Source organism: Tyto alba, unplaced genomic scaffold, assembly GCF_018691265.1.
Source record: "Tyto alba isolate M040663 unplaced genomic scaffold, T.alba_DEE_v4.0 Super-Scaffold_1, whole genome shotgun sequence".
Taxonomy (NCBI): Eukaryota; Metazoa; Chordata; class Aves; order Strigiformes; family Tytonidae; genus Tyto; species Tyto alba.
Window position 1 is genome coordinate 22,944,702 of NW_024881261.1, and position 56,829 is coordinate 23,001,530.

A 56,829-nucleotide genomic window follows, 5' to 3' on the forward strand; every position below is an offset into this window, starting at 1 on the left:
GCTGCAGCAGATGGCTCTGGCTGGCCCTGTTGTTGACTGAGAGACTTAAGTACTGAATAAACTGAAGATGCTGAAGCCTCCTCTCTCTGTCTCCCAAGAATAAGCTACTCTGTTTTGGACTGAGATGCAACAACTAGAAAGAAACATATGGTGTTATCAAAGCTGTCTAGGCTGTTGGTGTGTTTGGGGTTTTTTTTTTTTTTTTTAATATAAACAGGGATTTTGAATGGGTTTTGACAATCATCTCTCTCTGCAGGGACCTTGCTTCTACTGAAATAGGCAGGAGAATGCAAACGTACTCTCTGGAAAAAGCTTCATATAAATGTAGCTCGCTAAAACATGCTCGGGGAAGGTAGATTGAATGTGTAAGACTACAAAGGGAAAGCTTTTAGTATAAGTATGGTGGACAGTGGTAAATAGGGAAATTTGTTTTGCATCATTCCTACAAAGCATGGGTGGCATGTAACAGCATGGAGCAGCTCCTGCATTTGGCTCATGTCCTTCACTATTTACATGTTGGTTTGTGCAATATTTGAGAAGACAGTATAGCCCCATTTTTTTTTTTTTTAATATTATGCCTGATAGCCTATGAAAATTGTTTGTGTATTTGTTCGGGTTAAAAATTGTCTCATCAATAAACGGTTTCAATGATCAGTGGACCATTGAAACTGTTTCATGGATCAATGAACTGTGAGCTTTTTGACTGGGACTGTGGGTGTTTGAATTTTTTTTACTTCGGCCTTCTAGTTTGACACAGTTCCAAGTTCGCACACAGGTTTGCAGGCTGTATCCGACAGAAAACTTCCCGTTCGGTAGGTCTGGGGCAGCCGCGCCGCCTCGGCACCTGCCCGCCAGGCCGGGGCGGCCCTTTGCACCTCAGCGCTCAGGAATTTCTTCTCTTGTACGAGCGCGGCAGAAAACGGGGCCGCTTATTTTTGCACACAGCCCCGCGTGACGTTGTTCTCAAAAGACGGTAGGTTATTTCCTTGATCAATATGTTACGATCGTATGAAATAATTCCATCCATTAAAAAAAAAAAAAAAAACAAAACACAAAAACGAGCGCCGCTACGCCCGCGCTGAGCGCCGCAGCGCCGCTGCCGTGGCGGAGGCCCCGCGCCGCCGCTCGCTCCGGCTCCTGGCGGCCGCCGTAGGCGCCGCGCTTCCGGTGTGCGGCCGGATGACGTGGCCGGGCGGAGCGGAAGTGGCGTCGCAGGTCGGCGTTGGCGGCGGGGCGCGGGCCGGCTCCGCGGCGGGGCCTGCTGCGTGCGCGGGGACGCCGAGGCCCGAGATGGCGGCGCCCGGGCTGCAGCTCCGCGCGGCCGCCGGGCCGCTCCTCCTCCTCCTCCTGCTCCTCCCGGGCCTGCCGCTGCGCGCCCGCGCCGACGAGCACGAGCACACGGTGAGGCGGGTCCCAGCCTCCCCCTGCGGCCGCGGCCCCGGCTGCCCCGCCCGCGGGCCCTGCTGCCGCCCGGCGGCGGCGGAGGCGCCCGCGGCGGCCCGGATAGCGCGGCCGGGCGGGCGGATCGGGGAGCGACGGGCGGCGGCCTGGCGGGGTGCTGGAGCGGGCGCGGCGGCCCAGGCGGCGAGCGGGGGGGCTCCCGCGCCGCGGGGCTTCCTGCTCCTCTTCTCCGCTGGTCGGGCCGCTTTGGTCGTGCGGGGCGAGTTTCTGCGGGATCGGGTCCTGTTCTCTTTCGTTCGGTGTGAGCGGGACACTCGGGGAAGGGCCGCCGGACTTTTCCGATCCGGTTGGGACATCCTTGCGCTCGCCGTTATTGCGGCGGCCGGGCGCGGTAGCGCTGAGCCGGCTACCGCGTGTCCCCCATTTTCCCGGAGCAGATAAAAGCCTCGGCAGGTATGCGTGCTTTGTTTAAAGAGGGCTGCCTTGCTGTTTGACTTGCCCTCTGCGGGAATTGCCTTTTCTTCCGGGAGGGTGTTTGCATTTGCTTCCGAGCAAAAGCCCGAGCCGGTGCGCGGCTCGGCGCTGTCCCGTGGGAGCACGGAGCAGCGTGACAGCTCGCTTCTGGGAGCGGGAGGCACAGCGTGGGTCTGGGCTGAGCAGGACAGGGAGCCCTCGGACCTGGAACGCTTGCATGGACCCCTAAGGAAAATAGGTGCATAAAATCCCGCTGATTTGAGTACTCAGCTATTGGTATGAGGACAGTTTTTCTAAAACGCTTGCAAATATTGCCCGAAAAGAATCTCTAGCAAGTAAATAACAGTGCCTCATCAGTTTCTGATTTTGCACCGGGGTGTTGTTTCCCATGGCTTTTGGTGTGGGAGGGAGGGTGGAAGTCTGTGCAGTGAGCTGAGATGTGATTTTGGAGCGAGACTACTGAAAACCATCCCTGTTTCCTCACAAGCGGAGTGAGTTAGAGTGTAGCAGTGATTAAACATAGAGGCTATCTGTTAGAACTTTTGTGCCCTTGAGCAGCCTGACTGTTTCTTGACGCAGTTTTCTCTAGGTGTGGCATGGTAAGTTTATTAAGTTGGTTTTTTTTTTTTTTTTTTTAGTAAACCAGATAAATAGCATTGATAGGTTTTGTGTAAGCAAAATTAGTTGTCTAATTCTGTGCATTTGTGAGACTTGAAAACTGTTTAGGATTGTCTTTATTTTTAAAAGCTAGTGGGATTTATCAGTGCTGCAGTTAATGACAGAGATGTTAAGCTAATGTTGAATATTTTCAGGAAGCAGATATTCTTTGAATTAGCTTAGGTCCCAGTTTTGTTCTCAACCTGTGTTTTAGGGTTAGGTTTCTGCTGAGGTGAGATGGTTTTGAGCATAGCAGTGTGTTTATTTTAAAGGCTGTTTGACTTGACGGATTTCTAATTATTCATTTAATAGTGGTAGTCTTCTGGGGAAAAAAAAATTTCATAAAGCTGTCATTGAATTTATTAATTTTTGAGGTCTCCCTTCAAAGCTGAATTCAGATGGGGTTTGGGTCTTCTGAATGATTACTTACACAATTACCAATGGAAATCACAAATTCCTTTTGAAGACTTGTTTTTTCGTCTAAATTACTCAACTCTTCAAGATTATTGGTTTAGTATTCTTGTTCACATGGTGTCCAGTTTAGTAACATCATGTGATAGATTAGGAATAGTTGATGTAGGAAGACAGTTAACTTTTTTTGGAAGGCTGTCACCTTGCTTAGACAATTTGATACTTTAATATTGGACAGGAGGTTGGAGTGGAGGCATTAATAGCATGAATGAAATATGAGTAGGGTTGTGTAGTAGTTCTCTGATTCTGAGATTAAGAACCTGAAGGAAGTGTTCCTTAAATACTGCATTTTAATGAAATTCACTTTTGAATATGATTGAAGTAGGAAGATTAATCTTTCTATAACCAGAGTTTTGATATATTTTGTAGACTGCTTGCTTTTGGGGAAGTGGATGGGAAATAGTGATATACTGATTCAGGACTTGGTAACTTCAAAATGTGAATTTTCGCTAACTTAAAGACTTGAGTCCTGTTGGTAGGACACCATTATGCACTGCTGTTTCCTTAATGCTTTAGTGTGCAACTACTTGTGCCCAAGCACTTGGTCTGGTCATATCTGGGTGAATGTGTGTCATTACATTTTGCTGTGGTTTACTTTTCACTGCCGTTGTACAGGGCCTTATCTGTATTGCGCATGCTGAACGTATAGAAGTACTGACCGAAGTGTTTAATGCTCTGTGTTAGCAGGTTGATTTTTTTAAATTATTTTACTGCTGGTGTAATATGTACTTGTATACAGTATAGTACATGTGTGTATTGTATGCATTTTTCACATGAATGTAAACTGGCTGTTTGTATTTGCCCTTCATTTTATAACTGTAGGACTGCATAAGCAAATACTATAAAAAGTAACTGTGAGAGGACTCCGCATGAAGCTCTAGGACTATAAGTACTAGTGCTTTGGAAGATATTGGGTATGAATAGCTTCATTGGATCAGCAGCTAAATCCTTTATCTTAAATTTGAATTAGTCTTTAAAAATGATGTTTGCATTTCGTTACGGGAAGAATAGTATACATACAATTGTAAGATAAAGACTTGGGTATTTAAAATCAATAGCAAGTGAAGAGTAATTGGGATTTGACACAGCATTTAAAATCTGTAAATCAAAAGACAGTGCAGCAGCATAACTTCAGACCCCAGCAGAACAGTTTATCAGAAATTAACTGAAAACTTGTCTGCTGATGCTTTAACATATTTTCATGCTTCAGAGTGTGTCATGTACCTGCTTTTTGCCTGTATTTTGATAATTGCAACCATTTTTTGACAGTTGGCCTGTTAATCGTGGAAGTGATAGTATAGATGAGATACTTGTGGCCTTATCACAATATATGCTGATCCTGCAGAAGCAGGGTTGGTGGGCTCCTGCCTGGCCTTTGCTTTCACGTGTTCTGTTTCAAGACTTGTTGGAGCCTATGGTAAAATAGGCAAACCATAAAAAGATTCTGAAGTATCCTGGGGTTTTTGTTTCAGGGGAATGGTCTAGGGAGTAGGTAGCATTTTAACATTGCTTCAATTTAATTATCAGTGCTCTGTAAGCATGGAAGTACATGACAAACATTGAAAAATAAACAAAACCCAGACTATGCTGTGCAGCAAAATTCCTAACTTAGAATAATTGAGAAAAGCATTTTTGTTTCTATTTTAGCTTGATGAAGTATGTTAAAGCCCTGAGCCTGTAAATCTTGTTTAAGATTAATAAATAAAATTATGAAATTTGTATTATATCTGTCAGTTGTCAGAGAGACACCGTAGAAAACATTTCACGGCATGTAAAATACCTCTTTGCATACAAAATTGTGTGCAGATGAGCGGCCTGATTCCTTTTTGAAGTTCTTGTGGTTCCGTTTTGAAGAGGTGATATAAATGTCACAGAAGCAGGACGTGGTGTGCCTGAGCAAACTTGTGCATCTAAGAAGTGTCACAGTAAAAGGTCTGCTTGTACAGTAGTTCAGACTGTGCTGCCAGTACAGTTCTAGCCGCTCTAGTGAGACCTACAATTCAGAGAAATGCAGAGATGTTGCTAGAAATAACCTGCTTTATCTGAAGGAGAGCATGAGGCTGAAATCCATGGTTTAATAGACTATGGATGTGAACTGCAAACATTGAATATTATCACAGTGTTTGATTGATAGAATATCTGTGAGATACTGGGGACTAGAAGCCTGGGATATTACTTGTCGATTGAGTCTTACTTGCTGCTTCTCATTTCCTGTTCTGCTTCTGCAGATTTGCTCCGCCAGCAGCAGATAATGTTGGTCCTTTTTCCCCTGAAAGACATGCTGGTATTCAAGGAACTGCATTATGGAAAGCCTCACTCCAAACTTCATCTTGAGAAAAGGAGTAAAATCGCATACGTTCTGAAAGAAACTATCTTGATTTGAATTTATTTTGCTGAATCATCACATAGGGTTTGGTAGTTGTAATCCTTTGTGCCTCCATTGCTTTTTGCAGTGTTTTCATGGTTTAAAAAAGAATATCAAGAACCTGCCAGCCTCATATCCTTTTCTGCAACCTTTCATATACTGACTTAATCTAGCCTTAATTGTTTTATAGAATAAATAAATTATTTCTAGGGCTACTGTGCTGATTTCTATGGTTGTGCAAAGAGAACATTAAGTTGCTTTTGATATCATAAGTGCCCTAGTGGGTAACAGGAAAGATGCACGTATTGTGTTGAAGATAGTCTCAGTATTGCTATGCTTGAATAGTTTTTAAACCATACAGATATATGGGAGTTGTCTTTGTATTAAGCCTTAAAGTGATGCACACATCTGAGTTTTCAGTAGTGGTATTGTCATGGAAGATAGACCAGGTAGATATGCCATGATATATATACCATGGGATCTACCAGGGTAGGGATTGCAGCATTCTCTTTGTTGACCTTTTTTGTCTTGTCAGTTACTATGTTCTTAATAGGACACTGTTGTCTACCTTCTGGCATGTGAAAAGCTACCTTTCCACCATCTAATTCAATGCAAACAAGTCAGGAAAGAGAATGAAGAACAAAAAAGAATTTCTGAAATAGCAGTACTTCAGTACAGCAAAATAAATTCTTCATATTAGGAAGATGTTTGGCATCTGTTTCCATAAGGGATGAAGATAAAATTGCATTGACGCATATGTGTAACTCTAGATTTATGTCACTGATTATCAGGAGTCTACTCTGCAGATCATAATTTTTACTTCAAATTATTTTACTGTTTGAGATGTTATTTCATTATTGCTTGCCCCTGTTGCAAGCTGCAGTAGTTTAGATACAGCTGTAATAGGAATATGTTTGTTTATTTTCTAGAAGTCCTGTAGCGGTGATGTGTCAGATAGTGACTCAGGACCCCTTACCTTATGTGGAATGAGAGCAAGAAATTTTTATTTAGATCTCTTACGATGACAGCTATTCTTGGTGAATTTAACTCGTTGGGTGTGTGATATGGGTATCCCTGCACATAGTAGCATTCTTGTACATTGTAGCTGACTTTCTCTTTTGTTTGTTCTATACCTGTATTGACAGGGAGTTCTTGATGCTTTTTTAATGTTTTCTGGGATCGGGCAGAATCTCAATGAGTCAAAGTATTTTGCTTGCTGATTATGTATCAACAGATAAGGAAACTATCACAAAGTTGGTTATGTAAGTTTTATATTGCTGTGTAACAATTTTTGAAAGAGACTATTGGGCTCTTCACATCCTGTCTTATTCCGTGTAGGTTTTGACTATGAGTTATTGCTGACTTGCCTGCTAAAGTTAACAGAAGACAACAGGATTTTGATTTGCTCCGTTGTGTTCAGAGCTCAGAGTGTACAACTGAACAGTTTCTCATCAGCCAGTATCAGAACAGTAAAAATAAGAATTTGGGGTTCTTCTGTTTTGTCATTTTGTCCAGTGTATGTAAGGCTGCTCAGTTCCAGATGAAATGAGAATAGTTTATTTAATATGTTCTTCCTGATAAGAATGAAAGGTGGTGCTATGGAGCTGAAATTTTCTTCCTGTTTTCTGTGGCTCCAATTTCTCCACAGTTTGCAGGAGACTCCACATGTGCTGAAAGAAGATTAAAAAGAGCATGACAGTAGTTGAAACTACTGCAAGACTGATAGTGAATGTGCTGGCCAAAATCTGACAGGTACTGATACAGCATACCTGAGTGCTGTGGCTCCCTTGGAGCCAGGGCTTTCTTTAGCAACTTACTTTATTGTACCTCTCTGACCATGTGACATTTCTTCTGGAAGGTATGTTTTATGTTAGCCTTCTCCAAATGCAGAAGTCCTCATATAGAGGTGACAGAACAGTCCTACATGATACTCTAGTTCTTTGTATTGAATGGTTTTCCTCTAGGTGTGTTGACACTGTTATTTGTTGTAAATGCTTTGATATTGTGAAGGCGGTAATGAAAAAGGAAAGAAAAAACGACCCCAAAACCCAAACCACCACAAACTTGAATTCTGTGGTCGCACTGAGTTCTTGTAACCAGATTACCCTCCAACTAGGGTAAGATTTTAAGGATGAGATATGTCATGACAGGGAAACATATTTGATTGTGAAAGCTCATCTTTACAATGGAGAATGAGCAAAACCCAACAGATGTAGGGAGAAGAACATGTAAGTTTCTGTTAGACACACACTCTCCCCAAATTCAGGCTGAAGTTGCTTAAGCTGTGTTTCTTACTACAGTTTTCTTAATTTTGGGAGGGCACTGGGAGCACCTGATGGGCTACAAATTGCTGACTGTGGGTGAGGTGTAGCCTGGGATGGCTGAAGTGCCGTGTTCATTTACGTAGCAGTCCCAAACAGATTCCTCTTGTGCTGTTCAGGGGTGGTTGTGAGAAAGGAGGAAGTAGTAAGTGTGGACTGAATTATTTGCTTATGTTCGATTTGGTCCCTTTTGTCTCTAGAGCAGACTGATGGCATCTTGGAGTCATTGTGGGAAAAACTTGTAGGCCCTGAAGGATGGCTAAGCATCATGCAGATGAGAGACAAACAAAGACCAAATTTGTCATCGTAGATGTTGTAATTATAATGTAGTTACGTTATTAGATCAGAAAGCATAACAAGATTTTGAATTATATGTTCTTAAGAAGTTGGTTTCTGTCACTTGAAGGGAATTTGGTATAGTTCCAAAAATGCAGAGGTCCCAACTCCTGTGAATCAGGTCAGAAACAAGAAGCTAAGTAAAGTGGTGGACAGTGCTTGCTTTATTCATGCAGTGTCAAAGATTAATTCACAGACCTAAAGATGTTGTCATATTCTATTACTGAAGGTTGAACATAGACATAGCTCAGTTCACATGTGAGCTGTTGCATTACAAGGAGTAATGCTAAAGTGGGCTCTTGACAAGTTAAGACCATTTTGAGAAAGGGCTGAAAATACGTTCTGCAGCTGTTGGAGAAAGAAACAGAAGACGTGCTAGGCATAACAGACTAGAAAGAGATATGGACCAACTTGTCTTTGCTACATTGGCAAGAGCTAGAGATGGTATCGTAGTGCAGATTCCACTATCTGCTTTTGCTGCTGAGGGGGCTGAAGCTGTGATTTTTCTTTCTTTCTTTTTCCTTCTTTCCCAACTTTCTTTGAAACTGTACTGGTATAACCTTCCTGGTTGCTGGCAGAGAGGAGGAATGTCTAGTTTCTCCTGCTGTGTTGTTTACTCTTTCTTTGTTCTTTCATTGACTAGATCTGTGAAACTGATAAGTGTTTGGTCTCTGCTGCAGCTCAGAATGAAATTAGTAAGATATTTAAAGTTTCTTGTTGGAGGTAGCTCACATAAGAGGTTGGAATGACCCTCGTGCATCTTTGTAAACAAAAAAAAGATGAGGCTTGTAACTGAGATGACATGTTAGTGTAAAGGTATTAAATTATTTCCCAAAACATGTTTGTTTAAATCATTGTCTTTAACTTTTAAACACCTCATCTGAAGAATTTATTGCATTCCACATGTAGCTAATTATTTCTGAGTTGACCTGTCATTCTGACTGTAGTTATTCAGAATAAATGGAACTGAAGAACCTTTGTTCATTTGTTAAAAAGGGAGATGCAGAACTGTGTTCAATATTTCAGTTGTGCACTAGGAAATAGTTACGATAAATTAACATTTGACTTTCTTTTCCTCTCCAGTGTGGTCTGTGTTTGTGTATTGGTCTTAAAATAGTAGTTTATTCTTCTGAATTGTTAAAAAAACCTCAGGATCTATATGATCGTGCTTGTAGGTGTGTACAGTTACAAGCAGGGTTTTTCTCCTACCTTAAAAGTTAGATCACTGTCCCTTCAAACTTACTGAAATTACAGTAGGTGAAGAAGTGTTGAGTGAGAGGTATTGTAGTAACCATCAAAGCTGATACTTCATCCAGATACATTCAGATACAGTGTGAGTAATGATACCAAATCACTTAATTTTCCTGCATTTATGCAGTATTTAAATACTGATAGGTGAATGGCTGTAAGGACTCTGTTGTTGAAAAGTTATAAGTGCTTGAAAAGAATTACTGGCTTCTAGCCAAGGAATAAGTTTTCCTGGCTAGCACTAGGTGTGGAAAGTGAAGGGTGGATGTTCCCAGAAAGAATTTCATGGCAGCCACCAGACTCCTTGCTGTTTTGTTTTTTCAGCTTGAGAATGTTGGAAATGCATCAAAATACAGTCCTTCTGTCTGACTTTATCTCTTGGCTACTGTAGGTATGCCACAGTTTAATTTTAGTGCTTCTTGAGAGGTGTTGTGCTCTTCTGGGAATTTTGACTGTAATTTATACCATTACAAAAATGAAAAGGAGTTGCATTTTAGGAAAATATAGTATATTTGATGCCATGGGTAGATTGCCTGATTTATTTGCTAAGATTAACAAGATCGTATTCTGATATTTCCTTTTTTTCGGTGAAGATAAGTAGAGCTTTGCTTTTAACAGATGCGTGTTTCCGCAAAATTTGTAAAAGCTTAATTATTTGAGACTTCTGCTTTTCTCCACTTCTGCTCTCTGCATCTTCTGCTTCTCTGTTAAATTTGTATGAATCCCCCTTTTATGATACTTCAGTGATAGGCTGTAAGAAACTGTACGATTGACAAAGCTTTTTTTTTTTTTTTTTTTTTTTTTGTATAGGAAAGCAGACAGAAAATCTTGCCCTAGAATCCCTGCCACCCAAAAGACAAAAAATACTTGACTGTCTTTAAATATAACTGTTGCCTGTGATTGAGCAATCCTGCCTCGCTAGTTAATGAGAGAGTTCCTTGAATATTTTCATTCTGCTGGGTTTCTTATCTAACTCAATAACTTTATCTTTCAGTACCAAGATAAAGAGGAAGTTGTTTTATGGATGAATACAGTAGGACCCTACCACAATCGCCAAGAAACATACAAGTACTTCTCTCTTCCTTTCTGTGTTGGATCAAAAAAAAGCATCAGCCATTACCATGAAACCCTAGGAGAAGCACTTCAAGGAGTTGAATTGGAATTTAGTGGTCTTGACATCAAATTTAAAGGTAAGCAATTGAAAGTGCATTAACCATGTAAAGAAACCTACGAACCCTTAAAATGTGATTTTTGAACTAGAAGCACTGGAAGTTTGCTGCTGCTAGCAACTGAGTGTATTTTGTATTGTTGCTTGAAATGCCCTGCAATACTGTCTACTACTATTGGCTTTTCAGTTTACGGTACACTTTTCATCTGTGTGCCTGAAAGGAAGATGCTTGCAGCAGATACATGATTCTGAAGTAACTGATTACATTTTATAAAGTAAAACTAAGCTTTCTATATATGAATGATTGAAAGTATATTTATTGGCATTAATATTCTGGAATTGTCAATTCTGAAGATATAATTTTTTCCTGTGATGTTGAATACTTGCAGACTCTGCAGTTTGAAAGGAGTAGCAAGGGCTCAACATCTCAAAGTTCTACCTTAACCCAAAGTTAATTGTTGTATCCTTCTGCTTATAGTCCGGTTTAAAATACCTTTGACAAATACCTTTGTATTATTGGCTCTAACTCATCATATGCCGGTCAGGATGGAGCTGGTCTGGTTTTTTTCTATGTTGTTTTCTGTCCTCTCCCTCTTTCCATACTTTTCAAGAGATGACATTTAACTTCTCTTGCAAATACATTTCTTGGTATTAGGTGCAGAGTCTTCTATTGCATAATTTCTCTGTGGGTGTTCTTTGGTACCCAGAGTCCTTTCAGATATTTGTAACTGGTAGTTGCAGAGCTTCAAATAATAACAGATTATTTTTTTCTGCACTGAATTTTAACATTTATGTATTTAATTCAATTTGGGGTTTTCTGTATATGTATTTTTTTTCCCTAGAGAGCTACACTTCATTGCATCACCAGCACTGGATGGAGAACTTAAGCATAGTATCTCTTGTCTGAGTATTTGCAATCAGATGGGACTTTAGTTTCTGTAAGTTAAAAAAGTTTTAACCAAAACTGGACATCTGCAAAATAAGAGACCTGATGAGGTTTTTGTTACAAGTAGGATAAGTGGAATAAAAGAATAAAAGTTTGTTAAAATCATAAATTCTTCATAAAATTTTAAGTTGCATAGGGGATAGGATTTCTGCATTAAAGGAATTTGGAGTTGAATTTTTTATTTTAAGAAAGGAACTGTACCTGCACAAACACTGGAAAACAGTCCTATTACTGGTTTGCAAGACTTGTAGCATGCTGAAACTATTCAATATGGGAGAAATTTTCCTGTCAAACCTCAGAGAATATGCTCAGAAACTCAACATAGAACAGAGAAGGCAAATGACAGCAATTCAACATGACTGTGAAGATTAAGTAAAACTTCTGTTGTCAGAATATGATAAATATTTATTTTTACAGCCAGCTATATGTGTAATTTTTACTTCCTTTAATTGCCCCATCTTTGTGAAGAGATTGTGTTATTCCAGTGACAAGTGTATTCTCTAGATGCAGCACCAAATTGAAGAGACCGGGAAGTTTGTGAGTTAATGTTTACTATTATGAAGTGTCTTATTGCCAGATTTGCTTTCTGAAGATTATCCATAGTTAATTTATCCCCTTATCATGTCAAACTTCTGCTAGATCAAGTCTTTTCATTTTGTGACTGGGAGTACTGAGCAGATTGTGCTGTTCTGTAGCTCTCTTTTCAGCATTTCTGTCCCAGACCTGCCCTTTTCCTTGTTGTCTTGGAGGTAGTAATTTAGTAATTTATTTTTAGGGTAGAAGTGTTGAGATGATTATCAAGGGAAAGGAATGAACTGGCTCAACATCAGGAACTGGATGAAATGCTTGAAAAACTTTCTTCCTTAGGTGTCCAAAAAAGCTAGAGCCTCTGTTGTACCAGAAGCACTAGTCAGGCTGGTTTAGATTTGTAAATCATGTTCGTATTGTTTTTTCCTGAAATAACAGATTAGATATATGAAGCTTGCAGTTTATCTTTTGTCTCTTCTTGTGACCACTTTGTAGTCTGCAGTCAGATGTAGTTTAGCTTTCCAGAGTATTTTCTGCCATTTCTGAGGGAAATACACTCTCAAATACATCTGTAAAATACCCTAATAGTGGAGAAATTAATAAGTTTCTATTTCAGTAATTCTTTAATCTGACACTTAGAAAAAAGATACTTAATGTGTTTTTTAAACGCAGATAAGTACAACTTGGGTAATACTGATCCTCCTGCTCCTCAATACATAGCAATTGATACCATTCCTATTTGGCTAAGAGCAGTCTTTTGGCATTCAGAACTACAGGGAGCAAAAACCAGGCTGGACTAACATGAATTCAGAATGGTGAAGTGCTGTGGTTTTTGTACCTTGTGATTGTTTCAGTTTTGATAATGTCCCTGCCATATTAGTTTATCTACTGTCTTCTGTAGTTCTTTACAACAGGTAAACCTGTTTTCCTTAAGTCTCATTTTGCTTTCAGGTTATGAGCTTCGTATTCTGCTTCACACCTGCTTGTGCTGATATTTTGACACAAAAAGCTTTAGATTTTCTCTATTATAAGTATTATTTATGGTGAAAAATTGAGTGCAGTTTATTCAGGTTTTATGATCTGGTCTTCCACTCATACTAGTTTTTTCAGGTGTCTTTTTGCATCTCTTAATTGCTTTACGAGTGCATACGAGCTATGTAGTTGCAATATTGGGGTATATTCTTCCAGACAGACTGGACATGATGTTGTGCAAAACAGGCTTTGAATGGGTTTGAAAGAGTAGAGATTTCAAAAAGAGTCAGGTGTTTTGTAAGTATAAGTGGCTTTGTAAGTATATGTACGTATACATATACTTTTGTAAGTATAAGTATACATATCACTATGTAAGTGGTTGATGTGCTGGTACATTTCCCAGCAGATAGGGAATTCCTCTTCATCCATGTCCTTTGTTGATTTTTAAAAATTTATTTATTATTATCAACACATTGGCACTCTTTGTAGATTGATAATCTGTATTGTACCTGCAGTGAATTTAACTCCTGACCAAAGTGGCTGCAGGTCAGATGTTTTCTATAAAGCAGATGGTACACGGTAGCTGGTTGATGACTAAATCTGTGTACATGATCTGGGAAGCTGTCCATATGCACTTCTAGTTTTTCCCCTTACAATCTGTGTCCTCTGGATAAAAGATGAAGACAATAATTTCTTCGCTGTTAGCTGGCATCCAACAGCTTCTATATCAGGAAGTGCTTTAGTATTTGTAGCAGTGGATCCATGAAGTAAAATCTGAATGGGAATCAGCTCTATTTTACTATCTTTTAATCTGCTATTAAAAGTATTAAAATATCCTTTTTTCCAAATTTCAGAGTATCAAGTATAAATTGTAACATTAGTTACTGGTATTTATTTAATATAAAGTAATCTAAAAGTTGTTGAAGTCCAAATCCCCTTGATATACAGTTTTTTAAAGTAAAAGAACAGAGCAAAAGATTGTTCTCTGAGATTAATTTTTTTTTTTTACAGGTTTAAAAGCTGCCATAAAGCCAGTAAAATTTATACCCAGTGCATGTAAGAAAATTTAAATTTTATAGTCCAGCTTTTAAAATTTAGCAGAATTCTTTTCCAGTTTGGTGGTTGAAATGTGATGGAAGCTCAGGTTTTTGGTGACTCTTTAATGGTAGATCTTGTTCTTGGCTAAAGGGGTGTTCCCTTTTTTTAAAAAAAATAATTGTAGCTGCTTTATATCGGTGAAACTGATTTTTGTTTTTAATGGATAAATTTTATCTTGTTGTGATTGATCCATGCTCCCACCTATGCACGAGTGGTCCAGAAGTTGCTACAGTGAAATTGGAACAGGGTTGTTGGTGATTTGTGGTGTTTTTTTTTTCATAACAAATAGAAGCTTCTATTTTGACACCAGTAGATTCATACGTTCTTAAGAAAAAGATACAAGGAGTGTTGAGTTTCTAACATCTATAGCTGAAATGATTAAGAGCTGGTGAAGTGCCTTTCAGTAATCATTTAGCTGCTTGAATATGCATTTAAATATCTAACCACAGTGACCTACTTTTCAAAATGCTGGCATGACCACCTGAAAGACTTGTATAGATTTTCTTCATGAATGTGTGAATTGGATCTAAGTTCGGAGTTAACAGGTAATCATGGTTTTCCTCCTGTGTTTGGGATTATGGCAAGACTAACAATTACAGGTATTTTTTCTCTTTCAGTGAGTGTTGTAAGAGTTTATGAAATTAAATTAGATTTGGATTTTGTACTTCTAGATTTTTATCCTCTGGAGTGAGTAGAGGAAAATTGGAATTGTTCTAATAAATTAGCTTTTGCAATAAAAAACAGTTTTCTTTCTTCTCAACATAGTTTGACTGGACAGCAGTAGCAGGTAATCGTGAAACTGCATGTTCATATTTGGAGAATTATTTTGGCTGCATCCGTCAGTAACTGAAGTACTATAGACTGCATAAGTAGAACTGACAGTTGAATCAGTGGGCCTTGCCTGTATTTTTGAAACAATAAGAAAAATTATGGCCTTGCAGAAATGTATTCTGAGAATGGAAGTTTTCACTTGAATGCTTGTAGTGGTGACTGGTGGGGCAAATCTACATTGTATTCAAGAATCCATGAAGTAGTGAAAAGATAACTGTGACCATATAGGATAACTGCATTTCCCTTCTGTTACAAATATGAAGTGTTGTTCTTATATCACAGGTCTCAAGTCTGTATAAATATCCTTGTGAAGACAGTTGTGAGCTATTAACATACACTTATATTGTAATATAACTTTAAGTTTTCAGTTGGCTCAATTCTTGTGTCAAACTAAATCTAGAGTAATAATGCTTTTTATGTAATATGTCAAGTTCTTTCTTCAAGCATTGAAATTGACATCCTCTATGTTACACAAGACCTAGTGAATTATTAAATGTATTGAACATTGGGATCATAGCAACTTCAATTAGAAAATTAATTTTTGACATTACCATACAATACCAATTAGAGAAGATTAATTTGAAGGGGAAAAGGATTTATTAACATACTTTAATTTTGCACTTATTTAGAAATGTTATTAAATTACCAAAATTCTATGTGAGAACTCCCTGTCCAAGACTTCCTTCTGCAATATCTCTAGAAAATGACAGCCATTCAGGATGATTTTCAGTGTTGTACTAGGTGGTGGTCAGATATAATGAGGTTTTATATGGTTTATATGTTTGACTAAAACCCAGTTGATCTGACTGTTCATAGGAAATTGGAAGTCCGGCATAAGCACACCTGCTTTTATAGTGAGTCTTGCTTTCATGCTCTGTGAAAATTTGCTTAATGTGCTGCTGACGTTAGTGAAGCAGTGTTAGATAGCAGATGTTACCGCTTTGACATCCCTGATGTAGACACAATACAGAACATACCTCTAACTTCACACTTCTCTTGGCTATACATGCAACCATAACTTGGATGAGAACTAATATATGCAAAACTTTAGATCTGGTAAAGCTGTAATAAAGTAGACTTTCAGCTTCCCCAGCCACTCAATGCTGTTCTAAGATACTTTCATTTAGTGATTTAACACAGTGGATTTAAGCTTCACCATCTAATCCCACCCTGTAACTAAATGACAGCTTCAGCATTCTCAGTGGCTGGAGAAAGCACTTGTCTTCATTTCTCTTGCCTTCATTCACTGGTTTTAGGGGGAGGTGAGAGGAACTGTACTGTGTAGTATGGCTGAGGGTAAAATTGCATACCATATGTAAAGTCATGCCTGTGTTTTTCAAGAACATAATGAGGTTGTTTCTAATGATTCTGCTGGGTTTTTGTGTCTGCGGAGTAACTCATAGTGTAGCTGATTGTAATATCTCTGTGATGCCTTTTGGTATTTTGAATAACCAGGAGTAAAATCCATAAAAATGGATGAAGACAGTTTTTTGGTGGCATGCTACTGTCTGCAGCCTGGTTGCATGTCAGTGCAGTCATTTCACTTTAAATTATATTTGAAAGTTCTTTGGTTGGTTGTTTTTGTTTTTTTTTTTTTTTACAGCAGCAAAAGCCACTGTTTACATACCAGAGTATTAAACACAGAAGGGCTTGTTTCAGTTAGTAAAAAAAACCAAAAAAACAAAAAAAAAACAAAAAAAAAAAAACCAAACCCAAAACAAACAACAAAAAGTGGCAAATTCCAGGGGTCTGAAAGCCCATTGAGTAACTTGGTATCAAATTACAGTCCAGTACCAAATATGTCTTGGTTAATAACTGCAAACAAAGACTTCCATATTCAGGCTATGAAATGGGAAAGGTCTCTAAAAAGAGCACTTATAGTTCATGTCATTTTTGTATCACTAGTAGCACTTGCTCCTATCCCTGTGTTGTCCTTCAGTTGTGCTGGTATTCCTGTGTGCATGAGTGAAGTAGTAAGGCGAGCACCTTCTAAAACCAGCCTGGCCCCTGTAGCACTTCCCCAGATGAGGTTTGTGTGCTCCAGCACTAGGTAATGCTTCATTTAACAGCTTATACCATTTCTCTTTTACCTTTATTTTAATTCACAGTATATTTTCATTTGACCTCTACATGTTGAACAATCCTTTGTGAGTTAAAAATTTTTACATTAGAAAGGTGTTATCCTTTATTTGAGTATAGTATGAAACTACTAGAGAGTGACAGTAAAGTGCCAAGTATTTTGGAAGTAATTAATCCATACTTAGCAACAAATCTAGAAGATAGGGATTCTGATTTTTTTTTTTTTTTCTAATTAATGTCAAGATGACTCAAAAAAATCTGTTACAGTGAGCAAATGCCAAGCAGAGGCATTTTGGGGGGGAACATAGCCCAAAAAGTATAGGATTCAGCTCAGTAGAGGTGTAAGTGCAGATTGAGACATGGATTTGTAACTGTTTTAGCTGTGGTGCCAGCTGTAATGGCTTCCTTTTCCTTAATGTGTCAGTATGGGTCCTGAAAATGTAGTCCATGATCTAAAAGTCATGTTGGGACCCTTGTTGACTTGAATGGTTTGTTACTCTCTTTTTTTTTTTACCTCTGCAGAAGTTTTATTGCCTAATAAATCAGTCTGAAAAAGTGTGTGTGTGTGTGTATATATATATGTATATATGTTTAGTGAAAAAATTAAGCTTAGAGGGCATTCATTAGGTCTTGGACAAAACAAAACTAGAAAATGCTAAAGCTTGTTTTGATAAGAAACAGGAGAAAGAGATGCATCCATTCCAGAATAGCTGGGAACGTTATCTTCTCCGGGGCTATAGGAAATCCCCACAACTATGCAGGACTGCTTTTGGCTATTTTCTTACTGTCTTGCTTCACCAGACTTTGCTTAAGTGTTATTTGACCAGACATACTGTGCGTATTTTAATTTTGACAAATTGTTGTTATCAGAGAAATAATGTTTTGTGTTGGAAATATTCTACTTGCCACTGCTTTTTCTGTGTTGGTGGTTTGATTTTCTTCTTAAGCTTTATATTGCAGTTAGAGTATAGGAGAAAGTAAGCTGAATTTTGATGCAGATTAGAGCTGTACTTGGGGCACAAATTAATCTTATCTATTAGAAATGGGTTCTTGATTCTAGTGATGACAAAAAGAAGAAAGGGGAGATGGAATTACGTTCACTTTGTTTCAGTATTTACAGAGTGAAAACATTTACTAAGAGGCAGATGGGGGGGGTTGTGTCTAAATCGGTTGCTGGCTGAATTCTTATCTTTTCTTGTTTTATTATTTTATAAGAGATTATCTAATATGAGATTATTTTATCTTATTCTTGTCTTTTTCCACTTGAAAAAGGAAACAGGGAAGGAAACTGGAATGTGAAAGAATGACTGTTAACTGCATTACTTATGACTTGTAGATGGAGAAAAATAGCTTTCTGTCGTGAAGAGGTGGATTTATTTTATTTCCAGATGCAGTCTTTTGTGCATTTTTTGCTTTATTCCTATTTTTGTCTTCTGTCCTTTTTTTCTACTCTTACCCCAATTGCTTTGTTTCTTCCTTTCTGGTAGTTTCTTGACCATTACTGAGAACTTTAAAAAGTTTTAATTTTTACAAACAGTATTCCTAGTCAGTGAGCCTGATCATGCCTCTTCTTAAAGTAGAAGAGGTCTCATGGTCTGTCCAGGTAAAGCTGCCATCAGCTGATGGATCTTAATTTAGTGTGTGTGAAGTAGCAAAAGGATACTGTGAAGCCTTTCCTTAGTCTATCTGTGGGAAGCTTCTGCATGTGGAAGGGTATGTTTACAAAAACAATCTTGTAATTGCTTTAATGGTTCCTTTTTAAATGTCCGTGTTGGTTATGTACTTGAGGATAGCCAGGAGGGGTTAAAGACTCCAGCAGTGTCTGTTCCTCCATTTGTTTGGTTTGTCTTCACTTTGAGCCGGCTCATTAACAAATTATTAACTGTGCTTTATTTTTTTGCAGATGATGTAATGCAGACTACTTACTGTGAAATCGACTTGGACAAAGGAAGAAGAGATGCGTTTGTGTATGCTATCAAAAATCATTATTGGTACCAGATGTATATTGATGACTTGCCAATATGGGGTGAGTGACATTATGCATAAACAACTTGATTACAACTTCAGGAGCCTTCTGCTAGTGGGTTTTGTGGAGTCATTTAATGACTAAGCTTCATTACAAGAATCTCATAAGTATGTAGAATTTATGCAACAAATAATACAAATAAGTTGAAGGATTATTGCGTTGAAAGAACAGTAGGGTGACTTGTACTAGTGAGTTACAAAAACACTGAAAAGCTGTTTTGCTTCTCAAGCAGAGATTTAATAATACCGAGTTCTTAAGGTTAAATTCTTTTAAATGTTCAAGTGAATGGTAATTAGATATGTCAGATACAACATCCATGTTAATGGATTAATGAATAACAACTTTTGTAAAACTCTTTAAATTTTTAAACTTGATTTTGCTAGTTTTTGTGTTTATTACTAACATGAGTTGTTTGATTTACTTTCATGGTAATTTAGTGTGTTTTAAGTTTTGCATATGCAGCCTGTAATTATGAAGGAGTTTTATTTTACTTGTTCTTACACAGTTCTTAAAATTGCTCTTGATGAGTATTATTAATCTGGGTTTAGAAATGCTTGTGTCTTGAATAAAAATTTGTGTCCTTATTGCCATTGTCTCCTGAGCTCTCTGATTTTCATTGCTCTCTTGTAACCTGTGATCACATACCTAGTAAAGAGTGCTCTGCAGATTTCACTTTGCACTGATAGCAATCAAGCAAACCCTCGAGTCCTAATCTCCCTGTTGTAGATATAAACTGAAGGGAAATGAAAAGCACCACAAAATGCTTTGTTGAGGTAAGGTCTTTGTTGCTCGTGTTCTGTGAAAGAGGTAAAACCACCCAAACCAAACAAAATACCACAACACCTACAAAAATACAATTCAAGACACATGACAGAAGTCATTTGATATGGGTAGTGTGTATGCTGAAAAATGCTATCATTCATTCATTTATTCTGACAGAGGGTGTTTTTTTTAGCTGTTTCTTAAAATTTTAATTGGTTTTGTAAAGTAGCTATCTGATGAACATGACCCCCAGCCAGAAATGCTAGTGCTTTATTTATTTATTATTTATCTGTTAGTCAAGAAGGTTCTTGCTTTTTTTTAATGTATCTGTTTTTAAGAGATAATGTCACAATGCCTGACAGAAGTACTTTTAGATTGTATTAGTTCTTTTCAACTGATTTGCTTAGTGTGTGTTTAATAGCTCTGTGGCAGGGCTTGGAGTAAACCCTAATTAATCCGTGTGGCCTTTACTATACTTCCTGTGCAATTGCTGGTAGGCTTTCTAAAAGCATGCATGAATGACAGCTGTTGCTACAAGATTTTTATGCTTTTGGCCTTTCAACAAAAGATCAATGAATGATTTTCCTAGACTAGTGGGAGCTACGTAGGCTTTAGACTGCCCAAGGATGATGGGATGCTAAGCTAACTTCTTTGGAATCCTGTGTGACTAACGAGTCTTGGAGAATTTCTTTTTTAAGACTGATTTTTCTGATCTTATCTGGGAACATTTTTTTCTCACCTCAGACACTGAAGAACAAATATGCTAACTAAATCTTCTGCGCACTGACTAAATTTTATTCTCTCAGCTGAAAAAAATCTCTTTTACTGCAATGCCAGTGTTTTTAGTGTTGTTTGATAGTATGCTTTATATGCACGATAAGTCATTCCTGATGCTGCATCTAACAAATATGTAGAATCTAGGTATGATCTTTGATATTAAGAAGCTGGTTTTGATAGTTGTTTTGAACCAGGGCCTCAAGTTTTGATACTTAATGGATGACTATAACATTGTAAGTATGAGTAATAGTATGCAAGGATCAAGTGTGAAAACAAGTGGTGCTGATGATTTTGGAATTGGTTCTTGAGGTGGGGCTGAGAAAGGTGTGGATGCACGTGAACTCATCAGAAGTGTTTATTTGCAAGTCTGAACAAGTGTTTCTGACCTTTGTGTTCAAAGTACAGTGTAGAAAACTGTGATTATAGCTTACCTGCATTAATTCTGGCTTTGCTGAGCCTCTGTCCGACAATAGGACTATTTCAGGCTTCAAGTGCTGCCTAAAACTTAAAGCTCTGAGACTTGCTGCTCACTGAGCAGTTTTTATTATAAATGTTTGTTATGTATATGGCATGAATGATACTGTACACATGGCTCCTCCCACTTCTTGTTGTCTGCACCTGTGTTGTATAGACTTCCCTCATACCATGTAATGTGATGGTGAAGTTACTAAGGAAAACTGGTATCTTTTGCTTGATTGAGTGTTGTTGCACAGTTGTTAATTTCAGTAACTGTAATGAAAAGCATTAGGATTGCTTAAAATACATGGGAGTAAGAACTTTAGTAATTATGATGGCATGTCTGAAATACTCTGAATACTGAGAAGTTTTTTTTGTTTTATTAAGATAGTGTCCAGAACTGGTTACCCTCAGCTTGCATTAAGAATATTTTGTGCTGAAATGGCTTTTTTCTTACTATGTGAAAGCTATCATGTTGATCCACTTCATCTGGATTACCTTTCCTGAGAACCCTACTAGCCAGCATGTGTTCTATGCACTATATCACCCAGTCCACTATTTTTTTCATTGTTGATTTGTGTCTTGAGGCTGGATTAAACCAAAATTTTGTTCCCTAAATGTAAATGGCTAGAGTCCTTTTTTTTTTTTTCCCCCTACCAAAAGAAAGTATGTATTCTGCAAAGCATTTAAAAGAAAAGGATTCAGATGATGTTAATGTTTGCTGAAAATTCTAGGCAACTTCTGTTTAATTCTGTTCTTAAAGCAGGCAACTCATTTCTCTAGGCTCATCCTAGAGTTGGTGCCACTGGTTTTGTGGCACCAGTCCTGTCTCATGGCAAACTTTAGTTCAGTTCATGTTTTATCTTATTTGTGGTTTCCCACCTTGGTAAGGCTTACTGATGTCAGTCATATGCACAACCATTAATATTTTATATTGTCCTTAGGAAGTCCTCAAAATATCCAGTAGAGAATACTCCATTTTCAGTACAGACTAACCATAAAATAACTTAACTGGTGATAACTAAAGGTAATTACTTCAAACTGCTGTTTGAGGGCTTTGGAAGGTTTACACTTTATTTTCTGACCTGAAAGAGGCAACCAGATCTTTGTAAGTGCATTCAGATAAAATTATTCCATTTTCTATTTTTCCTTGAATTGCTATCCCACCATGGAGTGGCTAGGCTTGACTGTCTTTGTTTCAGGACATCTCCTTAAGTATATGGAGTGCTGTGTTAGTTCACTTCTTCAGGTAGTGATTGATTAGAATGTCCTTTAAGTAGTTTAGAGGTATGTATTGCCATGGTTTTGGATACTACCATGGGAACAGATGGTATGCCAGGTGCTAGGCTGTGCAGCATAGCCACAAACTGGCATGTGTTTCATGTGGATGGCATATACAAGGCAATCCTGACAGATGAGCATGAGTAAAAAACATGACAGAAAAATACCACCTTGAAAGTTAAAAAGCACAGGTAGTGCACAAGTGCCATTCCTTCATATACTTGCTGCTTCGTGATAACCTGTTGCATATGCTTCACCTATGTGTTCTTCCATTGTGTTCCCTGCCTCCCCCTGGATATATCTTGAGTGCTGCTTTTATTGTGGCTTTCCATCTTGTATGTGATCTTTATGATGGTCTTGATATTAAAGATGACACTTGTAGCCTGTGAATTTGACTGGTAGGCTTGACCTTTCCTCCCCCCCAACATAGTACATTATGTGGATGTTTTCTGTGGTAGATTAGATATTTTGCAGTAATTTATTGAAAATTAATAACTTAATCATGGCTAATATTGAGTTCACTTATGTTCTGATACTCCAGGAGCATCTGAGCGGCTTTCCATGTTGGAGGTAGTAAAAATATTTGAGTAAATGACAACTTTCTGAATTTTTTCAGTGAAGGTAACAGAGTAATCAAAAACTAATCTTGGCAAGCACTGGTAAGGCCTGTGTGCGAGTGAGAGCAGAAAGTACATGTCAGGGAGTCAACTAACGAGGAATACAGAATGAAAGTAAAATTTTTAAGAGGAAGAAAAATGAAGGGATAGATAAGAGATGGGAAAATACACGAGTCTTGGCCAAGTTCTGTTCATGGAAATTAAATCTGTATTCAGCTAGTTGCTTATCTGGTGAGAATTCCAAATAAAACTAGAAGAACTATTGTTTTGTTTTCTGTTTCTTCTGCAGTGTTTGTAGCTGCATGGTTTTTCCTCTAATGCCATTACAAATGCTTCTTGCACATACCTGTGGATTGAGTTGAAAAGAAGAGCATAAAGCCTGCTGTGTTCTTTTTACTGTAGTTATGTTGCTTTTTTAGCTGGCAAAACTTTTGTAATGCATGTTTTAAAAATAATGAAAGAATATTTGTGAAGCATACCTGTTACAGATGCTTACAATTGTTTCCTACACAGGTATTGTTGGAGAAGCAGATGAAAATGGAGAAGATTATTATCTTTGGACTTACAAAAAACTTGAAATTGGTTACAACGGAAATAGAATTGTAGATGTCAATCTGACCAGTGAAGGAAAAGTGAAATTGGTACCAAACACAAAAATCCAGATGTCATATTCAGTAAGTAATCTGATGATGCATCTGTAATAAGAAATCCTACATGGTGAAATCAATCAAAAATAGCTACTTGTGTACCTACAACTATGTATTGATAAGTGAGACTGTATTAGAAGAAGAAACATCTTCACTCCTTCAAATTTTTTTAATTACTGAAATACCTGGATAGGTTTATTAAGAATAAATGTAAAACAGTGATTTTTGAAACACTTCAAACAAACTGAAGCTTTTATAAAGTACAGAAAAGTGTTTTGGTGGGAAAGGAAGATACCCCAAAAAGTATAGAAGACCCTTGTGTAGGTATGCATTTTCTTAATGTTTGGAGCTCTGACAGTTGCTTCATAGATTTGAACTGGATTCTGAGCTGGGATCAAAACTCACTGTAAGCCTTCATACTTTGCAAGCAGTTAGTATCAAAGTTTATTTTGGTTTTGCAATTGCAGTAGAAATTTGTCTTATTTATATAACTTTATTAGTAAGATTTTCCCTGAAGCCCTCTGCTATTATATTGAATTTCTATGGTAAAAGGTCATGAATAAACAGTGTTTGCTCATCTGAGATAACTAAATTTTTCAGTTTTCCTCCTTATTTATTTGATGTTGCTTAAATCTGTAATGGTTCACTTCTCATGTTCACCACATTTGTGTACCGAAACTAGTTCTTAATGCATTGTTTTTCTACAACGTCTTAGCAGTAGGTGTCAGCATAATATTTTATTTCAGAGAGTATTCTTGCCGCTATTACATTTGTCTTGTGCTGAATAGGTTGTATCATTTGAAGTGCAGATAATTGGGTTTTATGTGTGCTTTCTAGAACTACGTTTACACTGATTTCCCTATTTCAACTGCAAAATTGATAGTAGAAATTTTGAAATTTTGTATTCCAAACTCCACCAGCATTGTGAAGTCCATTTGCTCTGTGAATTTTGAGGTGGACAGCACTGAGTAGCTGCCAGTAATGAAAATAACATTAGATGTTCCCTTAAAATGCTTTTTAGTGTGTAGAGCTCAAGACTTACCTATCCAGTTCTTTGGCACTGCTGGGCAATTTCTGGACTGATGAGTGTGTGGTGTTTAATTCACAGATTTCTCTGTGATGGTTTTGTTCTAAGCAGTGCTTCTTAGTGGCAGATGCTCTAATGAGAAATGTGTCTGCTTAAAACTGTGTTGAAAGCTATTAATGTTTTGAGCTACTAATCTTGAACAAGGTTGTAATTTGAACTGAAAAACATTAATATACCTCAAAGTGAATAATACTTGAGTCTTGGGGGTTTTAATCTGTCTCAGGACTATGGTGAGTGATAGGGGTATTTAATCTACATTTGTATGCTTTCTTCTCTGCTGAAGTAAGAGAACAGCTGTTGCAAAGAATAGTTCCTTGTCATGTATTTTAAAAAGATATACACAAGGAGGCTGCATTTGTTTCAAGATCACTAAAAATCTCAATATTTCAGAATCTTGGAATGCTTTTGAAAAAATTGTAATGCACATTTGTGTTTAATTTCTGAAATTGCATTTTAAAATTACAATTAAAACAATCTTGGAAAAATTCTGAAGAATACTCTGTGCTACCATATTAGCACCATACAGTTTGTTAGTACAATTAAATCTTCCAAATCCAAAGCATTCCTCTGTGCAGCTAGAGGTGTAACTGATAGCAGTAATATGCTGTTACCCTGTGATAGTATAGACATAAACACATACTTTTCCATCTGGTTTCAGAGTTATTTATTGGCAACTGAAGTGTCTATATTGCAGAATCCTGTGGTCTTACAGATTTTAGGCTGCAGATTTTAGCTTGTAGCTTTAAAAATTCTAATATCTGTCTCTTAGGGTCCAGCCTGATCCCTTTTATCCAGTTCTGTTCCAGACAGCTTATATCTCAGTTTATGCCCTTTTATTTCCTATTAACATTTGTTTTAAATCTGCTCTTATATCTTCTAATTTCCCTAACTTCTGTTAGACTGCATCTTTTTTCTTGGGCACTGTATTCAGAGAATTTAGATACAAATGATTTCACTGAATACCAGTCTCAGTGCATGGCAGCAAAACAGATCTCAGCTGTCATTGGGGGAGCAGAAGTAGAGGGTGTTGTCATCACTCAATAAACACTGGTAATGTTCTCCACAAGCCTTTTTTCATACAATGCAGCACATGGAAACGTTGAAAAAAGGGAGTGTGCTGTCAGCAAAAAAGAATCTTCAGGAAAATTCCACTGCTTTCTGTCATGTCATTCTTGAACATATTTAAACATGCTTTCTTTCTTTGACCTTTTTTCTGAAACCTAGGGCAAATTTGGGAGACTTTTTCTAAGCTATTGCCTCCTTGTTTTATGAGTATCTGATGGGGGGGAAAAAATAATCTTTGAACTATTTGTTTGACAAAACTGAAAAATAGGATCATTTGGATTTTGGTTTTGGCACCTTCGGTGAGAGTATCTTTATGAGCTCCTTCTATAAACATGGATCGGGTTTGTTGTATTTGACAACTAGAAGTTTGCATCTTTGGTTAGCCTTGCAGAGATGGTAAGAGCTGAGGCAGTGCAAGACTGGTTCTTCCTTGTTCTTAACCATAAGCATAGACAAGATTAGACCCATGAGGCAGGGTGGTTGATGTTCGTTTTTTGTCTGACCTGTAGATACCAGTCTTTAAGAACATCAGTCCATTGTTTTTGCCAAAACCTAGATTCATATTGAAGCAAACATCTGAAGTGGGTGATTTTTAAAATGTATTATGATTTTCTGTGTTTGAGTATAGCTGAACATATTATAATGAGCTTTCAAGTGTAAATTTTTATCTCTTTAGGTGAAATGGAAGAAATCAGATGTGAAGTTTGAAGACCGATTTGACAAGTATCTTGACCCATCTTTCTTTCAGCACAGAGTATGTATTGTTTTAAGGCAACCTTACAAAATATCCCTTTGAAATGGTTGCTTTAGTTCAGAAGATGTCATGGAATTTTTGGATGACATCTTTGAATTTTTGGATATTCCAGGTGTTCTGGGACAATGGAACTGGCAGATCTAGGACTGTAGGTTTTACGTGATAGTTCTGTTGCTCAAATAGGATGGCTCCAGTTTTTTAGGGTGCTTGAGTAAAGGTGCAGTCAAGCTTCAAGCCTGCAGCAAATACAAGGCAGTTCAAGCAAATATATTCATGTGATCCAAATTAATAAAGTTTCAGGGACACAATTGTATGACTTGTAAGCTGAATAACTACAATTGGTGATCTGTACACTTTTTACTGAAGTAAATGTCAAGCACTAGCCTAAACCAGTTGGTGATATCAGTTGTGATGGTTTAAACCTGTGGTTGTAATCTCCTTAAGGATAGTATCCTGAGTTATACTACTTTCTGAAATTAGAGGTTTTGGATTGTGTTTGGACCCTGACGAAAACCAGAAGATGTGCTTGTCAGAGGCAAAATAACCCTGCTGCACATTTTGGTCCTGTGAAAAGCAATGGTTCCTTTGGCTTTTTGGCTGTGTCTCTTTTGCTACTTAAACCTCTTCTCTAGGAAGGCAGCAGTATACCATGTTGCCTTTCCTTTACCAATGGAGCCTGTGCAGCCAGTTGTTTGAACTTTGCTGGTGTTTGACTAAGCTGTGATAACTGTCATGAGCAAGTTGGGTTGTTGAAAAGCTTTATGGTGCTTCACAGGCCAGTTGTATTAGGACTTTCTGCAAAGGAAGTGTAACTTAGCTAGTGCTGACAATCTGTCCTGCTAGGCAATGATTCATCCTTATTGGAACAAATTTGAAGCACATTTACAGTTCTAAACCTTAGGGATGTGTTTTCTTTTTGTAGATTCACTGGTTTTCAATTTTCAATTCTTTTATGATGGTGATCTTTCTGGTTGGCCTAGTGTCTATGATATTAATGAGAACTTTGCGAAAAGATTATGCGAGATACAGCAAGGAGGAAGAAATGGATGATATGGTAAGATCTGCATTCATACTTTTTTAAATCTGTTTTTTTTTCTTTTTAAGGCTTATTGTTTTCATATATTCATTGTGTTAGCAGCTCTGCCTTTCTTCAGTTGAACAGAAAACTGCTTTATGTGTGTCTTGAAAGTGTTACTGGTTTTCTTTATAGCATGCTCATAGGTTGCTACCCAGATTTTTGTCTGTAGTCACTGTGTTGATGTTCATATCCACATTTAGGTTAAATGAGGTCCATTCTGAGTGTGTAATAGAGGCATGCGTATACTCCTAAGCCCTTCAGAAGATTTTAAGGACAGGGAGGGAGTCTGATAGGTTTTACTGCATCATACATTCAGGTGGAAATTTTTGTTGTCTTGATAAGCATCTGAAAAGTAAACTTGTCACCTAGATTTGATGCATTCAGGAGAGCAGACAAACTTGCACTTGAAGTTGCTTTAATAAGTCTAACTTGTGTGTTTGTCATTAATTGTCATGACTAGACTTAAAATTTTGTTGTTGTTGTTCCTAGGACAGAGATCTAGGTGATGAGTATGGGTGGAAGCAGGTCCATGGAGATGTTTTTAGACCATCCAGTCATCCTCTAATATTTTCATCGCTTATTGGTTCTGGTTGTCAGATTTTTGCTGTGTCTCTTATAGTCATTGTTGTTGCAATGATAGAAGATTTATACACAGAGTAAGTATAACTGTGCCATGTCTTCTGCATATAAATGCTTAGATGAACAAAATAATTACAAAAGTGAATGTTCTAACTGGCCTGGAAAAAAGTATTTGAGAATCTTTAGGTCTTGGTCTTTAGATCAGATGTAAGACTCAGAAGGACTCTTTTAAATTGTAAAGAAACTGTCCTACTCTTATCATGTGAGTTGGTCTCTTTTAATTTTAGTCTATTAATGCTTTCTTTTTGCATGATTTATTATGAAACTAGTTTGTTATTCTGCAGCATCACGGGTAGGTTATATGGGAAATAAATGTTAAAAGGTACATATTTCACTCCTGTTTTCATCTGGAGTGACAAGATATTACTCTGCTTTCCCTGCCATGTCCTGTAAAGACTGAAGTTAGGAGTGTGCTGTGTTGCACATAGTCCTGTTTACTGCTGACAATGCATTAAGCCGATCTTATCCACAAGTCTTCACAGAAACAGAGGTTTAATTTCTTAAATTTTTGAACAGATACTACTCAGCCTGTGTTACATGTAAAACCTCCAGCAGTAGGTAGACTCTGCTTCTGACCAGAGAGAATTCATTTAAAACAAATAGTACTTAAGTGTAACATATCAGTTGTGCTTAACCTAGTTATCTTCCTTTACCTTTTATCTGTTTGAGATTTTTGGTGTCTGGGATGGACTGATGTGTTTCTGTAGTAGTCGTATTTTGGATACTAGGGGGAAATTTTTTTTAACAAGTGCTGTGTTTTAAATAATGACCAAAATTTCAAATCTCTCTTCTATTTTCCTTTGAATATCACCTGTAACTGTTGATTTTAACAAGTTGTAATACTTCTAATGTGCCACTAGAGAGAACTCTTGTTTTTTTAATTTAGCTGCCTTTTAATGGTGTGTTTCAAAAGCCACTCTGTAGTGCCAGTACCTTGGCATATTTTCATTTTTCATATGGGGTTAGTCCCTCCTTGTGCACCATGGTTACATTTCTGGATAGACTTAAGTACACATTTTTAATTTTACAGCTTGTCATCAGCCCTTTAAGGGGGAAATGAAACCATTTAAGAATGTTTGTGCACTGTAGGGAAGCTGTAAGTTAGTAATGGCAATTGTAAAATGTGTCAGAACAGTAATTTTTAAAAATGTATGTGCACTTAGTATTTTATTGCAATAAGCCTTTATATCACTTTCAAAGTGAATTTAATTCTAGGTGTGTAACAGAACAATTGACTAAATCTGGTGCAGACAATTCTTACATTTAGGAAAATAGTGATGTGAGTGAAAAAGGCTGTAAACCATAATTATGAGAATGATTGCCTGTCAGTGTTCTTCAGGTCTGTTAAAACTCTTGGGGATCATGCAGCTGATGCCAACTAAAAGCCTCAGTGAAATTTGGTCATGTCAGCTATTTATTAAAACTGGTTTGTGTTTTGAGAAGCTTTCCCATTAGAATATTTGAAACATGAGTAAGCTTGAGAATGGGAAATTTTACGATAATTTTAAATTAACATCTTCTGGTGATTTTACAGGTAGCCTGGATTTACATGTGTCACTTCAAACTGTGCATGGTCTTCTGGAGTTTTGCATGTGTTTCTAAATTGTCTTAAGTTATAAGTGTTAAAATTGCTTTCTGTCTAATCAGTAGCTTTCTAAAATTGAACTATTGCTTTTTTTTTTTTTTAAGAAGCAAATGTTAGCATAAAGCTCCTTTAGTGTGTGTGACCAGGAGGTATATTTGCTTAGTTCGGTCCGTGCCATGCAGTCGTGGACACTGTTTTTGTACTAAAGATTACTTCTTTGGGTAGGGCAGGCATCCAGTAACGGTTTATCAAAACCCAGAATGCTAATAGTCTGGAATCTCTCAGAACAACTAATTTGAAGAAAGTACAGCAAGCTGGCTGAAAACCTACTGCCTTTTGCTATGGAAGAGTATCAGAGAGGCATGGGGAAACAGCTTTATTCATGAATAACATTTATATCTCTCTATTCTTAGGCATGATTTTTAAAAATGTGTTTGGAGATGGCTTTTGTGATTTAAAATTATTAACTTTGCCTATAAAATTTCAGAAAAAATTATGCCAAAATGAGTACTCCAACATTTAATGAGGAGATAATTTAAAAACGACTAAAATCTGATTGGACTACTCCATGTTGATTTGTAGCTTCATTCTAGTATTTATAGTTTCTAAATCAGGTTTTCTAATTTTCTGCAAGATTAACACTTTCGATCTTAAAAGTTAATTTCTGAGGGATAACAGAAACATCACTCACTAACTTAGTATATTTCTGTTAATGCTAGCTTTTATATTAAGTAAAGAGGACCTTTTGTATGCAATAGTTGAATCTTACATTAATGTATGTCATGTAATTAGTTCAGTTCTTCATACACAAAGTACACATCCAAATGTCAGTGTATTTTAATCCGAGGTGAGATTTTGTACTCCAGCGAAAATAAATGCCTGTTAGAAAATAATGTAGTATGTCAGAACTTTCTCCCAGGTTGAATTAAACTTGACTAGAAGCTTTGGATACAAACAGTTCTCATTCTTAGGCAAATTTTACAATTTAATCACTTTAAACTTTTTGCATTGCCTAAAACGATTAAGTAACTGCTTCTGCTAAATGTCCATATTTTACTGTAATATTTTGCTCTAATACTGTTTGTTTTTCTGTTTCATTTACCAAAAAAATCACTTCTTGTAGGAGAGGATCAATGCTTAGTACAGCTATATTTGTTTATGCTGCAACATCGCCAGTAAATGGATATTTTGGAGGAAGCCTTTATGCTAGACAAGGAGGTAAAGTGTTTTCATACTTAAGCATTTTCATTACATCGTTAAATGGAGAAGTTATTATTTTCTGATTTGCACCAATATAGAAGTGTCATCACGGAGCTAGGTCATTCCAATGGAATGCATTAAATTCTTAATAAACAGAAATTTTTTTTAGTATATTTAACTTTCATATCATTTCCCATTCGGTATTGGCTGCATTTTCTAACTAAAGATAGCTGAAGCCTCTGGTTAATTTAAAAGTAATAAGAGCTGAAGAACTGTTAATGGTTGTATCTTATCAGTTGCTTGTTATAGTGTTGTATATAATTGGCTCATGACATCCAGGGGGTATAATAGTCTCTTCCTCTTCTGTAACGTGCTGTTAAACAGCTCACATCATCTTCTCCAGATGATTCCTACATAACCGTCCTCTGTAGGTACTGGGGGGATTATGTTTACTAACACAGAAAGGATGAGTATACAGTACTTACTAGACCATTAATTGTGGATGGGGAAAACTGTTTATAGCATCTTTTAAAGAAGGTTATTCTACTTTCCAGTATGTGCTCTGCTTTATACTTAGCAAATTCAAAATAGGTATCAGTAGAGAGCAGAAGCCCAATAAAATTGACATAACAGAATTGGACAGACTGTCTTCAAGTGCTCCCCACTATGCTTCTGAGTTATGACCAATTATATCCTTGCAGTCCGCTAGCTTCATCCATTCCCTATGCTGCAATAAAAGAGTAATCAATATCTATTATCTTCTGCACTTCTTTAGGAAAAAATCATTCTGGTAAGTTTGCAAAATAAAATTTGTATCTTTTTAGCATGATGTACTTGTTAGTATTCAGTCTCAACTGCACTCTGAGTTTGGAGGTTAGATGTTTCTTTTCATGTGGCTCATGTATAAACCTAGTGACTGGTAGAAAAACAGATCTAGGTAAATTAGGGTTGCTGTTCTAAAATGTACCATGCTGTATAGTTGAGCCAAATTTGCATTTTTTTTCTACAGATCAAGCATATCAAACTGTGAAATGCTGATTTATTGTCTCATGGTGAAAATACATATGATGGTCTTGAAAAGCATATGTTAGTTTTCTGGCTGTTTGTTATTTAGTAAAAATTACAGATGCATCTATGGTGTATTAAATTTAAATGCAGACAGTATTTAAGAGCATAAAAAGTAAAGGGAATACAGACAGTGAAAAATCTTAAGGTATTGTCTAAGAGGTTTTTTTTTTTGAGTAATAACCTCTAACAGGTGTTGCTGTTCCCTTTATGCCTGGGGTTTAGAAATCACTTTCCTTCTACCTTTTCTGCTGTTGAAGATGTCTAAGTTCCATTTTGCTGTATATGAAATGCCACGGATAGCCCATTCCTTGATACATCTTGAATGTATTGGAATAAGCCTCCTAAGGGCAAGACAGGGCGGAGCAGGTGCTGCCAGGAAGCAGGGGTAGTGCTGAGTTGTTCTGGGGGCTGTGCTGACCTCTCATGCTCTCGGGGTGTGAGCAGCTCTGGACAGGGCCAGCTCTGCTACTTCTATCTCTACTAATTTGTAGCTTCCATATACACTTACATTTCATACCCCAGTCTCTTTGGCGGGCTTAGTCAGCATATGCTGTTCTTTAGCTGAAACGTTCTTGTGCTGTATCCCTTTTCATCTCTCTTAATAAACTGATTTATATGCTGCGTCTTGTGAGTTGCCAGTAGTCAAACGAAACTGTTAGTTGACTTTTGGCTCTTGTATCAATGTAGTATGTCATTACTTATTTCTTTTACCTCTTGAGGGGAGAAATTGTCAAACACCCAAATTCTGGAGAGCTTGTTGATAACTTTCTAAACAAATTACGCTGTATCTCACCAGTCCCATTGGAATGTCCCTTCTTACAGGAAGGCGATGGATAAAACAGATGTTCATCGGAGCCTTCCTTATTCCAGCAATGGTGTGTGGAACTGCCTTCTTCATTAACTTCATTGCCATCTATTATCATGCTTCAAGAGCTATACCCTTTGGAACCATGGTGAGTCATTTTACTGGAGAATTTAAACATCATTTTAGACACAGGAAAGCTACATTTTAGTCCAAATACAATTGTGAGTCATAGCTTTAGCTTCCTAGTTAGAAATTTATTCTGGGAGGGATTTAAGGTGTTACAAGTATAATTCCTTTTAATCACAATAACAGCTGCTGGATGCCGACAACAGTCTTCTCTCTGCTTAAAACTACGTTTCTGCTTTGTATTCAAGCTTACAACGTAGGAAGTTAACAACTTGAAATTTCTTCTGGATGGCCAATGCAAACTGGTTATAAGCTAAAATGCAATACCAAAGGATTCCAAGTGAAAGCTCCTTCCAAATCATTGCAGTCAAGCAGAAAAAATAGAAATAAAAGATCAGGCAACAATATGAGATGAGGCGTCCTGAGGAGGTCTGGCTTTACAAAAATTAATCACTGTTTTCACTCTGTGAAGTGGTATTTAGTATCCAGTTATGATCTTGTCTCTGTATTAACCATGCCACTTGAAAAACAATGCTGGTTGGATTACTTTCTCATTGAATTGCGATGACTTTTCTTGTTTCTTGTGGCTTTTGTCAGGATTTTGTTTGTTGTCATGGCCCTTTCAACCAACATCAAACAACCCTGTGAATACAATGTAGGAAATAATCACTTGACACTTTAGCAGAATATCTGTTTGAGCTTGCAAGGGGTATTTGAGAGCAGAATTTTTTTGAAATATGCACCATAAAATTGCTTTCCTAATTTTGTGCAGTAGCACTATTAACCTTAAAAACAAATCTTAATACAGGAAGGCTTGTTTTCTCTTCAATATTTGTAGCAAATCTTGGGATTTAACATTTTTTAGAGCTTCTTTCTTTGCATATCTGCTTTTGTGATATGTTAATTGTTCAGTCTATTCAGAGATATTTGAGTAGCCTTGGGTTTCTTCTTAGTTTAACTCTGCCACAAAATGAAGAGTAGTATCACAAGTTCTGTCTTATAAATTGTATTATTTGGGATCTAATCAAATTCAGTATGTGAACTAATAAATGGTAACAGAGAGACAATTTTTAGTTTCAGGAAAAGGCTTTCAGTAATTTTTTAGTGATGGAGGAGTCATTACTGTGCATGTACATTACTGGTTCTAGTCACCTCCTTATTAGCAGTATTTTCAGTGCATGCTTAAATACCAACTTTTTACATCTAATTTGTTGTTAAATATAATATCAAGCTAAACATGTTTATAATTAGTTCAATTAATTTTTTCTGGTTTTCTTCTTCAAGAAATTGGATGAAAAGTCTATCTTTGGATATGTTTGTATTAGTTGGTCAGTGTCCCAAAGGAATATTGTATTGCTTTTTCTTTCCAAAGCTAGCAGCCATATACAATACTGTCATAAAAGTTTACAACATTGATCTTTGATGTGTGCAAAGAGGCTCTGTTTTACTGCTGAGCAGGCATTTACGATATCACATTTCTTGCTTGTATTCCCATCTGGAGGTCAGGAATGCTGAGGGAAGGGAATTCCACCTGTGGTGAAGTTTGTCTTGTAAATCTGTTCAACTGATTTGTATTTTAAGATTATGGAAACATGTACACGCAAAAGCAAATGGGAATATAAATCTTCAGGGCTTACTTAATCAGGATGTTAGGACTCTTTATACACAGCTATTTTAATGATCTCAAGGTTTTATGAAAGTGTTTGAATCATTATGACTGTGGCAATAAAACTTCAGTAGAGTTAGGAGACTTTTAGTAGGAACGGGTTATGAATCGGAAACTTCATCAGAATATACAACGCTCTAATGATTTCAGATCAACTAATGAAGCTGGTTTGTAGAAGGAAATTAAACTTGTTTGAAATTACCATGTTGTGCTTCAGGATGAAGTCCTCGGGAAGTCCTCTGGCTGTATGGATAAGATACCTTTTGTTTTCAATGTAGAGAAGCTTCCAGAATTTTCTAGTGCAAACTTGCTGCTGCTTTCTTGGGGAAATGAAGCCTCTGCCATCTAAATGTACTAGAATACATACCCTGGCATGTCTTGAAATCACCCTCCTTTATTTAAATTGCTGGCAAGATTTACCACTTCTTGACTACTGTAAATCTGGAAAAAGCAGAAACTGAGTTACTGAAAAAAGTCTCTGAGCTAAAAGGTTGCTAAGAGACTATGCTTAAATATGACATCCTGTGCTTTGCCTGTTTTGCATTGCTACTTCCCAGTGTACTGCTAGGTAGTCTCCTCTCTGGCTTAATTCCTCCCTCCAAACAGATTTTTCTATGGAATTGAAAGCAAAGGCAGCTGATAGTGTCAAAGACAAGACATCTAAGCTAATGCACAGTTAGTGCATCTTTGATCTACCTGGAATCTACTTTTCTACACTTTGTCTTTTAAATGCTCTATTTGATTGGGCTCTTGGGGACCTTCCTATACCTCACTGTCATTGCAGTCTGTCTTGAACTTCAAAGCTTCGTTCACCTTGTACAACTCACTCCTGAGGTCTGGGATGTCCTCAAAGATGTGGTGGGGACTGAGGAGATCCAAAGTTTGTTTCTGAAATCATTCTTCAGTCTTGGGACTGTGCCTTTAGCCCTTTTAGTTATACATGCAAGCTTTCTTACCTGTACTGTGACAAACCTTCTGTAGTGAAATACAGCATGAGCCTGAACAAAGGCTTAATCTCTTCCCTGGGATATCTTTCAGCTACCCTTCCCTTCAAAATGCAATGGAGAATATGACAGATTTTATTAAAATATTAAAGCTCTTAAAAACTTAATGGCTTAAAGCTTTCAACTCCCTAAGCATATGAGGGAGATATAAAAGTCTGAGGTGGTTCTCTCATCTCTTTACCTTTGTAGAAATACAGTGGGTACTGTTCAATTCTTTGTTCTTTTGGAGGCTGAATTTGATTTTTTGGGGGGGGGGTGGGGGGGTGGGGGTGTTTATGTTCACCAGTAATGGGATATAATAGAGTTCTGAAGGTGTTCTACACCTTGACTTACCTTCTATTGATGTTTGTCAGTCTTTTCGGTGTACTTATTAATCTTTTTATTTTGTTGTATTTGAAGTATATGTAAAAAAATGGAGCATGGAACAATTACAAAATTTTTAGTAATGGGAAGTGAAGTGACCTCTCGACGTATGTTTGAGGAGTGTGGTGGTAGTTCTGTGCAGAAATACTTACCTAAGTAATGCAGAATTTCTACAGAGTACAGCATGATTGACTTTGAAGGGACCATCTTAATTATGGCATTTCATAAGTTGACTGCTTATGTTGTTCTGTGGGATACATAATTTAAAGATTTCCATTAAGGCTACTATGACTAATATAATCTGACTGCAGAATCCATGCAGCTTCTATTAAACTGTTTAAGATGCACCATTTTTGTTTTGTTTGAGCAATAGGTTCCTGTGTGACTAATGTTTCCAGTATGCATTTTTAATGACCTAATTAACTCAGGTTACACACATTGATTGAGACCCTAGTGTTTGCATCTTCTATACCTTGTTTAAACTAGAAAAAATTGTTTCCTCCAACAGATAGCTTAATCCAGGCTGCAGCCATCCCTGACAGCTTTAAATTGATATGAGTATTGGCTGCCACTGAAAAAGGAGGACCTGGTAGTACCAAAGATTTTCATTCCTTGAGCCAAATAAGGAAATACACCTGGTTAAAAATAGAACAAAAATCTAGTTACATACATTCATCAGGTACCTCCTCAGGTTGCCTGAAAATGACTGTGGAGCCCTTGGTCAAAAACCTAGTTTTTGCTGAAAATAGACACATCTTAATGCTTTTGCCTAAATTTTCAACAGTTCAATTCATTATCCAAAGCAGCACCCTAGATTAACAATTTAGTTGGAATAAAATTAGTAACACTTTAGTTTGAAGCTTTCTATTATTTTCTTGTTCTGTATAATGTTTGGCCAGATGATGTGCTGAAAACTGTTTCACTGTACGGATTCAATAACCTCTATATGGGAGGAGAGTCTCATGACTGAGAATGCAGTTTTGGTAGCTGACAGGAAAGATCAAGCTGCTGCTTTGACAGTTAATTTTTATTGCTTTTCTCCCTTGCGCATTAAGCAGTCAAGGCACCATAGCCTGCCAGTAGCTGTTTAATATTAGATATGCTCATAAAAATTTTAATTATCACCTTTGAATGAAGTTTAATCTACAGTTGTCAGAAAATGTGAAACACATGGCACTAGAACATAAATTATATCCCTCTTGACAATGTTTCTTTTCAAATAAGGAAAACTGAATTCTCTACTTCAGTCAAGGGCAGTAGAATATTCTTTCCCCATCAAAACAAAACAAAAAGGAGTTAGAAAGAATACAGGCTTAGTGAGGGTGACGGTCTCTTCTATGGCAACTAAAACCTGCAAACTAATAAATCAGATGCTCATGTATAAATAAGATATTTTGTACAACAAAAATGCAACAGTCAAAATAGATATGTTTTAATGTACTGGCTTGGTAGAAAAACTCATGTCATTTGTCTTCAGTAATATGGATTATGGAGATTGTTTGCTTGATGGAAAACTGGGTTTGGAGATGTAGATTTGCCTGTCTGCATAATTTGTGTTTTCTGAAGTGGTAGTTAAAACTGGTTGCTGAATTTCTCTTGGCTGATGTTACAGTAATACTTTTCTTAAAAGGCTCATGAAGACCTAATTTTCTTATCTCTGCCTGTCATGCAAGAGCTATTATTTGGGTTTGGTTTTTTTTAGTATGTTACTGGTGACCTCTGTAGGGAGGTGATTCTGCAGGAGGGCATAGCACGTATGTGTGTTGATGCTGCCTTCCTTTCCTGTTACCATTTGTGATGGTGAAATGGAGGCCAGTAAGTGCCTGAGCTGATTTCGCCATTGTAATCTCATTCTCCTAAACCTTTGAGGCAGAAATCTCATAACTTAATTTCTCTTTCAGTTAAGACGCTTGTGTTACCCCAGTGCCCTGTGTTTGCTTCAGTTTGGATTTAAACTCTCTAGGTTTAGAGATTGCTCAGCCTGCATCATCACTGCCTTTGCCATCTGTAGCACCAGGCACTACCTGTTCCGTTTGGGAGGGAGGCAGTGTCTTCAACTCTAATCTGAAATGAAGAGGAACATGCCTGAAAGGGCAGAAGCTAGAAGAGACAGCTATCTCCGGTTATCTCTCACATCCAGAGAAGAATATTACTGCCAAGAATGAAGAAAGTAATTTTCAGCAAGCATCAGTCTGAGCAGGTGGACTACCTTGGAGTCAGGCAGTGAGTTGAAAGCAAGACAGATGATGCTACTGAGGTCATCACAGTGTATTCTGATTCTAACTAGTATTAGCTGTGTTGGTCAACCTACTAAGACCAGCAGGTTGCTGTCACCGGAGTGGGGTTATATCAGAAGACAGAACATATTTATCTTTAGCAGTTTATCAGAGGCAGGTGGAAGTGGGAGGCCTTCCTTACCCTGCACTGTGGTCCATCCTTGCTTGCTTAGCTGGGCTTCCTTTTCCCTGCAAAATTATCTCAGGTAATTTTTAGACTCCTGAATGATTCCAGGAAACAAGTTAAAAATTGCACTTCAATTCTGTCTGTCCTCAGATCATAGCATAGCATCAAGACAGGAAGTTCATTGTTTAACAAAATATTGACTTTACCTAATGATGCTTACTAGATTTCACTGAAGATGCCAGCTGTTGTGTCTGAAATCAGTTCATTTTTCAGCCAAATGGTTAATAGAATGGATGATGTTATGCCGTTATCAGTCTTGCTTTGACAGCTCTGATAGTGAAACCACAAGCAGTCAGATTTTCTGACAGATGCCAATTACAAGTGTACTGGGGACATGTTGGCAGTAGTTATGCCATTATTCAAGGAACCTTGGTCTATCTCAGATTGTCTTATGCAGATAAACAATTTAGATTTCTAAGCTGTTGCTGAGTCAGTCTCCCAGACAACACAACAGCCAAGCACTGCTAGAGCGAGTTGGGCCTTTTTGCCCACCTGATTTGAAGCCATTCAGCTCTGCAGTTGGTGTCACTAGAATGAGATTCTACTGACTGCCTTTTTTCATCTAGGAGTTTGCCAGCTAGTCAGTAATTAGGCCTGGATGTTCCTTGCTTGGTTCCTTGTACAGGGTTATATTCTTTCCATGTGGATTCCCTATGGTTGATGTGTTTTGCAAGATGGACAGTTACAAGCTGCCAAGTTTTGTTCAAGGTGAGCTTGGAACCCAAGGCTGTTCCTGGACAGTTGCTTTCTGCAGGGAAGCAGTGGATTTACTTACTACTGCTGTCCCCAGTCAGGGCTGATTTCTGAGATCAAGAAATGAAGCTACAGACATCTTGATAACTGTGCTATAAAAGGCAGTTATGGTGGATGAGCAGTACAGATGCCCTTTCATGCTGCTTATGTCTGAGCTTTCTGCCTCAGCCAGGTTTGAAACCTACCTGCCACAGTGCCACGGAGCACCATGGGCCGGGGCCACTCAACACACCCAGAGGTCCTTTCTTGACAGACAGAGCAGAGCAAGCTCTTCTTGCAAATGGAAATGGCTTCAGTATGGTCAGCTCAGTACTCATCTGGATCTTGTCCAGGCCTTAACTCTTGAACGTCTCTCTTACCTACTGCACCTCAAACAAACAGCCTTTTTGGTCAGGATTTTAGTAAATGTAGCACTAAAGATGATGTTCTTTGCTACCAGTACTTCTTGACATTTTTCTCTGAAAATTCTCATCTGCTCATTCTTTTAGACTGAGCAGTTTTCAAGGGCAAGACCTGCATTCGTTGAGTTAGTTGTATACTTCTGTAATTTATTCTTAGGCAACCTCAGTGTCCTACCTAAGACACTGTGCTTGCTTACCTGTGTTTTCAAGTAATGAAAGATAAATGGGAGATACTAAATATGTATTAATTGTGTAGAATCTGCTTTATTATTAGGAAGTATAAATACTACTTATCTTTTCCTTATTTACCACTGAAGCTTCGTATTTTAGTGGCTTGTGATGCAATTCTTTAATAACCTCTTCTCAGAGATATACAGAGCAGTTTGGACAGTGCTTCTGCTTGTTGACTACCTGTTTGGTCTACCCCTTCTGTGAAGCATGAGGGCTTGCTCCATCCAACCCCAGGCAATGTTTTCCTTTCACATCTGGCCTAGGCTAGTAATGATACGGAAATCAGTAATAGAGTGATAACCCACTGACTTTTGTCAGATGTTGCCATAAACTAGTGTGATTGACTTAATGCTAAGTTTGTATTGAGGTAATGTAGTGCAGCTCCTCATCTCATGAAGCCTAGTAGTTCTTGCTTTTCAGCTGCTTGCAGCTGATTTCTGTAGATATAACATGTGAACAGCCTTCATTTATCCTGGAGTAACTGCTTCTTATACAAGTCAGTGTGTGGCTCTTAGATCCAGTCCTCTGTCTATTGTTTTGGATTAATCTGCTGCCATGGACTTTGCATGCTCATGGAGTGAAGGAGTGTCCTGGGTTGAGGAATATAGCTTCTTTGCTCAGGAGGCACCAGGGTGTACACAGAGCCTCAGGCAACAGTGCTTTTAAAAGGCAGTATTTCCATGTTTGTATAGAGAAGGTCACAGAGTCAATATTCAGAACTATGGTTGTTGCATTACAGGCAACTGTTCTGTTTTTAATAATCAATATAAAAAAGTTAACAAACTGTCTAATGCTAATTCATTTTGTCCTAAAGAGTTACAAGTAGAGAACGTCTTGCTAAACACCAGAAATTTTCCTGTTTTAGAAGATAAAAATATGTTGCCTTCAAAGAACAGCAAAAGTAGAACTACATACATACACTAGAAAAAAGGTGATTCATGGTGAAATTTTAGGGAGGCTGTTCCATTGGTAAGAGCTGGAACAATGGCTTGACTTTGCTGCATTGTACATAAATCTAATTTCTATGTTAGTAGGGCCATTGTGCTTCTAAATCGTTTATCTGTGCATACCAGTGGTCACTTGTGTCTTTGGCAGTCTGTGTTCTTAATTACCTGGTTGGTGGGTAATGGAGAAAATTTAACCCGAAATTTTGGTTGGTGGCATTCTGACATGGCTTCGCAATTCTTGTTTGGGTTTCTTTTTTGGATTAGATTAAAAATTTTGTGTGCAACTGCCTAACTGCTAGATGCTTACTCCTAGGGATAGCATACTCTCTCCAAGAGTTTAAGAGAAGCTGACAAAATTTTATGTCATGATGTACCGTGAATATTTCAATTTCTTTCCTGTGCAATGATTAGATGAAAACAGTAAAAAAATCAGTCATGGTTCTATTGTCTCAACTAATCCAAGAAAATATACTTAATAATGTTTATTAGGAAGTTTCTCAGATAGTAAGTACTTCCATTTGTTAAAATAGATGTATCTTGACTAATGCTTCATAACTTAGCAGTATGATTCTATAGCAATAACTGCTAAGGGCTAATATGTACAGAGTGGGTTGCTTATCTTCTTTTGTCATCTTATATCTGTTTTTTAAAATTATTATGTTTTTTGCTTACAGGTAGCAGTGTGCTGTATTTGTTTCTTTGTCATTCTTCCATTGAACCTTGTTGGTACGATTCTTGGCCGAAATCTGTCAGGACAGCCTAATTTTCCATGTCGTGTCAATGCAGTGCCTCGTCCCATACCAGAGAAAAAATGGTAAAGACAAGCATGAATGTTAACTAGAAGTATTTATTCACTTCAGTATGTTTAAAATGACTTTTCAGATCTGATCATTAAAAATTTTTCTGAAATAACTTTTTTATTTAAATTGAGTTGTGCCTGGAAGAACACTCTACTGCCATTTCCTTAATATGATTTTTCTGTTGAATTCAAATACCATGGTTAATAGTTGCAGCATAATTTACAGTCCTGGATCATTGATTCACATTTGGCCTGAAATATTCTTTAGTCTCCTATGTAAATGGGATGGTCCCAACCCAGTTCTTGTATCCAGGTATCTTGAAATTAAACCTTTAGTTGAATGTGTCTTGGAGGCAAAACTGTTCTGGTTAATGGTCTCCATATACAAACTGAGACATATTTGCAGGGTGATGGTGGGAAGAAGCTCGTTCCCAATTCTGCGCTTTTGTTGATGTCACAGAGCCTAAAATATTCCAGGTATATGGTTTGAATTGCAAATAAGCCTTTATTTTTGAAGTGAATGTAAAGGGGTGCCTAGTCTCAAAAAGTAGACTTAGTTTTTTTGGAAAGTCATGAATGCAGTCACTTTTTCATAGTAATTTAATTCTGAGATGGAAGCAGCAAGCTATGGAAATGAAAATATTCTCTGAGGGTTTTTTTAAATAGATTTTTCTTGCTTTCCCTGTTCAGAGGAATGGAACAGACAAAGTGAAGGGGGCACTGAAACATGCACACCTGTGATATCCAGGAAGTGCAGCACACGTAGTCTCTTGTTAGTCATGGGTTGTGCAGCACAGATGCTAGCATTTGATTTATTTAATGACCTGTATCCTGGGAATCTAATGGATTTTTCTGGATCAGCATGACAGATAAAAAGAAATAAGATACTTGTCTTGAAGATGATGAAATTTCATGCCATCAACTTAGACAACTCTCCATATAAACAGTAAAAGAAGCTGTGAATTAAATCACTGGTTACTAGCTAGTTTCGGCCTCATTGCAAGTACTATACAGTCACCTTTAGTAAGTGACAGCATCATCTACAGGTAGCTGAGTATTCTTTTTGGGACATATGCTCAATGACTCAGTACAGCATTAAAAATAAACCCTGGGTCTTAATTATATAACCATCACCCTGTGAAATTTTCTTTGTGCTTTTTGCTGTATTTGTAGGCATCAACCGCACTGAGTTTTCACTGCCTTCACTCAACAGCAGTGGATGTTATGGGGCTAGGCTGCTTAGGCCCTTTTTGAGCAAGAGATACTTTCTCTAACCTTTAAGGCTGGTTGTATGCCTAGTCTTAAGCCTGTAGGTGATAGGCATGAGCCTGATGTTTTGTTTCAGCTTTCCCCCAGAATGACTCCTATCTATACACATTGCTTCTTTCTAATATGCTGATAGGAGACAGAAATGTTCTTGTTAGCATGCCTTTTAAAGAACTCTCTGTGCTATTTTAATTATCTGGTTATATGTCTTAAGATTAAAACTGTCCCTAAACTAAGCTTAATATCTTTCAGGTTCATGGAACCAGCTGTTATTGTTTGCCTAGGTGGAATCCTCCCTTTTGGATCAATTTTTATTGAAATGTGAGTATGTCAGCTATTTGCCAATTTGATTAAAAATGATAATTTATGTTCAATTACAATCTCATCTGCATATTTGGTTTACTTTCCTCAGGTATTTCATTTTTACTTCATTCTGGGCTTACAAGATCTACTATGTTTATGGCTTTATGATGTTGGTTCTGGTTATCCTCTGCATTGTGACAGTTTGTGTGACTATCGTTTGTACGTATTTCCTGCTAAACGCAGAGGATTACAGGTGGTAAGTATTGCATTATTTGCATAATTAACCAGATCGTGAGTGTTTTACAGAAAAGTAATGTTTCTTCAAGTCTAGATGGGTCTTTTCAAGGTGTCCCATGTCCAGATTTCAGCTGTAGGAAATAAAAGCAGTTCTTGGATCCTTTCTGTACAGGAGCTTTCTGTGTGTATGTGTGTCTGTGTGTGCATGTATGTATGTATAAAAAAGTAGTACGTTGAAGCACACAGGAATATAAAGTCAGATCATTGCCTGGTATCAGTGGTAGCTGTTGCTGTAGAAGCTTTTGTCACTTACAGCAGACAACATGTAGATTTTGTTAAATAAGTCTGTAGAAGCAGTATGCTTTATTTTCAGGGTAAGGTTTTGGCGCATTGTGCATTTTCTTGGGAGACCTTTTGGTTAGATATATGATGCATATGTGTGTTTACTTTCAGGCAGTGGACAAGCTTTCTTTCTGCGGCATCAACTGCGATTTATGTTTACATGTACTCCTTTTACTACTACTTTTTCAAGACAAAGTAAGTAGTAGTTTTCTTGCTTGAATATCAGATTACCATATTGCCAAGTAAGTTTATTGATTAAAAACTGGGGGAAATACCTCGCATAAATTCCTGTCTTTCTTTTTCAGGATGTATGGCTTGTTTCAAACATCATTTTACTTTGGTTATATGGCAGTATTTAGCACAGCTTTGGGAATAATGTGTGGTAAGTTATATATATTTACAGTTTTCTATCAGAATTTTTCAGACTGTCATGTTTCTGATTTTAGCTCTGTGGTTTTGGTCGTGGAGTGTGTATGCCTCCAAGATCTGCTCGGTAGAGCTTACAATCTTTAAAAAGAATCTTGGAGTTCTCTGCTTACACTTGATTCCTACCTAATATAGGAGATTTCTGTGGATTTTGTCTTCTGATAGGAAGATAATTTATGTACTACGCAGAGAATTTCACCCTCAGTGCAAGCTTAAAAGACTCAATGTTGGGCAAGAAATTCTGCAAAATAAGTTCAAATTAAGTTGAGTCCATGCTAGTGTTTTGTTTCGGAGTTGTTACTGTTGCCCCATGACACTACCATCTGTATCTTGTGGCATGGGTATATGAGGGTGACCAGAACAGAAAGGACAAACTTCAAGATAACATTTGAGAAATAAGTATTGGAATATTGACAGGTGAGGAGAGTGCAAACGGCTCCTGTGTGCAGCTGGATTTCATTGCTTTCTAAAATAGTGTTTTGACAAATGTTTAGAGAAAAATGTAGTTCTTGCATGGAGGTCATCTGATAGAGTCACGTATACTTGTTCACCTGCTAGCTTTATTTTTGTCATTTGCTTTATGACTTTCAGATAATGCTACTTGTTTCTTTTGCTATTTTGTATGATGTTATTTTCTTTTTATGTGTGATCCTTATTTAATACTTTCCTTCTTGGCGGTTAATGAATAGTCCTGTAGACTCTAGTAGAAGGATTTCTTTGAATTAGATAACTGAGACACGTGATGTCTTACAGAAACTTACTTTCTGTAAAGTATACATTTCTTGGTATCCCAAGAGGGTGGGTAATTTCACAGTGCTTTATAAAAAGGGGATGGAAATAATCTCTTAACTGCCAAGTACCTGTTCCCCTTTTCTCTCGTACAATCTAATCTTGCTTCATCAGGTTCTTGGCACATTACAAGACTTCCCTGCTGTTCTGGTAGTCTTGCAGCCATTTTTTTTTTCTTTAATAGGCTTATACTTTTCAGCTCTAATCTTTTCTTTTAAAAATGCTTGGGCTGGTATTGATTGAAATGTCTATGATGCAGAAGCCAAGCTTGCCCGCCAGTTTCTGCAATTAAAGATGTTTTTTAAAACATGGAAAAGGAAGATTGTCAAATGCTTTCTTGTCATGGTAGGACACTACTTGATGGAATATTAGAGAAAAATCCAAATATATTCAAAATCAGAAAATACTTTATCACTTTAAGCTTTATTTCCACAGTTCTATTGAGATTTATTAAGTGTGTTGGAAGAGAAGCTGTGAAATTCCTTTTTACTGAAAACTCCCATTTTCAGCATGTGGAGGGAAGAAAAAAAAAATCCCCTGTCAAAAAGCATTTGTCTAGGGAACTTGCTGCCATTGAGGTGTAACAAAGACATTTGTGTTAAAGAATTGTGCAGCGTGTGTGCTACTGACTGTATGTCTCCTGTGAAAAGTGTGTAGAGCTGTGCTTTGGAGGCTCCCGCAAATGGGCATGTTCAGTATCACACGGCTGGATATGAGACAAACTAATTTGTGTCCAAAGCAGCCTCAGGGAAACTGTAGGCTTGTATCATCCACTCTGGTTTTAGTGCCCCTGACAATGCCTAGGGAACTTAAATCCCACATGTAGTGAGACACTTTGATCCACAAAGTCTCCTGCCCTCTGCAGAGCATCTCAGTTGTGGGACTGGACAGTAGGGAGCCCATGAGAACTTCCAAACCTTTTGAGCTCCTTCTGTTTCCCTCTTAGTGACAGAAAATAATAAAACTTATTTCCCAAATTAGTGGATGGCTTAGGAGTTAGGTAATACAGAAAGACCTCTTGCAATATGACAGTTCAGCATCCAGATAAATACTGTAAGTATGATTAAAGTGATTTTTAAAAAAATCATAACTGCAGTGTTAATTGGTTTGAAATAATAGATGGGATTAATCTTTTTCTGCTTGGTGTTTGCTCCTCCTCACTATTTGGATTTTTCTCTTTATTTAAAAGCTTGTGATCTGCTGAAATATGCTTGCAGTCTATTTCTGCTAAACCTACATAGGCCATAACCCAAGTTATAAATATAATCTGATTAGGTGTTTAATAAATAAATAAAATCATTCCCTTTACTATGAATTTTTTTATTCAAATGAGCCAGTTGTCCTGCATTTGTTTCAGGAGGACATTCTTTAGTCATCATTGTCTAGGGTTTCCCCCTGCCTGACCCATGTTCCATTCAATGCCTGTGAAGTAGCCTTGAGGCTTAACCCCGGCCTTGGGTATTGGTCATTATTGGCCTTCATGGATAAAGCTCCTGTGATTCAGAATAGGTTATGATTTGTTTATGCGGTTGAGAGCTTGTGGTCTCACATGACTGCTACTCTACTCCTCCCCCTTACTTCCATCTCATGCACGCATTCTCTAGATCCCAAATGAAACACAATTAATGCTTTGTTCTCCCAAATCTCTGTGATATTTAGCATTACATCACTAGAGAAACACTCAGAGAACAAGTTTTGGAATGTATCTGAATTTAGCAAATAAAGTGGGCATTGGATCTGTTGGCAGTGTCTGATTTAACAGACAAAACATACGATAAATCTTAAACCAGGAGTCATTATTTTGTCCATTTACTGCATAAGACAGAAGATGAGTTTCTACAGAAGAATATGTGTGTGCATCTCTATGACTCCAAGCTCACGTTGCCTCCTCTGCACAGCCTGTGCTTGGGTCTGTCTGAATGCTGTACTGGCCTCTCTCTGAACTGTCAGGCCTTCCCTCTGCTGCATCCTCAGCGCACTTAATGCTTGCAAGCTGCAACCTGATCTTGTGTGTGCTGTATTTGTTTTAATCAAAAACTATTTTGTCCAAGTTAGTAATACAAATCCTCCATTTGCTGGCCAGTAGAAGGGTTGTCATGATACTTACACAGCTTGAAATGCCGTGCAGCACAGAGTCTGACTCCACAGGCTTTTTACCACTCTGATAGCATTGGCACAATGCATCAGGTTTGCCTTGTGCAAATTTCTTGATTAGATATGAATGTCAGGCTTTTGGGGGTCTAAGCCCCCAAATTTTGTGAGATCTTAATGGCTGACCTCATGAATTACCAAATCAGTCCCTAGGATTTAAAGAACTGTCCAGGTTCTGAATAACTCTGTGGTCAGCAATGCTAGCAGCAGGTCTGTATGGCCTTAATTTCTAAAGGCAAAAAGAACTTTATGTTTTTACTGGAAAAAGAAGTTTTGGGAGAAAACTTTTAGCGTTGGTTAGGCTTTTGTATATAACATATCTTGAGCAAGTCTGGGGCACCCCAGATCACTGAAAATGTTGTTTCATGCTTTATTCTGAGCTTTTCTGTATTGCTTCAGGGAAGCAAAAACTATCTTTTCTGTTTAGAGTCTGTTCTTTACTGAGCATCCAAACATTTCATGTTAAGAGTTTTCTGCAGTGAGTTACAGGCCCTGACTTCTCTATCCTTTTCTTCCAGTATTTTATGATGTGTTATTCTGGCAATCTGACAGCAGTTGTCTCTAATTCTTGCTTGATTTTCAACTTCACTTCTAACCTGAGAATTAACCAAACTGACTTCCACAAGGCTGATTTACTATCATTTTGCTTGGAAGAGATAAGGATATTCCTTGTGGATATTGTAAGACAACAGTATTTACTGAGCCTGGCAAACCTGAGGTTCTGGGTTTGACCAGGTAGGTTGCTGAATCTCTTTTTGAGAAGAGGTCTTGGTCCAGTGCATTTCTTTCAGGTTTCTCGATGTCCTTAGTCCTGCAGTATTTTGGGTATAGCATAAACTGTTGCCCCTATCAAAACCTGTAACCTGTTCTTTTATTACTGCTGTGACAATGCATACTCTGCTCATGACTCTTACTAATTTGAAAACCACAGGTTGCAATTTCCTTTAACTACTAACTGCTACTAGTTTAATCTCTTTGTACAGACCTCCTTGGAGTTTGAGACTCATGGGATGGGGATCTATTATTATTTGTGCCTTGTGGGAAGGAAAAAGCCATCTGCCAATAAAACACTCATCCAGAAGGCATGTAACTTATAATAAAAACCCGCCCTCCCATCCACCTTCCCCGCAGAGTGGGTGATTGTATGTTTTTTACCCTCTGTTCAGAAAAAGGGACCCAGTTATTGGCAGCAGTAGGGGGGCTGCTATATTTATCGGGGCCAAGTGAGCATGGCCTCTTGGTAAGATGGCTTAATGGGTTTAGATTGGTAGACTTAAAGGCGTTCTTGCTAGACATTCACCGGGAGCATGGATAATTAGAGTTTGAGAACAAGTAATGCAGGTAAATAATTTTCTGTGTGCAGAGTGCATGCTTTATGTGACTTCTTCTATTTAAGTGTGCGTGTTTTATATTGCTGCTTTTTTTGATGATCAGCTCTAACACTCAGTGTTTTTTGTTTGTTTTGCAGGAGCTATTGGTTACATGGGAACAAGTGCCTTTGTTCGTAAAATCTACACTAATGTGAAAATTGACTAAGGAAATAAGAAAATTGAACTATGGATCAGTTCCTGTTTTCATGGGGATGAACTTGCACAACAAAAAGCGCGAGAAGAAATTTGGGTTTTAACACTGGGCACTATATGGGTCTCCATTTTGTGGATGGCTTAAAGTAACATCTATTTCATTGATCCTAGGTTCTTACTGACTGCTTTCTCCAACTGTTCACAGCAAATGCTTGGATTATATGCAGTAGGCATTACTACAGTACGTGGCTAATCTTCCCCAAAAAAAAACGTAAAAACAAAAAACCTAGCTCATTAAAGATGAATAGACTAGCTCTCTTCAGTGAAGAGGACAAACGGTTTATTTAAAGCATTTGTTCCATTCAATAAAAAGAGGGAAACTTGGCTGCTAAAACTACTTGATTAGTAGTCTTCCTGGTACTTAACATTTCTAAATTATGTAAAAATGCTGTTCCAGAAAGATTACTCTTCTGATTTTTTTACTGCCATTGCCAGGATAGGAGGTATGTTTTATATTTTGACTCCAGGTGCTTTTTGGTTTATTTGCGATATCAATTATACCCTACACTCATTTGTTCAAGAAATAATTTAAAATATATAAAAAACCCATATGCATGTAATATATCAGCTATTGTTCTAGTTGGACCAACTTCCCTTTATTTATCTTTAAAGTAATATCCAGCTACATCTTAAATCCATCCAAAGAAAATACAGTCTGAAGACAGGATGTGTTCTCTGCAATGCAATTTACTGTACAGTTAGAAAGCAAAATGTTAAATGAAGAGGATTGTTTGTTTTTTAATAAACACTTTGAGGTCTAGATTAAAACAAAACCAACATTTTAATTGAATGTCTAAAGTGATTCTCCTTTTTTCCAAGTTAGTCTTGCATTTTTTTTGGTTTGGGTTTAAATGAAGATTTTCCTTTAGACATTATACAAGGGATAATAAGTGTATATAACATTAAATAATGTAACTTAGGTGTAGATCCCAAATGTATTTGGATGTACAGATTTACTACAGAGTACTTTTCTGATGATTCGGTGTAAAAATGTGTGAATTTGGGTGGCTTTTTACATCTTGCCTGCCATTGCATGAAAAGTTGGGGTTTCTTCACAATGTGTGTATGTCATGCTTTTCTGTTCTATTTCCTTTCTCAAGCTCTTACAGGAATTAAATTTGTAATTTAGATCATTTTAATTTTTGTTAATCCTATCTGGACACTTGTGTAACATCAAAAGCACAGTTGCTTTAGAGTGTTCAGAAAACTAAAATAAACTTTTCAGACAAAAATGTTCTGATTGTGAAAATAGATGAGTTTGCAGTTGAAAATGTTTGAAAAGGCAATACTGCTGAACGCCAGTTTCTGTATACAATATTAGTGTGGTTTTCAAATATCAAAACCCCATGCTTTGAATTCAGAATTTGCTTACAACTGTATTGTACAATACAGGTCCAAAGTGGATGACCAGCCCAAAAAGATTCTTCTTGGCTGAACTGTTTGTGGAGAAATCTGTTTTGTGATCCAGCTAGTGTACTGAGAAAAGTTGGGGGTAAGCGTGGACTGAAATAAATGGGCAAATAAAGGTTAAGTCTTTCTAAGATGCCTGTTAATTATGCACTGTATTTAGCTAGAAATATCTTGAATGTGTTTGTGACAGATTTGAGAGCCATTTGGCTTGATTTTTTTTTTTTTTTTTAAATTTTTTTTTTTTTAGGCATCTGCCACGTTAGGGATGTTTTCATCAGTGTGGCTGTCTGAAATAGAGCGCCTGCCATGGAGAAAGCAACTTCCTGAATTTAAAAAAATAAGCAAAGTACTATTATTGATTAGCACTGTACTGTCTGTATAGAAAGTACTGATAATGCAGTAGCCACAATGAGAAACAATTGTGCTTTGGCAGGGTCAGATTGGAGGTTGGGGGAACTGGCCTGATAGGTAATAGTGAGAAGCAATGCATCCTGCTGTATATGGCTTCTGAAAAGTATTTGAGCTTTCAGCTCTGATTTCCCTGGCCAATTCTAACCAATCTGTCAGAAAATAATTAAGTTTTGCTTCAAGTGAATGGTTGGCGTTTGTAGCTGAACACCATTTAACAGATTTTTTATCTTTTTAAAGTCCAGACTGATTTTAAGATGAGCTTATAAACTGGGTCAACAGTTAGTTTTCCTTTGTTTCAAAACATGGAGACTTAGAGCAAAGAATGGGTCTTGTACTAGTTCTTGCTAGTGCATACAGCTGTAGGAAGCCCTCTTTTCATCCATGTTGTAAATCTGAAGTGAGAAGCCATTACCTCCGCACAATAAATACATTAAGTACTCTGCTGAGATACAAGTTTTTTTTAAAGGGAATATTTTGATAATGGTTCTGTTTCTCTATTTAGAGCACTGCTATGTGATTAGTCTATCAGAAATGTCACTAAATGGTTTGTGAATTTCATTTAATCACTTTTTAATGCCACAGAATGGTGGGCTGCCTACTTGCTTTCTCTTTCCTCTGGCATTATTAGCTTTTGCATATCCAGATAGGATTGTATAGCTTTTAAAGTGACATTGAAAAGATACTTACTGCACAGGCATTGCTTTTGTTTCTGCAAGCATGTTCCTCTGGAGAAGCAGTGTGTTTAAATAATTGGCATTTTTATACTTCCACCCTAGCATGAGTAAGTTGGGGGGTTGCTTTGTTTTCCCCCTTCCTTTCAGTTTCTGAAGGAGTGCAAAATGTGACCAGTTTTCAACAGCTTGTCTTTATGGTTGCTGTTTGGGGCAAGGCTAATTACTTGCCCCCCCAAAACTGTGGGTATAGCTTGAGCCATCTTGCTTAATAGAATTCGGGAGCTCTCTGCTTAGATGATGTAGTCCTTCCTCTTTTATGGAAGAAATAAAGATCTTACAGCCAACACTCCTCTTTCCATGGTTGTCTCTTAGGAGTTTCTGGTTCTTGAATTCAGCCTTTTGGTAACTCTTCCGTTGGCTGGTCTGTGCTTCTCTTCCCACTTCTGGTACAGAGGCCAGAGAATTGGAGAAGTAGTTGTGTAGCAATAGCCAATCTTGATCAAATGCTTTAGATAAATACAATTGTAAATATTTTCAATTGAGGCAGAGTGCATATAGAAAGCACCTCTGGTGTTTCATGTATGAGAAGTGGTGAACGCTGGATTGGAGATAATGGAGACTGCAAATAAACATTGCGTTATTATCTCTTTTTGATGTCTGAATGTTTTGAAGCAACAGTGTCTATTAATTCCTCTCCAGAATTACATTCCAAAGTATGTAAAAGGCACATAATTAAATTGTTTTCTGTATGATAGTCTAGGTATAATTTCTTTAACAAGTTTCAGGTTAAAAAACAACACTAAAACCAAAATACTTTTTACAGTTCTGGTGCTAAACCAGGGTAAAATTGATAGCACCTTCTTACCACTATCATTACCACAGGGATAACACAAATGTGAGGAAGTTACATGTTGCTCTGGCTTCAGCATCACCAGCATTAGACAAATTTGCCCAATGAAGTATATATACACAGCTTCACTGAAGACAGCAGAATTACATAACTGGGTGCATGAGAAATTTCTCCACTGAAATGTGTCCAAAAAGAATAAGCGCAGGAAAAAACAAGTCTCCTCTCCAGTCTGTGGACAAGCAAACTGAATAGTTGGAGCTAGAGTTGAGGGGTCTTCTTATCTTGAATTAATTCTTAACTGTGCAGCAGTTTTAGGTTCATTCTGAGTCAGCTGGAACTGTAGGTTGGGGAAGGATTCAGTTTTTTGATCCCTTAGATCTTTTCTACCTAATGTGCTATGGCAGTGGCAGCCTTTCAATGGTTATTAGCACTGCTGCTGTCTAAAACATGTATCTCCTACCAGGGTTAGTATTGAAGGCAAGAAAGTCCCAGCTATTGTTGGACTACTGTTAGAATAAAGCCACACTTAAGAGTTTTGAAGCCAGCTTGCACTCTTCAGGAGCATCTTTTCTCAAAAAAAAAAAAAAAAAAAAGTGCCATTTGTTTTCCAAAGCCTTGCAAAGGAACATTTACTTTTTGCTAAATAGCTTCAGTAAGAAAATTTTCCTAATTTTCTGAGGCAGCATCTGCACATGAGTTCTACAAGTAGTTCCTCACATCTCATTTTCAGGAGGTGCTTTTTCATTGGGGGAATGGGCTGTTACAGTATATACTTTTATAACTAGTTCTGTGGTTCTGAAATTTTGCTTCAATTTGGGTGTTATGGCATGTTTGGGGGAGAAAGAGTAAAAAAAAAAAGTTGGCAAGTGAATTGGTGAACATTGCTTACTGTTTGTTTTAAAGAGAGATCTGACAGCTTTACAGAAACAGACACTCATTTACCTGCAAGAATTGGAGACTTACATAATCAAATGTTGAAGAGGTGCTATTAGCTTAAGTTCTGCGTTTGGACTCTGCAGAAATATTTTTAGTAATTTGAATTGCTTAGCTGGAAGTTGATTTTTGTAGAGAATTATTTTTTCTGTTTGCTTGGCTACCAGAAAGTGATCAAGCACCCATCTTTGTCTGGATCTGAAATGGACCACATTATTTTTTGTATAGCAAAATAAATAATGAAAAACGAGATCACTATTTCTGGTTTTAGTGATTGAGAGTGACATGCAAGACGAACCTATTCTAAAGTATTACTTGCCGAACAAGAGGAAATACCAGCATGTTCTGTGCCTTAGCCAGGTGTTTGGTTTGGATGAAGATGTTGCTACAGATAAATTTAGGTACAGAAATCCTGTACAGAAACTGTAATTGGGAAACTTCTCTAAGATAATGCTTCATGAAGCAATATCCCTGCTTTTGAGGGATTAATTAAATCCTACTTATTGTTGTGAGACAGCCTAAACTCAGGTAGTGTGTGCTACCGGCCTTTGTAAAGGATGCCTGCGGTTGAACAGGTCCATGCAACTACCCCATCTTTGTCTCACAGCAGAGGCTTAGAGAAAAGTTTTTACTTTCCCAGATCCGTCCCTTTGGGGAAAGAGAAAAAAAAAAATATTTAAGACAGATCTTCCTATGGCAAAAAACACCTTGGAAAGACCAGTGGATTCACCTGTCAGAATTCTGAACTGACAGATTCCATGCCCTCCTGCTCAACCTTCCTGCAGAGATCACCAAAGCCATCAGCTTTGCTCAGTGCTTTCCAAGCACAACTGACTCGTGTATGAACCCTGAAAATGGATTTTAAGAGAAGTAATGAATCATCAGTTTTGGAACCAGTGGTCAAGCCAAACTTGTTACTTCCAGATAAGACACCGTTTTCTCCCTGCCTTCCACAGCTTGCCTCTGACTACAGCTCAAAAATACCCTGGAAGTAGCTTGTTTTTCTTCACACAGTTCAAGGATTGCAGTAATGATGGGGAAAATTATACTTTTTTTAGACGGGATGACTTAAAATCCTGTCTGCTGCTACTTTCATGAACAAAAAGGAATTTTCCAACCATGGGTTACTTACTCCTAGCTTCCTGAAGTGTCACTGCTTGTGTATGTCAGGGCTGTGTTGTTAGATGTATGTTGAATTATTAATGCACAGGTGCGTGTGCCTGTGACTGCAGTGAGCTCTCTGTTCAGTGGATTTCAGAGCACCTGGAGCACATTTAAGCACATATGTGTTACCACTTTTGAAGACTTCTTTTGTGTAGTGAATCATTTAACCTCACGAGAGGTATTTCCTGGGTGGCAATGCAATAAACTTGATTTAAAAAGAACCACCCACCCCCAACCTATTGCAGGAGAGAATAAAATGGGTGATGGAACAGGGGTCAATATTCGTTTTATCACCTGGATTTGTCAATGATGGTGGTCAAGCAGGTGAAGAAGGGATGCGCCGAGAGGGATCAACTCCAGGAGTTATAAGGGGTGTTGAGGGCAATAGGCCGCTAGATAAAACCAGATGGAGAAAATGCACAAGAGGAGATGGGGAAAGTAAATGGGCTTCTTGAGAGTGGGAAGCCTGTAATGGTACTAATCAAGTAAATGAGCCTTTGATAGAGTGTCATGAAGCAGAGCGAGGGTGATGGCTCTGCAGAGGGCCCATTGGTGCCTGTAGGAAGTGATGTGTGGCACGTAAGGTTATACCTGCAGCAGGGGTGGTTTCCTACCAAGAAGGAAGCAATTAAATAAGTCTAAGCACAAGTGATGGGTGCTGGAAATGCAGAGGGAAGAGGAAAGAGAATGCTCTGGATTCAAAAGGATGTGCTCCAGGGCTCTTTCTGCCCTTGTAGTGGTGATGTATGTGGAAGAAGACATTTGTTTGGGTAGCTAAGACCAAGAAAGGAAATCTCTGCTTGTAAACCTGGAGATAGTTGAGGAATCAGCAGTGGCACAGGCTCCAAGGGAGTGGTGACTCAGTCACTTTGTTAGAAGATTTGATGGACCCAAGTGTTGGCAAGAGCAAAGAAGCAGGTCTTGTGGAAGACTTAACAAACTTGTGTGTGTGAGTTTTGGCCTCGGGACATGTTGTGTGCAGGGATATTCCATCAGCTCCAAGTGGCTCCCACATAGCTTTGCTCATAGATGCTGTTCAGAAAGATCTGTGTGCATTCTTGCTCAGTGAGTCTTGAAAAGATGGTGGATTTTGTTCACATGGGTTAGGCAGGAGGGGATTCTGCAAAGGAAAAGGCTGCCTTTGACAGCCACGGATAGAGATTGTTTTGTTTTCAGATAGTTGACTGTTGCTGTCATGAGTTGCACTGCCAGTGTGAAACTTCACTGACTGTTTTACCAGCTCAGATGAAAAAGTGACTTTCACAGGGCTTTTCATATTCCTTATTTGCACTGATGTGCTACCTGCCAATCAAGATGACAAGAACTGATCTTCTAAACACCAGGTAGCAGTCATTACTCCGTGTGCACTGCTTTGCCTGCCAGTTGCAAAATGATGGGATTGTTACTGAGAGTCATTTCTAGAAGGGTTGAGCAGCTTTCATGTTAGGGACATCCAGAGTCCGCTGTAGTTGGGCATTTTTTTTTTTTTGTTTGCATGTCAATAATAGTAATAGACTCCTCTGAACTCCCTCACAGGTTCATTCTAATTGCACGATTAAGGATCCACATTTTATTTTGCTCCCTTCCTCTTCCTCCTCCTTCAAAGCTGTAGGGTGTCGTCTTGTGCGTCTATGTCTATAATAGAACTTCTGTATGCAGAAGAGGTGGGGCTCCCCAACATAGGCTGCCATCCTGGAAGAGGCTAACAAACAGTTTTCATGTGGTCAGAAGACTTTGTTCTTAGTGAGTGACAGCCCAGATCTCCACAATTCTGACAAGGGCAGTGCTTGCTCTGCTAATTCATAATGCTCATCAGGAAAGCTGCTGACCTACCCTTGCAAGTGTTCAAGCTTTTGTTTTCCAGCTTCCTGTACACTCAGAAAGTAATGCTGCCAGGACCTTCTCTACAGAGTAGAGAGAGCACCTAGTGCTATTATTTCATAAGAACTGGGAGTTATTCTGAAGCATGGAGGGGCGATCAGCTTTTCCTTTTAAAATAACCATTAGGCTCTGCTTTGTCTGACAAAATCATAGAAAGCAGCAACCTAATGCAGAAAAAGTTGTTAGGGTTAGTGTGTGAGCAGTATAAAACTGAGGAGATGGATCTAGTTACGTTACTAACTTTATTCTGATGGGTGTTTTTCTACATTCCTCTTCAAAAATCCACAGTGATGGGAACTCCCTTGGTTCTTCATGGCAATCTGCTCTAGGGCTTCCCTGGTTTACTGCTAGAAAGCTTGCCTGAAACCTAAGTCTTCCTTGGTCCAGCTGATGCTTATCCTTTACATACTTGAAGAGGGCTACTGCCTTTTCCTCTGTCCTCTGTGCTAGTCTCAGCTCACGTCTTCCAGAGTTGTACCTAAAGCCGCTGGTAATCTTCCGCTAAAATGGTGAGAGCAAGAGCAGCAGCAAGGTGATTCTATGCGTGTGAGACCTCAGGTGCTAGACTGGTTTCCAAAATTACCATTCCTTTCATTGTTTCTGTTCAGGACACTCATCAATGGATGGGTCAGCTGCACTTCAAATCTTCTCAAGTTGGGTACTCATTTAGGCCTCCTGTTCAAGGTGCCTGTGTTCTCCAGGCTTGGCCTCAACAGCTGGATTTGGTGATACAGCCCCAGTTCAGTGATCATCAGTAAGAAGAGAAGGATGGAGAGTTTGGATTGAGTGTCCTCGGGGAAAGCAAACAACCAGGTGGCTGTTTTGCTATCCACCATTAGCAGTAATTCCTAGTCAAAATCTTGACTTGTCCGTTGAAATGTGTTCTTGTTATTCCTGTTTTCACCTAATTTTTC

General features: G+C 37.9%; 1 protein-coding gene across 1 annotated transcript; it reads left to right on the plus strand.

Moving 5' to 3' along the window:
- The first annotated feature begins 1,179 nt into the window (after positions 1-1,179).
- On the plus strand, positions 1,180-50,133 carry TM9SF3 (transmembrane 9 superfamily member 3). The gene is made up of 15 exons (XM_032981950.2): positions 1,180-1,401; positions 10,268-10,463; positions 18,799-18,921; positions 23,328-23,488; positions 26,290-26,367; positions 27,290-27,421; positions 27,935-28,101; positions 30,793-30,887; positions 32,760-32,890; positions 41,371-41,510; positions 43,014-43,082; positions 43,174-43,320; positions 43,755-43,838; positions 43,949-44,025; positions 48,478-50,133. The coding sequence occupies exons 1-15, from the start codon at positions 1,180-1,182 to the stop codon at positions 48,543-48,545; spliced, it is 1,890 nt and encodes a 629-aa protein (XP_032837841.2). The 3' UTR covers positions 48,546-50,133.
- The last annotated feature ends 6,696 nt before the right edge of the window (positions 50,134-56,829 follow it).

Coding starts and splice junctions, on each gene's coding strand:
- TM9SF3 (XM_032981950.2), top strand. CDS start 1,180: ATGACGTGGCCGGGCGGAGCGGAAGTGGCGTCGCAGGTCGGCGTTGGC. Junction 1,402..10,267: donor CCGACGAGCACGAGCACACG/GTGAGGCGGGTC, acceptor TTTATCTTTCAG/TACCAAGATAAAGAGGAAGT. Junction 43,321..43,754: donor AACGCAGAGGATTACAGGTG/GTAAGTATTGCA, acceptor GTTTACTTTCAG/GCAGTGGACAAGCTTTCTTT.